This window comes from Acanthochromis polyacanthus, chromosome 8 (assembly GCF_021347895.1).
Source record: "Acanthochromis polyacanthus isolate Apoly-LR-REF ecotype Palm Island chromosome 8, KAUST_Apoly_ChrSc, whole genome shotgun sequence".
Classification (NCBI taxonomy): Eukaryota; Metazoa; Chordata; class Actinopteri; family Pomacentridae; genus Acanthochromis; species Acanthochromis polyacanthus.
In genome coordinates, this window is record NC_067120.1 from 14,379,742 (window position 1) to 14,451,830 (window position 72,089).

The 72,089-nt window shown below is 41.6% G+C and overlaps 1 protein-coding gene across 2 annotated transcripts; it reads right to left on the minus strand.

The window, feature by feature from the left end:
* Positions 1-9,382: 9,382 nt before the first annotated feature.
* tspan18b (tetraspanin 18b) lies at positions 9,383-42,463 on the minus strand. 2 transcript variants are annotated; one of them, XM_022192951.2, is made up of 9 exons: positions 42,370-42,463; positions 22,389-22,472; positions 14,882-14,977; positions 13,570-13,764; positions 13,199-13,273; positions 12,344-12,442; positions 11,920-12,096; positions 11,153-11,236; positions 9,383-10,229 (listed from the first exon to the last, which is right to left on the minus strand). In XM_022192951.2, exons 2-9 carry the CDS (start codon positions 22,389-22,391, stop codon positions 10,182-10,184), a joined length of 777 nt encoding a protein of 258 aa, XP_022048643.1. In that variant the 5' UTR covers positions 22,392-22,472; positions 42,370-42,463; the 3' UTR covers positions 9,383-10,181. The 2 variants fall into 2 exon arrangements, with proteins under 2 accessions (XP_022048643.1, XP_022048642.1); XM_022192950.2 differs by lacking the exon at positions 42,370-42,463 and adding an exon at positions 42,106-42,363.
* Between the last annotated feature and the right edge of the window lie 29,626 nt (positions 42,464-72,089).

Here is a 72,089-nt window from a genome sequence, read left to right on the forward strand (position 1 = left end):
GGAGTCCCAAAGACACTGAGTCTGTGGGACAACTCAAACATTCTGTACCACAAAAAGAAGGCGGTCATACTGAACTGCAGCATTATTTGTCGTATTGTTTGTCTCGTATATCAAACTGTGTTGTCGACTGTACTTTCTACATGCTCACATTTTCATAATAGGTTTTGTGGTCTTGTTGCAGCAGATGTGAATCATCTGCACCTGGTATGGTTTGTGCTGAATGGTCCTCAGGGGCTTCTCCAGGCGCTCCGACTCCCCACCGGACATAACACCTTTCACACTGGATAAACACAACACAGAGGAGTAACCTAAGTTTTATGTTAGATGGTGGGTTATTACATGCAGGAAAAAGGACTCTCTAATTCCCCTGGGAGGCTAACCACCCATAAATCATCAAGCAATGAAAGTTTCCTCTCCAAACAGAGGGCTAAAGCAAACTGAACATGGAACCCCTCAGCCCCACTTCTCCCCCATCTCCTTCTCTCTCTTTTAGGAATTTTTATGAGGAAAGAAGAGATGTGGTGGTACAAGACTACACTGGAGCAAAGAGGTAAATACTGCAACATCAATCCTTTGATGACCCCATACTAAAGAAAATAAAACTTTAGTTTAAGGGCCTCTACGCTAGCTCCTCCAACAGCAGTAGGACGACTACAAACCCAACCTCAGTAACTCATAACATATTGAGAACAAAAGAGCATTCTCATATGCATGTTTTTTCAGTGTTTGTCCTTCTGTTAAGGTTTGTTCCTACAGAGGGAATCCAAAAGCTTTTGCGAGGATGTTCTGGCAGCCACAATTAAGATGGAAAATAATCAAAGATGTGCTGAAAGAAGCTTCGCCACAAACTGTCAATTCATATCACAAATTCAAAGCAAAATAAACGTTTTTTTTTTTTGGTTTTCTTTCTTAAAATGAAAGCAGTCTTTATTGTGTTTAATATTTGCATCTGTTTAACTTTTGAAAGATTTTGAGCTTCATCTGCTTTCAGTTTGATTTCATGGGTCCAAATGTGAATCAAGCTGTGTCATCCCAGAGGCAAAATGTTACAAAATAACTGTCATGATAACTGTCTCAATAGATTGTCTGTAGAGTTTGCCACCAGCAGGGCTGCACGTCTCAGGGTTGTGTTAACGTGCAACGATCTGACCTGAGTGAGTAAACCTCCAGAATCAGGAGCTGCTAGTGCTAATCACCTGTAACACTTAGCAGCTGCTACGTACTCACTGAGATCCTGAATCAATCCGAACACTTCAAATGACAGGAGGAGAGTGGAGGGGGCACTCAGACTGCTACTGGTACTTAGTGATCAGCAGGTCAAACACAAAACGTGCCTAAATTACCACATTGTTTTAATTTGAGAGCCTGGCCTCATAGCAGAGTTAAATTTGCTTCAGTCAACACCTGGGAGTTTGTAGGATTTAAAAAAAAGAAGAAAAAAAAGCCTCTTGAGCGTTTTTACTTTGGAGCTAATGTTAACAGAAAGGGCACAATGTAACATCAAAATGGTGTATTTTGTGTCAAATTTTTTTCATTTCTAAGAAATGCAAAATTACTGGATAATTATTTTTTAATATCACTAAACACACGCATACCTACAAAGATACTAATAATGAAGAAATGCTTGTTCAAATTCTCATGTCACAGTCAATTCAAAGCCCCTTCCTGATGATGCCTAAGAGGAAAATATAGATTTACAAGCAGTGGATGGAGGTGTAGTAGGAACGCTACTGCCCTCATGTGGTGAACTAAATGACTGCAGACTGTTAATTCTGTTCTCGAGAAAACACAAAATAAAAACTGAACTTAAGTCATCATCTGTCAGTTAACACTTACATTCGACACATTTGGGGTTGATTTTACACCATATCATGAGCCTAATTTCAAAGAACATGTTGCAAAACTTTATTTATCCTCAATAAACACATTAAATAGAATGAAGTAATAAAAGCAACCATAGAGAAGGCAAATATAAGTATCTGAAGAAGCCCAAACAATGTTTTTGTGAGATATGAGCACTATACTTGGATCGTACGGTTTGGCTAAAACTCACCTAACACCATCGGTTACTGTTTTGTGATCAGTCTTGATTGCCTTTGGCGTATATGGCACAGGAAACAAAGCTGCATATTTCTCTTTTATTTGAGGTGACTGTAATGAGCTCCAGTATATTGTAATGAGGCAGGTATACTAAAAGAAGTCAGCTGGTGGTTGTTCAGTTCACCTTGAGCTTAACAAGTATCCATTCATTCCCAAAGTGTTAAAGTGTGCTTCTTAATAAGCTTGTTAGGAAAATTGTGATCACATGTTCTGTTGTGTAGACTCTTTGAGAGGCGTCAGTCAGTTTTAAAGGGTGTAATAAATGGTAGGATGTAAACACATACCGTAAATATAATCCGTGAGAAATTAGGTTTGATGAATGTACAGTACAGAGCAGTATGTTATTACATACAGTTGTGAATAAAAGTTTAAAGACTACCTATAAAGACCATGTGTGTCATGACAATCTTTAGTTTCCAATTACCCCTATAACAATTAATTTTCTATTAAGGAATCATTGAAACCCATGTGTCACTGGGACACAAAAACATAAATATGTATTTTGGTTCTTTCATAGATTTATTATAGGTATGGAAATGTGACAAAACCGCTTGGTCAAAATATACATACAGCAACCTATAATTTTTGGTGATGCAGAAAACTGAAAATGACATTTTCGTAGTGTCATGGCCTTATCTTCTTGTGAGTGACTACATCTGCTGACTTCTCTGTGCCAATTAAAAAATAGAGCCCATTTGATACACACACTAAGTCACAAACATTACAATAGGAAAGTCAAAGGAACTCAGTACAGATCTTTACAAACTAATTATTGGCTGAAAAGGTCAGGAAAGGCACCTGGAGTGATTTCAAAGCAAGCATAGATCCCAAAATCAACTGTGCAAACAACTGTTTGGAAGTATTAAGTGAATGCCACAGTTGTGTCACTGCTATGATCCGGAAGAAAAAACAAACTATCACCTGCTGCTGAGAGACAATTGGTAAGGATGGTTAAAAGGCAACCAAGAATCACCAAAAAGCAGGTCTGCAATGAATTAGAAGCTGCAGGAACACAGGTGTCAGCATCCACAGTCAAATGTGTTTTATATCACATGAGCTGGGAGACTGCGGTCAAAAAAGAAGCCCTTCCTCTAGAAGCAGCACTTTAACGCTTGACTGATGACCAGATCAGCTGGTCTGCTGATCACCTGGACAAAGAAACAAGAACAAAGAACACCAAACCTACCATAAAGCATGGTGGTGGTAGTATTATAATCTGACCTGTTTTGGTGCCACTGGAAGTTCTGCGTTCGAGTCTTGGTCATTTCAGTTTGGGAGGAACAGGGCAAAGGCAGTTGTGTGAAGGGCGAATGAACCAGGTCATGTACAGGGCTACTCTTGAAAACAGTCTTCTATCAGCTGGAAAACTCTTTCCTGCCCCTAATGACTGAATTTTCCAACAAAACAATGCCCCTTGCCACATCAAGGCCAGTTAAAGTCCGGATGGAGAACCAGAACACTGGAACCATGCCTTGGCCTGCTCAATCACCACATCTAAATCCAACTGAAAACCTGTGGAAAATCATCAAAGTCAAAATGGAGAACCACAAACCCAGAAACAAAGCAAATTTGCTTGAATTTGTGCAACAGGAATGATTCATTCACAAGTACAAAGCGCTGTCTGCCGAGGTCTAATTTGGTCAAACTTGTTGTCTATAGGGGAAAAAAGTGTCTGAGTTTTGATCTTAGATTAATCAAATGAGAGTCCCACCATTCCTAACCTGGCAATAGCCAGATTAATAATTGTGTAGTATTTGATAGTACTCCACAATATCAATCTGGGACCGCTCCATGTAAATCCGTTCGGAGGAAAGAGGCACGGGTTGGACAATGCAACAGTATGTCCCGCCTCTGACAGGTTTGTTTTTAGCCAATCGCGGGATCTTCACAACGAGCGGAGCCAATTGGTAGATTAAACTCTTACCAAAACCCATTGGTAAAAAATCACAAACATCTTTACCATCCAGAAATGCGCAAAGAGCCTCTTGTTGTTCTTCCTTCAAAGAAGCGATACGAGATTCGGCTAAAACTGACTTAATAGCAGCATCAACACGATCGTTGTCCTCCGTTGCCATGTTTGTTTTGATCTACTGTGTCGTCTTCACATATCCCACCCCACACACGAATACTGCTGCGTGATTGGCCCGTGCCAACTTGGCTCTGTCCGAACAGTGAAAGTGGGAGCGGTACAAGATGCTTTCTTGAGAGATTTGTGAACTCACAAATATCACGAGAAATCAACTTGCTGGCAAAGTTACACCATTCCACCAAAAAGACCAATTATAAACCTGTTTCCACTGCACATTACAATTTCAGACAAAACAACATGAAGATATGGTTCAGCGTGTGGTTCACCAACAATACTGGAGGTTAAACAGTGAGAAGCCTGTTGCAGACCTTAGTGATCTCTTGATTTTTGAAACTTTACTATTTGTTACATCTAAATCAGGTTCAATGGATGCTTTTGACAGAACATACTGGTAGAATCAAAGATTCAAAGAACAAATGCAAAGAGATGAGTGGGAAGCTTAAACAGAAAAGTGTGAGGAAGGTGTGAAAATTTCTCCCTGTGAGCTGCCAGGACAAAAAAAGGAGGGTCAACCAGGAAAGACTGAATGAATAACACCTGCTGCCCTGGACTTGAGAGCCAATGTTCAGTCCAGTTCACTGCTACATCCCTGCCACACTGTCCAACCAAAACCATCAAATCACAAGTAAAAGTTGAGGAGTCTTTACAAAACCCAAACAGCAGACAAGAGTATACCACTTAGTGAACACAAGTCCTCCACTACATCTTAAACTTCCTCTTTGGCCTAATGATTGTGGCCTTCTGGAGAAAATGGAAGCTCCTTTTACTTGGGATTTACATATAAGGTAACATCTTGCTTCCCAGAAGCTGTTTGGTTGAATAGAGAATGAAAAGATTAAGCCAAAAGTGCATAAAATGTCTCACCCCAGCAACATGGTGGTCATTACTGATGTGTCTACCATTGTAAATAATAAATGATAAATGTGACTGATGACCTTGCTTGCAGCCACCAAACCATGAATGCTGGTAATCCCAGGAACCACTTTAAGCGGAACATTTTACAATCATACTGCACATACAAAAACACATACGTAACAGAATTTATCACTTCAAACAACACATTTAACGTATTTAGCCTTTGTTGAAGTACTTAAGTTCTATTTGTAGCGCACATTTAGTTAACTTTTGCATGTTCAGCATTGTTTGAAGTTGTACAAATTTTTCCTTTGTCTTACCGGTGCTGGGGTCTCTGGTCTTCTCTGGTCATCTGGCTAACTTCAGGCAAAAGATGGCGTCAGGGGAGCGCCAGGTTTTTATGCCAAGCTGATAATCAGACCATACCAAGTGTTTGCTACTTCAAGGGGTGGATCGGATTTATTTGATCGACTTTCTATTTTATTAATTTGATTTCTGTTGGGCAATTAGATAAATTTGGGATTTGTTTATGATAATTATTTTGATTAAGTAGAGCAGCTGTACCATTTTGTGCTTTTAATTGTTAGTTTAGGTGTAGGTGTTTTACATTTCCCCTTTTGTGTGTAACTGGTCTGGTCACCTGGTATGCATATCCACTTTTGTTTACAGGTCTGCTATGACTTTGTTTGATAAGTGCAGTTGGTTTGATGTGTTATTTTATTGCCTTTAACTTTAGTTAAGTTCTGTTCTTTTGTCCTGTTTTATGGGCCCAAATCTATTATAGGTTTTTGTGGCTTTGTCATTTTTTTAGAGTGAACTACAAACCCTGTTTTGACTGTGAGCCCTTGTGCTTGTGAGCTCAGTCACCCTCCATTCATTTGTTGTACGTAAGATGTCAGAAAGAGGGAAATGCCCATTAGACAGCACATCTGTCAAGTCAGCAGTCCAAAAATATTTTAATTTACAGTATATAAAATTCCAAGATAAGAAGCTGCTCCTCATGAATCTGAAATCTGTTAAAGAGTTGAATGTTACTTAATAAATGACTTCAAACTATTTATGATGTCAATCCATTTATAAATGGTTTTAGCTTAAAAGAAAGTCATCTTCTACACAATACTCGGTGCCAATATATCTGATAGGAGTCTTATGCATTACTGTCTGATGGTTGTTTTAGAGTTACAAGAGACTACAACAACTTTTCAGTCAAGATTAAATTGATTAAGCACTACTTGTTACTCCGCCAAGGAATGCGGCGGCATACATTTGTCTGTATTCTGTCTGTTATTCTGTCTGCTAGCAACATTGTTCAAAAACGGATCTGAATGAAATTTTCAGGTAAGGTCAGAAATGACACAAGGACCACCTCATTAGATTTTGCCAGAGATGCGGCTTTTAGTCTGGATCCATGGATTTATTAAAGATTTCAACATCATTACAAGATAGCGGCACGACATCACTGTAACTATGATGACAAGTGAACACTATGTCAGCTGCCTGCTGACGATCATATAACTGTGATCATACAACAAATTCACCGCTGCAGACTTATCTAGACTTATCTGTCGGAAATGATACAAGGAACAACTGATTAAATTGCGAAGGTGTTTTCGAATCCCATCAGTTCCAGCCGCCTGATACATATTTAGGTCACACGATTTGGTATTTGGACATAACGTGCACATGCATAACACATCCCTATGCTCAGCACAAGGTCATTTTGTTTGTGAATACATCCATATTAAGTGGTCACATTATACAGTGCAGAGATTTCTGATCATCAATAACTACTTAGCAAACGCTGCATTTCTAAAAAAAAAAAAAAAAAAAGCAGTGTAAAATGGGCATCTTGCAGTGTCCAGACTTGTTGCTCTCTTACTTTTTAAAAGTTATTGCTTTGTTCATAACCATAAATTATTTTCAAAATTGGATGTAACTTCAGGGTCTTGAAAAGCAAAGCCAATACAGGTGTGCCTTGCATGCCTTCTAACAACCAGCAGGGGGCGACTAGTCTAGTTCCAAAAAAAAGTCTGAGTGTATAAAAGTCTGAGAAAATAACCCCACTTCTCCTTTGAACTGTTTTCTGAGTAAACTTTTAAATAATGACTATGTCCTCAGCCAATAGTTTTAAAACTTTTTGAATACAGCATGATGTTTATTTTGCAAATTATGGCCCTATGTAAAGTACATGTCCAAGCAGACAATGCTATGGATGCGTCGTGAAACTGCAGTGTACAGATGACAATCTCAAAGATTCCAGTTGAATCATCAGGAGATTCATGCGTAACAAACCAAAAGAACAAATTCTGTCACCTTGCGAGGCGAGGATATCATTATTGTTCTTCAAGATCTGATTCTGATTCAGACACGTGCTGAATTACTCCACAAATTGCAACTTGTCATTGTTAAGAACTGAGTAGTTTAAGTGTCTGAGCAGAGACGTAGGCGAGCTGGTGTACTCGAGCTGCGGTAACGCATAAATCGTAGATCTGTCCATTCTCGAGGAGGCAACAAAGGCCGGAAAAGGATTATTTTTAAGATTAAAAACATCCATCCATTCTCTATACACCGCTTTATCCTCATTAGGGTCGCGGGGGGTGCTGGAGCCTATCCCAGCTGACTTGGGCGAAGGCAGGGTACACCCTGGACAGGTCGCCAGTCTGTCACAGGGCTACACACACAGACAGACAATCACTCTCGCATTCACACCTACGGGCAATTTAGAGTAACCAATTAACCTCAGCATATTTTTGGACTGTGGGAGGAAGCCGGAGTGCCCGGAGAAAACCCATGCATGCACAGGGAGAACATGCACACTCCATGCAGAAAGATCCCAGGCCCACCCCTGGATTTGAACCAGGGATCTTCTTGCTGCAAGGTGAAAGTGCTAACCACTACTCCACTGTGCAGCCCAGATTAAAAACATCTAAATATGTAATTTTGATACACAGAGATGGATTTTTTTGGGGTGAAATCAATAACAAGAGAGGGATTTTAATGAACTGACTGAGACTGCTATGGTGCTTTATGTTCAACTAAAAGTAAACACATAAAAAATTATTGATGAAAGCAATTCCAGGCAATGTCTGAGCTCAGAGCATTACAGCAACCTGCTGGCACCTGACAAGAGGCCTTTTTCCCAGCAGCAGTGATTTTCACATGAACTAGCTTGTAGGTAAACACAGATGTTACAAATCACATTAATGAAGGCTCTGTCCCTGAATACAACAGAACCCCCATTAATGTCATTACTAACACCTGTGCTTACCGACTATTTCATGTCAAAATGCCTGCTCTGAAAAAGATTTATCAAAATTACCTGCCAACAAAATATGTCAAACACAGGCTAATGTTGTGCCAATAACATTAGGTAAGAATGATGAGGTCTCTTAATAACGGGTGCAATAAAAGTCATGAATGGATGAAATGAAATGACACAGCGAACAAATCTAATTAGGCAAAATTGGTGAAAAAAGCTTTAAAAATGCTTGTTATTCGCATGCTCACCTCCTATTTGCATGTATTTTCAGAATTTCCATTTCCATTCACTTCTGTCTGCACCAGGCAACACTGATGTTCTTACAAATCTCACAAATGGGGTTTTTAACTTTCATTCTTTGTCCTATTTTTCTTGTGCTGCAGTTAAAACCCCACATTTGCATCACTTTTGGTACTTTTTCTTTGATTTCGCCCCTCTGCCATTTGCTGATTCTATGTGCAATTGATCAGATTCCACAAGCATTTTAAAGTCATGCCTTTCTTTTTCCCCCACTGTACGCTGTTCACATTTATCATCTTATAATCTCATTTTGCAGGGGGGGAAAAAAATCAATACACCAAGGCATTCGAGGTGAGATTGATTTCATTACAGCAATGACACCAAGGGCCATATGTGGACGCTAATGGCATTTTATTACGCTTTGGCTCATCAGCGAATTAAACCACCTATCCTTTGTGTTTCAATTCCTCAAATGTCAAGAAGGTGTGGCAGAGAAGAATGATTTCAGAGAGAAATAGATCCATGCAGGAGATGTAGAACTGTCATTTGTGACAAATAGGCTATTTTCGCTTGAAATTTTAATTAGAAATAGCCTGAAAAAATGCTGGAAAATGACGATGGCTTTTCTTCTTTTTGCGTCAAACGGTGTCAATAATGAATACAGATGATGTTGATCTTAGCTGTGCAAGGTGGATAAACAGAATCAATCTTGCAACACCTCGTTTCCATCATGTGGGGAGACATTATCATCAATCATGAGGATTGTTACAAATAGGGTTAATTGTTTTTATAACAATGATGTCACACTGTGCACCCGGTTTAAGAAACACACAAGAACGATCATTTAAAATGCCATTTATGTGACTGACTTTTCAAGAATCTAATACAAATGCATACACATACATTTCACCACCTAGAACCACATATAACCACTAATGCAATAAACATCACCATACAAACAGAAAAAAGAAGTAGAGTTGTTGGCTGTCAAGCTTGGGAGGGGGTCACAGAGCCACGAGCTCACATGCTCACATTCATATCAAGCATCCAGTATGTACACACACACACACACACACACACACGCACTCTCACACACACACAGCTTTTATAATACAGCATTGAAGAAGTGTGGCTGTAAAAAAGGCATGTGGAGGAAGGGAGTTTGTTACAGTATACAGTATGAAAGGGTAGAGGGAAACAACCAGAGTGCACATGAAACACATGTTTTACAGTTCAGCCAACTTAATATAAATATTCTTCATCCAAAAGTCAGTGCAGTGCCTTCTGCTCAGGCTTCTCCTGGTCCTCATCCCCAGTCCATGAAACACCCAGTCTGTGCTAGACCTGGTCCACAAATTACTGTTTCCACTTTACACACAAATCTTTTTACATCAGTTCTGTCTTTGATCTCCCACTTTCTCAATGGTTTGAGTGTGTGTCTATGTGTTGTTGTTTTTTGTTTTTTGCCACCCAGTACCTCAAAAGTCCAGCTGTGAAGTACAAGAGGTTTTTCTTTTTAATCAATTAGCCAATAGAAAAAGAGATCCACAAATTTACAAATGTCCATTTTGTTCTTTTCTCCTGAATTCCCTTTTTTTCTTTAAAAAAAAAAAAAAAAAGTTCACAGATGAAGCAGATCTACTGGATTCCCCTGAAGAGACACATTGCGAAGACCATGGCAAAAAGCTGAGGATGAGAAAAACAAATGATTAGTACACATGAAGACGTAGATTGTTAATAATCAATTAATTCAGTTTTCTGGTTTTACAGTTGGTCACTCAGTTTTATTATTTGGCTGTGTGTCGTCTCGCTACATCTGTTCTATTACTTTATTACATGTTTTTATTGTGGAACACTTTGCAATTTTGTGCTTGAAACACATTTTTCATTGATATAACAAAATGCATCCAATGTCCACATTTTTCACATTTTCAACATCTTACTTGCTATATCTAAGAAATTATAATTCTCAATAACTTGTGGCCAAATGCAGAAGACAGGACAGACCAGCTCTCTATATCTGCAGCTACATGTACTGAATTTATACTGTAAAAAATCTGTATTACATTAGTGCCGATTGAAGCACATCAGTGCATCTCTGATGTAATTATACCCTACAGTCATATTCTCTTAGTTACAATACAATCTTGGTTTGTACACAATTATACGAATTAAATAATATAATAAAATATAATAAACAGAATGCTTTCAGATGTTACTGTTTTGTATGTCATGCTGTGAATAACAGAATTTTCAGTTGTTTTTTTCCAAGAAGTTAAATGTTGCTATTGTTAGTCAAAGAGTTGAAAGTAAAATGTGTATTAAGTGTTTTTGATACATTACTGTATTTTGGAGATCTGTATGTAAGCAATGAAGACACATGCTTGCAACCAGTTGTTAAAAAAATGCATAAAGGCGGCCCAGTTTAATCTCTGCTCCTGTGACACCAAGTTTCACCACAAGATGGCGATCTTGCCATACAAGAGTTTTCACATAACATGTTCAGGCAAATAGCCTGAGGTTAATGCAGAATTGCACATTTCTAAAATGAATATTCAGGTCGCTTGAGAAGAAAAGAAAACGCTGCATATTTTAAAACAACCTCATACCTCAATGGTTAGCACCACAATGGCCAGGGCTCCAGCCACGTAGATGTACAATTCAAAGTAGTCGACTACTGCAGAGTAACAGCCCTGTGGACACAAAGAAGCAATGCTTAGCAGTGAATCAATAGGCTATAAACTTTCAGAATTACAGAGACAATTAAAGTAACATCACTGCTTCAATTGAGTGAGGCTTTAAACAAAGGCCTGGCTGACTGAGTGGGAAGCAGGGCCTCCAGCCTCACTTCCTTTTAATGAGAGTTCTTTGTGTGAATGAACAGAGAGCCACGCACTGCGGATACCTCTCATTGTTCTAATGATTGAAAAACAACAGGTGGAGGGTACAGTAAAAGCCTCTTCCTATCAGCTTTCACTGTAATTACACTCAAGGCTTGAATCAGGGATGTGGGTGTGCATGTATTAAACTGCAAAGCGCATCTAATTTTCACATATTCATATTCTTGTTATCCTCTATTTTTGCACACATCTGTGCCTCACAAATATTCACATTTGCCCATGTCTACACACATAAACACACACACATGGATACACTAGTATCCGTATGTGTTACTACACAGTAAGATGGGCTCCCATGACACCCAAAACACAGAAAAGCACTAATCAGCCATGGAGGAGTCAGCTAGTCCCCAGATGTCACCCCTCAACTGTCTTCTACTCTAATTAAGGCTGGAGGTGGTTTAGAAGGAGGGAGAAAGAGAGAGAGGGTGTGTGAGGGAGAGAGAGAGGCTGACACATTGAATGTCAGAAGTTACCTTGTTATTGCGGAACATCATATTGCCTGATAAGCACTGCTCCTGGCTGATGTAGGCCAGCTCCCCGGTCTGACTGGCACGCTGGCAGCAGGCTTCTGGCACCATATGATTTGGGTTGATCAGCCTGAACAGGCTGTCCTTAAAATCCTCTGGGCTGTTCACCCCACAGCAGTCAAACTGAAGGGAGGAGAGGAGAGAATAGGAGAAGAAGCCCTTATTGCAGAGTGCCTATTTGTGCACTGGCCTGTGGTCCACTGTGTGCGTGCACCAATCCAGCATGAATATTGACCTAAATGTCTAGGATTTATCTATAAAATATAGCCTCCTGATGCCTGGTTGTAACTTTTCCTGTTTCCAGACTGTTGGTGAAAGCAATGACTTGGTAAAAGCTGCAGTGTGAAAGCTCTTTGCCATGTGGCCTTACTGTAGTCATGATGGCATTCCATGTGGAGGTGAAGACGTCACTGTTGTTGTAGCCCTGGTAATGTCTTTTCAGCTCTTTGGTGAAGTACTCTCTGGTCAGCTAAAGCAGCAGCCAGCGAGAGAACAGGTTAGTGTGGTTAAGATAATATCTGGTACTTCAGATAGCATCAGTGGAGCCTCGGGCTGGGTGTCATTTTAACAAGGAACTGCACCAATTTTACACATCAAAGTCTGTTTACAGGTCTTGGATAGCACTGCTGCATAATATGTGAAAAGTGTAGAAAGGCTTTTGTGGCTCTGGAGGGAGCTGCTATAAGTCTGAGCAACTGCCTCAAGTGGTCTAACTTGAGGCAAGATCGGTTGGGATGAAAAAAGATGTTTGAAAATGAAGAAAAAAACCTGAAAGTGTAGAATTCTAGCGAGCTCACCAGCAACTCGCTGCTCATCTCTGCCTGGGGCTAGTGACTCAAGGCTACATTAGCTGCTAAATCTCAGAGCAAACAGTTGGTGTTTGGGATGCATTGTGGGTAATGTAGGTACCAGGTTTTTAAAGAAGGACGAATGCAGGGTAAAACAGATATTTTTAGCTGGTGCATTAAATTTGGTCCCCCTCTTTTTATTCTTTCTTTTACGAGATGTCCATATTGTTATCGGAATGCTATGCTAAATTAGGTAAAAGCAGTCATTCAAGAATAGTAAAATTCTGTGGAATAAAACAGCAAAATTAGCATTTATAAAGGAAACTGTCAGGTAAAAATATAAGTAGCGCAGAATCTAAACCGGAGCATTGAGTTTTGACACCCAGCCCCAGTGGACTGTTGTAATCAAAGGTGGAGTGAATACTGAGGAAACTTACATGCTCCCGGAATATGAAGGCGAGGATGGCAGCAGCCAGCTCTGCTAAGAAGATGAGGAGGATGAGCATGAAGAACTGTAATGAGACAAAAAAGCAGCAGAGTGAGAGAGAGAGAGAGATTGGCTAGGTGGTTGAGTGTCAGAAAAAGTGCATGTCAGTCTCTAAAAATCACATTCTGGCTGTGCCCGCTTCACTCAGCATTAACAATTCATGAGGCTAGAGGCACAAAGGCGAATAGAGGGGCATTTTGCTCTTTTGGCTTTCTGTTTCAAGCACGGCAGTCCAAAAACTGACAGACAGAATAATCAACACACATGCACACAAACAAGATCAGTAACAGAACCACATTTCAAATTTGTCAGCCAACTCACAAAGAGGAGCAGACACTTGTTTTCGCGGATCGCTCCACAGCAGCCCAGGAAGCCCAGAAGAAAGAGCATGCCTCCCATGCCCAGAATGATGTAGACACCGGTGAATAGCAGGGGGTTGGCTGCAACGATTTCCCTGAACCCCGTGGGGTCCACCAGAACCCACACTCCCACTCCCAGGAGGAAAGAGCCTCCCAGCTGATGGAGAATACAGAAAGAAGATAATAGTTAGAAGGAAAAAAAACATAAATCATCTGCTTTTTGTAAACATTAATGGCAACTCATAGGATATCTTGGTATCACCAGTAACACACAAAACATTCAGCAAGAGGTCAAATGATGGAATTTTTCTTTTATTCCATATACTTGTAATGCAAATTGTTGGAATGGCTCGCCTGAGAGTTGAGGTTGAGATAAAAGGCTGGTATCTATAGAGCCACGGTGCTGTAGTGGGGGTGTGGGTGTAGATATCTACCCCACTTCAACTAACCCCCCAACCTGCTAAAGAAATGCACAGCAGCTACCCTCCACTCCTATCCTCCCTTTCACTAAAACCCTATCTGCAGCCACCGTGGGGTGACTCATGTGATTATGAAAAGAAGGTATTGAGGTAGGGGGAAGAGATCTGAGCCTCCAACATTTCTGCCACAATCCCCTTCCTCCTGTCACAGGCAGAGACCTGGGCTTGTGCAAATGAACAGCACTTCAGCTCAGAGAGGTTGTGGTATGAAGAGAGGAGGCAGCCATTTTGAAAGCTGTGGGCTTTAAAATTACTGTTGAGTTACATGAGTGTGAAATGGCCATAGATACACACATACGCACGCACACACACGCGTGCACACAAAAAGCAGTGGTTGTTACTAAGTGATGCTAACAGCCAAGTTCATTCTTTGCTCTGCTGGTTGCATTATTACCCCAGCCTTGAACAACCGCATTTGAGCAGAGTCTCTAAACGGTTTGGTTACGCTTAATAAAGCAGGAAAAGAGACAAACCTTCTTATTGTGACCCTCCCCCTCTTTACGGGCTCAGACTAACAGGATTACCCTTGATTGTCTGATCAAGACTGATAAACTCAGGTGCCAGTCACAAACTCCACATGACACAGTGTGCCTCAGATGTGTGTCAGCACACTAAAATTTAATCAAAAGAGAATTTGATAGAATCAAGATTGCTTCATCTAATGAAATGCAAATGTGGGTCCATTAGTCAGTCATGCAGGGAGCGGCCAGAAGCCCATCTTAAATCATTAGATTGACACTAACTTCAGAGATAGCCAGATTAAGTGTCTTTGAGGAAGAGATGAAAAATACTTACAAAGATGAGGAAATTGAAGACAAACATGAGGTACTTGATGCAGCTGAGACAGTCCCCCTCCATGGTGGTCCCTCGTGCTGAAGCCTCTCCCTGCCCCTGAAAGAAAACAACATAAAACACAACATAAAATGTGCCACTTAATGAATCCTGCCAAATGCTCACAGTATTCCCACTTTTCTGCACCCTGGATGGGCATTAAGTTGAAACTGCCAAGAAAATGATACTCTGCAGAAATCTGCTCACATTTTTAATGGGTTCTGCCAGTCACACACACACACACACACACACACACACACACACACACACACACACACACACACACACACACACACACACACACACACACACACACACACACACACACACACACACACACACACACACGTCAGCTGATTTGGTCCAATTTCAGATGAAAATCCTTGTGTTCTCCCCTTAGGCACACTGTACCAGCTACAGTTTCTCAACAGTCCCTAAGTAACTACAAGTTTGGGCAACACAATGTCAACCAACTCACCTTAGCACACAATTTGACAAGTTATTTAATTTTTAAAATGTGCTTCCATGGTCAGATGGCCCCCATCAGCACTTTTCTGTCTCTGGACAAATGGTGTCTCTGGGTTCAGAGTGACTCAAGAGGTTGTCTATCTCAGAGCATTTTACAGATATGAGTCCTGACTGGGGTTTCTTGTGCATTAACCGACAGGAGATGGCCTTTACTACACAGCTTCTTCTTCTTCTTAATGTAATGAGAGGCAGGAGCCCCATGCTCCCGTCTGCCAACCCTCTCTCTGACATAAACACACTTTCCTTGATGAAGGCCTGTCCTGGAAGCACTCCTGGTTAATGAAGAACACCTCTCCTGCATTAGGAGACAACACGTTCGTCTCAGTATCTATGACCCTGTACACCTATATATGTATATATATATATATATATGTGTGTGTGATGCAGCACAAAGCCTTCATTGACGCAAATGTTTAACCTTTCAAACTGCACATGAACAAGATTTTCCCCACAGGGAGGATCGGAACTGTCTAAGGAATTATCTGCACATATTCTGCAAAAACTGAAGTGGAAACAATCTGTTGGGCAGCTATAATTGCAGTCTCAGTGAAGGAAGAAAATTAATTATTTGGCAGAAACGAACCGGCGCTCTCTGCTTTGTACTTCTGATTATTAATTTGCTCTCCCATAGTGATAGTCAGGATTGAGACTGGGTAACAAGCGGATTAAAAAGCGATTTCTCTGAGGAAGTGTAAATAGGTTTATACAACTACACATTGCCACCTCCAAACTGAAAAAAAAACAAACTTAAAATGCCTTTCTTTCACTCCTTTTGTCTGGACTTTTCAGCACGTCTGTCAGATGTAATCTCATAATCGGTAGGCAGTCTTTCCACTGCTAGATGAGCTGTCAGAGGGCTCCTCTGGGTGATCTTGCTGCTTCTCTGAGGCAGAAGGGATATGATCGATGCCAGGTTTGATTCCTGCCTGTCTTTGAAGGGGCTCTGCTGTCGCTCAAATGGGATTCTTCCTTGACCCCTTCACCCCTATCCTGCACACAATCGACTCAGAAATGTACATTTTCTAGTGGAAATAAACCACAACCTCCCCCAACCTCTGTCTGACGCAAGACTGATGAACTGCCAATGCAATTATTTTACACAGAATGTATAGAAATTGTTTGAATAATTAATCCACAACCCCTATCCTTTTCTAATCTGTTTTTCTTTAAAACAGCATGTGTGCACTGGTTTGCTTTTCATTCTGCTTCTAATTTTAATGTGCTGTGAGTTCCAGAGAAAGCTTTTCTTCCTCATTGTAGGCTTGTGTAAGTTGCCGTGACAATAAAATTGAACAATACTAAAGATATGAAGGCAGTCTTTGTCTGCTGTGGGGGAGCGAGTTAGCGTAGAATGAGAACTTCAACTCTCCTCACCAGCCGGGGGCTTATTATTTTTCCCTTTCCTCCCTAGACCCAGGAAATTGATTTAGAGCTATGGTTAAACACTTTCTGTAAATCATAATGATATGCTTAGGTATTGATTACCCTCCTAGTGGTACTCTGAGAGCAACCAACAGCCTCTTTGCCTGAGAAGGGTTTTAATTAACCCCTCCCTTTCCTAAGCCCCACTGAAAGGCCTAATGAGGGCACAGGAGGTCTTAATTGAGATTTGCATATATTACAGTCGCACAGAGAAGCACCAGAAATGGTCCGTTCTCATCCCTCCAGCTCTCCACTGTCAATCCCGGGCCACTGTGTGAAGAGTGCAAACTGTATTTACTGGAGCAGGAGATGAAGAGGAGGAACGAGGAGGGGGAGGAGGGGGAGGAAGGGGTCGGCTGGAAAAACTCTCAGGGCACAGCTCACTTCTTATTCTCCAAACAAAATGTCTGATTTCTTTTCCAGCTTCACCCTTTTGCTCTTCACTCCCATCTCAGGGTCAAACCAACTGTCAGATCCTGAGCCAATTTCCTTTTATGCATTAAAATGCATTGAGTGCTTAAGAATGAAATGGACTTTACCGTACGGGGCCTCGCCAGGCTCCCAATAACAAGCCTATGGTGCAAACCAGCATAGTATAAATCAAACTGCCACAGAGACCCCGGAGAAAGTGCAACGTAAACAAACTGGTCTTTCCCATGGCTCCCAAGGGATCGTAAGTTGTCATCGATCACAGCCCAGCCACAGAGATCAGACCATTAAGTCTCTTTGAATATTCTGCAGAGCATATTATGTAGACAAGGGAAACACGGTCCACACCCCAGGAGCTGCAGCCTTACAACAACTTTGATGAACTGCTCCTGGATTAAAGGCAGATCCTCCTCAGGTGTGCTGCTTTGCGAAGCTAGCAATGCATTAAAGCAACAAGATGTGTGGCATTGTGTATTTTTGGGATGGCAAAATCCACCCTGCAAAAACAAATGCGACACACACACAGCAGAAAAGAATATTGCATCGCTTGGAGACAATGTGTTATGAGGAAATACTGTATGTCCTCAATCTGACAATCTATGCGGCAGTCGTTGCCCTGAGGTAACCAGTAAATGCCAGCTCCATCTATGTCTGCCGTACCTCCTCTTACTGACATCGTAAAACCCCAAACAGCACTGAGATCTTATTGTTTACTCTTGGTGAAGAGTGATGGTGAGACTGACTGATGGCTCAGTGAAGCTTCACAGTCAAAGCTGGCTGTGGAGGTCGACATGGTTGAGTTTGATGGTGGATTAATGGGAACTGATCCCAAATCAACTTCACAGCACCAACAGAAGCCACAGCTCTGTAATGAGGACAAACTCATTTGACCTACATTCTTCTCAGAATGAGCGTGAGGGATTCGGAAACATTGCTACAGGTCTTTTCTCATGCTTAACTCAGAAAAGCAGAGGTCTGTTTGGCCGGCATCTACACAATCAACTATTATGGTTGTGTCAACTCGCTGTAATTAAAAGATAAGGAAGACACAGACCCACATTGAGAGCGCTCCATATATTAATAGCGCAGCCTTGGGTGGTTCCCCTTAAAGATGTCACTTTCGGCACGATTAATGAAGTGAGTCTATATTCCCTTGCTCCGCTAGCCACCGCCCCGGACGAATGGATCAGAATGACAAGGACACTCTGTCTGCTCCTCGCCAAACGGTTGCCAACCCCCACATGACCAGGCCCTTCACTTCATCTTGAACGTGAGCCTGCATAACAAACAATTATTAATGCTGAAATCCTCTTGAGAGTTTGAAGATTGAAGCTTGACCCTTTTAAATGTCACTGACCCTCTAAATGATCACCTGTAATTGAACTCTGGGGACGACACATTTGTCCCCGAAGCTCACCCATGCAGCTGGAGCAGGTGTGTCTTGCCATTCCCTGCATGCCACTGAAGCTCTCTGTGCGTGTGCTAATACTCACTGACAATGACACTAAGGGACTGCACATGCCGCATCACCCCTTATCTCAATTAAAAACCCATTTTCATATTTCTCCATGACTTCCTAAATCAGCCACAGCAAGCAAACACCCCACAATCCGAATAGAGACAGGCTCCTCTGGCAATGAACAGGATTCCCCGGAGGCACACCATGTCCCTTAATGAACCTCCAATTAGGAGAGAATGAGCCCTGGGCTGTGCTGCCACACTGAGGAGCTTTGAAGTGTACTGAATGCTAAGCAGCTATAGCAATGTATGCTTCTTTAGAGGGCATACAGCTTGCAGACAACAGGGAACAACCACAGAGAGAAAGTGTACAAAAGTAGCTCAAAGCCAGCCCGGCTCACAGTGTGTGTGGGTGTAGCTCACACAGAGAGCAAAGCGCAGAAACTCAGCTGGGTGAGGAAATTTGGAAACCTGCTAAGATTTTGCAGAGGTGCAAATGCTGGTCAGATGCTCAGGTGGACACATACAAATAGTCGAGCCTCAGGCGAGCTTAGCTTAATGAGTTTTCACAGTACACATATATGATTGGTGAACATTATCAGCCTCTGCACATTACGGGCAAAGCTATTTCACCACAAAAAGTGGACAGTCTCTGATGAATTCGCTCCGTCTTGCAAAGCAATTTATCATTTCATTCCATTGTTCCAATACGTGCAGTGACTCTAAAGCAGTTTTTATCTGCGTCGGTGAGGGGCGCTCTGCTGATCTATTCACTTTAGAGCCATATTGTGCGAATCCCAAAGGGCAGAAGTCCTCTGACCAGGCAGCTGACACACTCCTGAACAACAGGCTGATTAACTAGAGAAGGCTCTCAGAATGAACAAATGCACAGTCAGAAACAGACTGACCATGTGTTGTCAACATCTCTGCAGGCCACATTCCTGACATCCCGACTGGGCACACATCCAACTTTTCGTTCAGTGCTAACAGTTGCTCAAACTCCTACAGTGAAATCGATTCTCCAGCTCCTTAGATAAGAAAGATTGGACAGTGGAAGTGCACTGATAACTTCTCTATAGCCAACTTGAGCGGAGGACATGCGACTGAGATGAGGAGATTTGGGCTTCTATTGAACACTAGTGTGTGTGTGATCCCCGTTCTCTCACAGCAGAGACACTTAATTGTTTCGGCACCTCTATCTGGCTGAGTGAAGATACAAACTGGCTGCGCGGGGGAAGGATCAATACCAGGCCCAGGAACATGGTCAATGATGCATTGATCCCTGGGAGTTACAGCTCTTAGACCACTGGTTGTCTGGCAGTGAGGGCATGTGGTAGCAGCACACAATGAACACATAAACACTTCTGCACCGCTGCCTGTTAGGACTCAGCCAGGGCTTTTCCCACGCGGTGTTCTGGAGGATGACACATTGCCTTTGGGGCTTTCCACAAAAATTACTTATAACTCAATTTAGAGCTAAATACTCAATAATTTATGTGACAAAAAGGGAAATTATTTCTCTGCATTTCTACTTGTGCCTTTTTGCGTTTTCAGTGTTTTTTTCCACAAGTTCATGAAAGCTAAGTCAGTCTTCTTCGTGTACGTTAGAGTCCAGAGCCAAATCAATATCCGCTCCTCATTAAACAAAAAGTTTGAAACATCCAATCAATAATCTCACCAGTTCTAATTTGGGCAACATTTGACCCTCAGGCAAGAGACAATTAAAATGTTGGCGATGTTCGCTTTGTTTTAACCACTGTAGAAGTCAAGGTTGTTGTCTCTGTCAGATCTCAGCCTGTTCAGTGAACATCACAGATGGCCTCTGCAGAAGTAAACAATCGGATATTTAAGGATGAACAACAATTTGAGCCTAATGGGACTAAAAAAGGTCATTTGGAGGGAAAACATGCACAGGAGCACAAAATGTAGCCAAGTCCAGGCAAAGAAACAGAAACATGAAACAAATGATCACGTTTGATTTTCTTATGACTGAAACGGTTTCTGGTGAGATTGTTTTAAGCACCAGCTGGAACAATTCCAGTCGTCCAAAAGGGACTCTGGTCTCTACGGCAACCCCGGATATGGGGTGAGAGTGGCCTTTGTCTGCCGAAGAGTGTTTGGCATCTCCACTTAGCACTAGTTCCTGTTAGAAAACAAAGGGGAGCAGAGTCGAGCACTTTACGGCATGAGGGACAGCTTGGCCAGCCATTTGTCTAATGAGCCATCACTCACACCCTTTTGCAAGGCCATATGTTAGTTTGAATACAGCCAGTTCCCCCGTGTAGAAAGCCTAAAAGCTGTTTTATCACTTACTGATACAGCACACACACATCTGAACTGTCATACACTTAGCGAAACTTCAGCGAAATGAAAAGAAAAAAATAGCAAAAAACAACAGCGTAGCCTACTTTGTGTTGCAGGGGGGAGTTTCAAGCGCAATGCAAAGATCAAAACCGAGCCTTGAGGATAAAGCGTGTGAATGTTTGTGTTTTTGTCAGAGCCTCAGATGAAAGAGATAACCACATATATTTGAGGCCCCATTGCAAATAAGTTCATAGAAGTAAGTGTGTTAATGCCGCTGCATGAACAGTGGAGCAGAAAATACATGACTCTTTTATCGTGCCTAGTAATTTGCTGAAACGGAAGCACATTTTACTGCATGTTGTTATTAATGTGACTCTGTGATTATGAGGCTGTGTATTCCCGGGCACTGGGTTGGAATCATGATTGCTCAACGTATTACAGAATCTAAAGGAAAATTCCAGTTTACTACTGCTTGAAACTTGTTTGAACAGTTTTGATCCTTACTTATATTTGATATGTTCTTGTGCTGGTGTAACTGTGGATGTGATATTTCCTCCTGAATAAAATTGAAGAATGAATTTAAACCTCGACTTTTAAGCCAACATGGAAAAGAATTAGATAACTCAGTCAGATAGGGTGATATAAAGTGGAGGAACAGCTATTAGATGGACTTGGAGTCACAAGTTTCATGCACTCTCTCTGCAGGTGAGCGCATGAATGAACCTGAATTATATTAAACCTCAAAGTCAGTACTTCTACAACTGAAAATATCTCAAAACCTTGCCATAATTTAACACCTCACTTCCACATGTAAGACATTTACTTGTCTGGTGTCTGTTGTTATGGTTCTGTGCTATGACTGATTACAGCTGATGTGTCTGGGTCTAAACTCCCCTTTAACCTTTCAATCTTTACATGTCTGCTGCTCAGCCGTGCCTGGAATACTAATGTTACAAATGCCAATGCAAATCAGAGGCTAACAAAGGCCAGTGCGAGCCTGCTGTGATGGTAAAGGGACAAAAGCACTTGTCTGCCTGTTCTCAGGACCAGCGTCGTGCACCGCTCTCGCACCGTGCCTCCTGTTGACGGCAACAATGGCTTTGAGCCTGTGCTGTCAGCAACTGACTGAAAAGAGTCTGTCAACAAGCTCTTTTTACTTCCTGATTCAACATATGTGTGCTGAGGTGGAATTACTGTTGGATTTGCTGGAAATCTATCACACCCCCAGATTACAGATGCTGCAGCAAATCTAAGGAATATGTGCTGAAGATAGAAGTCCCCCCCCCTGAGGATTCTGTGTGCTAAATTTGTAGATAAAATGCAACCGTACCATGTGTATCTGCTTGTTCCTCGTCTTTGTTCAGGTGAAGCTGATGACTTCTCTCGTTTTTCTCTCCTCTCCTGTTTTCATGGGCTGTTGGACAAAAGCACAGAAGAAGAAGCACAGGTCAAGACCGAGCTAATGAGATGAATAAACAGTGAAGCACTGGCAGGGAGAAAGAAAAGTGTCTCGGTGTGCGTAATTCACTGGAGCAGAATAAGACTGGGAGCTTAAAGACACAAAAAATAAAATTCTAGGACACTTAAAATGACCGAGTTTGCATTCATTATGTATGAAGCGCTCGCTCCCAGCAGTGCGCTAATCTAAGGCTGTAACAGTGTTTTATCTGTGCGAATATTTCTCTTCTTCGCTGTGAGGCAAAATTAACAGGGACAGAATGGGAAAAAAATGCACTGCTTTTAATAGTAGTGGTGCAGATCAGTGTGCAGCTCAGGTAAAATTTTAATATGTGCCTTGAAGGTATTAGAATCTATGTACCTTCTCACTTGGTTAATTATCTTTTGTTAGAAAACCCAACACACCACAGTTTCTCACACAGCTTCTGACTTGACCTTGATGAGCATCTGAACTAATGTATTATTCACTGAAAGCAGAATACCTTGCTTTCTTAGCTCACAGTGCGGGATTTAACTGTCAATGTAAGAAACATCTCCAACCAAGTGTGTCTAATGAGCATAAATGCTTTAAACTTTTTTCCTGTTTCTAAACTGCTTCGCCACAACTGTCTCCCAGCTGAAAATAACGATATTGCAATGAGAGCCAATTAAACTGCTGGTATATCCAGCCTCGATGTGCAAAAATAGTCAGCCGCGCAGTTTTGACTGACAATACTTTGGAGGCAGTTTCAAAGCACTGGCGCTGACAACTACAGCGTCAAATATGGCGAGAGCTGCCTACGAAGACACGAACAGCATGCAGCTCTTGCCACATTAGATGGTGAAATACAGGCTGGGTATTCTCAGCCCGACAGTGGCTGGGGATGGAGAGTATCCCAGGAGTATTCCAGCTGATAGAGCCAGCCACATCATCCTGCCGACACACCATATTGCCAGCAGACATCAGATTCACCGGGACACAAAACCCAACTGACAGTGGGAGCGACGCACCCTCCCCCATACAGAACACCCTGCTCTGATTACAGCTGGAAAAGGCAATCAAAGCCTGAGTGAGGAAAATGGACAAATCTGCGAAGTGAGGAGATGCACTGGAATGATACACTCCCTTATCTCAGAGCCTTGAACTCAGACATGCTCAGGGAATCAATAACATCTCCATGGTGGCTACACATGTATGAGGAGCCAAAGGATATGCAGCTTGTTGAAAGCGTCATTTACAAAATATTCACCACATGGTTTAGCAAACACATCCCCAGGCAATGCAACACTGTAATCCCTTCCCAGTGTGCCTCGGTATATTACAGAAGCAGCAGATAGGTAAGTAATTGTCCCCATCATGCTCTGTAATCTAGTACTGAGCAGCAGAGTGGTCAAATTTTACCCTGCAGCCTGTTGCAGAGGCAGCCTCTTTTGAACCCCTGTTTTGAGAGCTATTAGCTGGTGGAGAGCAACAGCGTTGAGGGTCTGCATTATTTTTTGGTTTCCATGGAAACCTATTCATGCGAAAGTGGAGCACCAATAGGATCGCAGAGCCTCATTGAATCAGTTATGGGGGTGCGAAGAGAGATCAGCGCAGACGGCAGAGAAAGCACAACAATAGGACGAACCCTCAAGGGGAACTAGAAAGGCCAGGCCACTGAGGGTCCAACAAAGCGGGGAGAGAATCAGCACGAGAGAAAAGGTTTCATCTACATCCGCTCAATGGTTTCCCTTTTAAATGAATCTCTCTCGCCAATTTGTCGTTGACATTTAGGCTCACAACCACTGTGGGCAATTTAAACATCAAGGCAGCCACTAATTGATTAGCTTCCGCTGATATTTCAGGTTCTGACAATATTATTGCATCATCAACATCTATCTTGTGTGTAAAGACAGCGGCACATTATAAATGATAAGCTTCCACATACAGTATCTACTACAGCTATGCCCCACAACTCAATTCACTAAAGACAGAGGAAAGTGGAGTAGCCATAAAAGGTACACTCCAGCATAAGTACCTGTTACTAATCATCTTCACCTTTCCACAGTATGAATTTCTTTTACTCTTCAGACAATCCATCAATCAAACCGACTTCACACAGCAACTGTGAAGTTGGCTGCAAATTCTCATAGGTTGAGGCCTCAACAGACCCCCTACAAAGACATATTTAGACGATATTTAGTCTCACCTGTCTAGCACCCTCTTTCCACCAACACCAACTGGGTGCAGGTGCTGGTATAGAGTTGGCTTAACTTGTGAATGAAGAACCAGTTCACCTTCCCACAGGTTAGAAAACTACAACCACCATGCATCTATTCAAACACTGGATTCATTATTGAAGCTCCAGATTCTGTCGAGAACCACAGTGCAAGTAAACAATTTGTCTCTTCCATGAAGCGCTGCTGAAAAGCCAATGAGGATATTATTTGTCTCATTTTCCCGGCTGTTTGATGTCTTAATATCTACAAGCATCAATTGTAGATATGAAAATACTGAACGACAGGGAAAAATGAAAATTACCTCACCCGCTCTCCACACTCTGCTGCCTTGATTTCATATTCATACTGAAACCCACCTTTGTCTTGGTGGTCCCAAGGATTTAGCTGATCTTGTTGGTCATTAAATCCCCGCACCAGCCCTTGATGTAAACAGTTCTTGCTTTCATATCAGCAGAGTGTTGGTGCTCTTTTGAACCAGTTTTCCTGCCCCAGATCCAGTTCTTTGACCGCCATTGAACAAAAAATGGTTTGAAATTAGGCACCAGCTCTAAACTAGACCTTTGTCAATTGACCAGGTGTCTGGATGTGAGAAATAAGGGATGATTTAAACATCACTCTTAAGCCCTTGTTTTCCCATTGTTCACACAACTGCTGCTTTCTGTGTACACAACCATGAATGGCACTGATTGAAAAATTGTGCAACAGCCAGCTATTCTTGCACCCATTTTGAGGATTCTTTGTGTTTTGCTCCGTCTATGATGGGCGGCTTTTCACCCTATTCACAACAGCTATAAACTTGATTATTGACCATGCATTGTTGAACAAATAAGTTAGTTCTGAGCACAGCTGAGTCTGTGGGCACTACTGACACTAGTGATTTGTGTTTTCTCTTTGTCTCCACGAGTCACCTCATCTTCGAAACCTTGACTGTTATGTCAGAGGTCAACGAACAGCAGGGAGTTTGATCAGCAACACTTCCTCTGAGGGGAGGAAATGGAGAGGAAAACAAGCAGGAAGTGACAGTTCTTCCATCTACACTTCACAGCTGGGCTTACTACAGCTACTCACTACAAAAGCAAACCTCTGCACTTTAGAGGCAACTCCAAATTTAGAGGTAATGACCAATGGGGCCTTTTACACCCTGAATAAAACCTGTATAAACACACTTAATAAAAGGAAAAATCTACAGCTCTGGATGTCATCTCTCCCTGGTGATCTGCGGCCAACTTCTGGCAGACTCCATATACATCACGCTCTAATATTGTAGAAATGAGAAAGAGGGCACTTGTCGGGAGTCATATATCTCCTGAACGTCTGCTTTAATGAGGCCAATGCTGAGGCAGAATTATCGCCTTACCCCATCTGGATTTATCGATCTAACAGTGTGAGTCAACCACCAGAGATAAAGATAAACCACCACGATGGAGAAACAATCCTCACTCTGATCAGAGGGCATCACACAGCTAATCACTCACTCTTCCCTCTCTGTCCACAGCCAAACCTCTGTTTTCTTTGTTCTCCGCCCTACGGTAGGTGCTCCGGGGGGGGCTACACGGAGTAAGAGTGTATTCGCACATATGGAGTACACAATTATTCCAGCTAAAAGATGCAGATTGAACTCATTAAGAAGTCTTCTGTTTTCTCAGCGTTAATCGTTTTGGGCTAAATAGAAACCTGATGAGATCTCAGCCTGTGGAAATGTATTCAGAGGGCGGCGTTTTGATGCTGATGAGAAATGACACAGTGTCCACCTCTTTCCAAGGACTAAACACTAGCCAGGCCCCTTCTCTGTGCAGAAGGTTTCACAGGCAGCAGTTTGTATCTCTCACCTTATCAAAGAAAAGCAAAAAGCATCTTAGACAGAACCTTTCAAACATGTGCAACCTGCTTCTATAATTACACAATAACAACTCCTCTGCAGTGACACGGTGATGAAGAACAGCAACTGAGCTACTAGTTGTTATTTTCTTTAACCCACGCCTGTCTAACTTGACTAGCCGCCTCGTATACTACCACACTTTCACCCCACTTCCCTCCAAGGCTATAGCCCCCAGTCTCTGAGGAGTCGGGGGCCTGAGGGGCATCACAATACCGCTTTGAAGTCAAACGATTAAAGAGGAAAGACCTGTCAAATTAGAATGACGGGGCTAAGGTTGGGAGAGGGAAGGATCAGTACGGGGGACAGGAAAGGCTGCGAATACTGAGCACTCGGGACCCGTGGGACACAATTAAGAGCAAGGGTTTTTTTTTAGTGGGGGTTACAAAAACACAGCAAGGATACCAGCAGCGCAGCTTTCCAAGCCAAAGTAAGAGTTCATTACTACATAGACGATCCTGAGGCTGTTAAAACCCAGTTAGTTCACCGACTCCTCCACATGATAACCATTTCCATCCTGGTTAAATCTCCAAGCCAGTAAAGCTTGAGAAATGTGCAGCATAGCGCTCAGGGAGTCTCAACTCCCCGAGAGGAATTGGGATGAAGATCCAAGCTGCTTGCACAATGAGGAAGTTTGCACAGTCTTCCCTCAGGATGTTTTCTTCAGCTAAAACATTTTGAGAGCACAGAAGATGACGGGCTAATTTTGTAGTCAGTTGGAATTAGTGGAATCATTGACAGAAGAGGGAACTCATTTTAGGAAACATGTTCTTGTCATGACTAGAGCTGCAACAAATAACTGTTCTGTTGATTGATTTGCTGATAATTTTGTCAATTACTAGAATAATTACTGAACAAAATGCTGGAAAATTGCAAAAAATTCTAAATTTCCTAATGCCCGAGGCAACGTTTGGTCTGATAAATAAAATCTAAACTTTCAAATTTTGAAGAGAATCGCAAAGAAGAACTATGACATCCTAACAATATAAAAGATTGTATGTTTGAGAATAAAATACTTGGCATTTATATTTAAATGATTTATTGATTATAATTTTTATAATCAGTTGCCAATTTATTCTCTGCAGCTCAAATGCAGCTGTAGTAATGACAAATTGTCAGTCACATGTCAAGGTGGACCCATTCCTACTAAGTGTAAACAATAAATTTCAAGTACAGTGTTGTAGTTAAGATACTAGAAGAACAATTAGTGTATCTGATCATTTGCATACTGCTACACCCAATTTAGAGATTTGCTTGAATCTATTAGGAACAAACTGTATTATGTGCTAAAACATAACAAAAATTCTAAAAACAGATCTTCACATCCAACCATGTAAATTAATAGTTTGCATCAATCTTCATAAGTTGCAACTTCGAATGAATGAATTCAACCAACAAACTCTACTAAGTTAGGGCCTTACAATAACAGTCATTTTTAATTAGCACTTCCTTAACAATTGGTAGGATAAACACAATTTTAAAGGTTCATTCCTCATAAAAAATGAGTTGATTTAACATGCTTTTTTCAATTTATTTGAAAGGATATGTACAATAATTGCCATGGTTCTGAACACAACTTTAAACACTGACAACTGTTTAAAAAATTAGGTTTCCATGATTAAATTTTCTTTGGCAGTTTTTAGCCGTTTGTTAAGAAATCTATTCATTCAACAACAAAATAGTTTTTTTAATGAACAGTTCTTTTTTTTGTACTTGAAATGCAGCTGTGCATTGTGTTCAATGCACAACTGCATTTCCCAAGGCCATACTGCCTTAAGAAATCTCCCCTTCAGAAGGTTCTTTGTGTTGTACTTGGACAACTCACGAGTCCTTCTACATGCCATCTTTATTGTCAAAGCATTTTAAACAGGTAGGAAAGGCGACTTGAAGTCTCAAACTAGTGGTGAAGAAAAATGACCAAATCAAGTCAATCTCATTAAGCTAGCACAAGAGACATTTAGTTTGAAGCCAATTTATGTAAAAACCTGAGTTGAAATTACATACAACATTAAGTTGATGCAACTACCGAAATTATGTCAACACAACCCATCAAAAATAATTTGCAGGTTTTATTTAAAACAAAAATTTGGATTTTTCCTCCTTGCAACCATGAATTTGAATTAGTTGGAGTATAGGAATGCTGGCCTACTTTTTAGAGTGTAGTGTTGTGCCAGATATTTTCTAGAAGTTATTAAATATAAATATATGGGGCCACTGTTGTCCTATGAGTTAAAGTAGCTGCTTAAACATGTGTTACGAACACATCTGGAAGCCATTTCTAGACTTCATTTAAATCTTGCCATAGAGCAGTAGGTTATAGTTGTTGTTAGCTCTGAGCTGTTGTGGCTCTGATGATTACCACAAGGTCCTCAGCAGAAGAACTATCCTTTATCTTTAATATTAGCTGTAATTCTGATATGTCCATAATGTGCCCTCGCTGTGACCTCCTGTCAGTTTAAGTCCCTTACAGCTGTTCAGTGTGCACACAAACAATTGGGTAAAGTTCACAAACCAGAAAACACACAAGAAGTGGAAACAGAGTGTTTGTGCAAATGGGCCAGATGCAACTTATTTTCATAATTAAAGCCAGTGGAAAGCCTCAATTTTAGACTCCTCCACAAGCACAACTTCTTTACTAAAATGGTCATAAGGTTGACAATCTGGGCCATTGCAGTAATGTTGTACTTTTGGTAATCTGCATTTGCTCCGTGGCCACTTTGGAACAGTTTGAACATCACATTGTGTGGTGCAAAAGAAAAAAAATAAAACTTTGGCACGACTAAGATTAGTATAAAGTATAAATCCCAACAAAGAGGGACATTTGGATCATTGCCTAGTAGTTACGACATCAGATCTGCCCCAAATCTTAAAGCCTCGGTCTGGTTCCAATTGCTAATGGTTTTACACTGCATACCTTGGTGAACACGCCCAGAGAGGCTGACTGCTATGCTCACACATCTTTCTAAAATCAGGTGATGGTTTATCCATGACTGGTGCATATCCTTAGTTTAGTGTGATTGAGGCCTAGAATTGTTGAAGTTGTGTTCAAACAAGGTAAAACAAAGGTGGGAAACCAAAACTGAAACAAAGCACATATGTTAGCGCTTGTTAATACACAAACATGTGGGTCACATTACTAGACAATAGTGTAAACAAACTTGAAGGAGGACAGCAGGATATCGGGACAGTTTGGATTACACCTTATCATGGCGACGTTAACTGTTGCAACTGTTACATCAATCTCACTCACCATGTGAAGGTAAGAGCAGCAAGAGAAAATAGGGAGTAACCTGTTGCTTAATTTGGACAAAAAAACTAAAAAAAAAAAAAGATAAAAAAAAGCCAATTTGTCAACAACCCAAAAGTCAATTTATTTCTAAGAAATACATGGTGCCACAACACCAGTCTGTAATTTCATTTACATTTAGCATATAAAGACCTTCAAATACATCAGGCAATACTGTTTTGATCTCAGAAATAATTATGCGCATGCTGAAATCAGATTCTTGGCCCTAATTGGGCTTCACTGAGCTCTAAAGCTGGTCAGACTAATTTATTATCCTCTATATGTAAACAAATCACAAGATATTCAACTCAAAGAGGCAATTAGCATTAACTTGTACTTTGCTCCAGGACAGTAACGTGTAACTAACAGAGGCAACAGTGGTGCTGCACCTCAATAATCTAAAGACGAAAACATGTACAGAAAAAAACAAAAAAACTGGTTAAAATTGTGGCTTGGCCCAGCAGTTTTCTGTTGCTGATAAACACAATGTTGTATTTGTTTCTCAGCAGGTTTTCCCATCCATCAAAGACATGTTGGGAAAATGAAAAGAGTCTTTTGTTGTAAATGTCAGCGTGAGGACTATCACATTTAGAGACACGGTTCAAACTGTCAGAAAGCATAACACTAGCTTTCTTAAGAGTTTACATTCAGGGGAATTTAAAAAAGCTGAGACAACAAACAGTGTCAAAAATGGTTTAACTCGAGCAAGTAGTGCTTCAGTTTCATTGAAATTCCTAAATCCGAATTGTAGTACAAGAACAAAAGTCTGCAAACAAATACTGTACACACTGCATAGAAAATCAATATGCAACATTACGTAAAGACAGCATTCCTCCTCAGAGGGAGATGGTAGTCTCTGTCTTTGTGGATTTTGCAGGGAGCTGCACAGGAGCAGCAGGGCAGGTGTCCCACTGGGTTATGAGAGCCAGAAGCTTTGCATCTGGATCATTTCCTCAGCACAGAGGCTCCACACTGGGACCTCCTCATAAAGCTGCACATATGCCAAAGAACCTCAAATCCCTCAGAATCCGCCATCCATGTCAGCCTGTATGTGGCGGCTGTGGTAACAAGCAGCAGGTAACAAGCTGTGACAAACTCACAACATCACAGAGATGGCGCAGGGAAAAGGACTCATGCTTTTTGTCTCTCACGCTGTCAGATATGACTGCACTAATGGCCAAATAGCCCAAAATGGGTTTCAGCATGAGTGGCAGAAAAAAAAAAAACTGTTTTATCACTTGTGTTTTTCAGCAGAGCAGGGTGTGACTGATAGAAGGAGGATTACGGAAGCAGTGGAGGAATGATGAAACCAGGATGAAGTAGAACCTCAATCCATGTGAGCAAGACTGCAAAACCTTCAGATACACTCCTTTCCACATCGGTTCACTTTAAGCTCGATACTCCCTGGACAAAGAGTTGAAAGACATCCTTTGAGGAGATATCCTGCAACTGAGTGAGTCCCAAGAGGAAGCCTGGAAGGGACTGAAATGTGGAAAAAGGGGGCTGGACATTTTCCATGGTTCAATCTCGTGAAAATGCAGGAGTGCTTTAAGAAACATTCCTTCGATGGGCTGAGGGAGCCACAAGCGGGGAGACGTCAGGAGAAATCATGCTTGGCTCAACACAAAAAGGACTCAGCGAAATGAGATTTAATCTTCTGAGCTTAGAGTGTATTAGCCAGATGTAAACAGTCGGTACCAGTTGTGAGTTATGCTCACTTCCACGGCCCTGCTGCTTGGAGAAACAATGCATAAAACATCAAACAGCAGCAGTGAAAGAAACTCTGCAAACACAGATATTTAAAGGCCGGAATAAAAACTTTCACAAGCCAGGCATATCACAATTGTGGGAATCTGGGGGTTACGGTTAACTGGCCACGCTGAAACACTTTCTCCCTGAGAATACTCTGCCTCCAGTCCTGAGCTGTGGGAAAGGGAGTTTATGCAATTACATCACATTGATTTATGGGAGACAGAGGAAAGGGGAGAGGATGGAAACTGAGCTGCTTGGAGACGGTCCAAGATTAAGTCCCTGAAGATACACAAGTCAATAGATTTACACCACAAAACATGATGGATCTGAGACAATTGTATGAGGATGAATGCGGTCAGAGAAACACAGGCAACATGGTGAGGTCAAACCTATCAAACATGATTGAGTTTGATTTAAGACTTAAATTGCATAAAAAACAGCCATAATTATAATGCAGAGGCTCCTCCGTGAACCTGCTCATGGGGCACAAGCAGATAAGTTCAGAATAGCAATAACACCCCGGCTGAACTTACTTCCAATTCTCTCTACTCAACTGAACGAGGGAACTGATGACAGTTGCTTTGCTTGAGCAGATGCTGCTGATGCTGTCTTGAGTATTAATTGGGGGTAGTGATGAAATTGTGAGTAATGTGCCCGAGCGTGCACTGCAGCTTCAGCGGGGCACCATATCTCCGTCAGCACACCACAATCTTACGGTTATAAATAAACAGCCCATTTAGTGCTCTTAGCCTCCGTAAGAGGACCACAGGAGTGACCACAGCTGAGATATTTATGCAAAACACATTACGCTCCTTCTGCTTACTTAAACATTTGCTCATGACTTGCGTTTTAAAATGCAAAGAACTACAAAAAACATGTCTGACAGCCGCCCTGTGAGTTGAAGCAGAGGAACTGTTAAGCATTTTATATAATTTATAGAGGAAGTTCAGCATTCATCAATTTGCCACAAATTAATGCTACAAATTGTTAAAAGCCTATGTAAAAAGCAAACAGGCATCCAGGATTCCAGGAGGACTTTTATATTGTCTGTATATAAAAAAAAAAATCCAGACACAATTGCAAACAACATACGAGGCTACACAACAAAGATTAAACGCAACTCATTAATTTTCCCGGCATGAGACTCAGTGTTGATGCCAGCCACCAAATGGTGAAGATATGAACAAAGCAGAGGGAGATTCTAGATGATATTCAGTATAATGAGCTATGCAGTTGCAGCAGGAGATATTAAATGGTTTTACTTTTTAACTTTTCTAAATCTCCAGCTGTCTGCAAAGTCTCAAGCTTCTTGGAAGCACAACAGACCTTTAGTTCGAGCCAAAAGCAACAGAATAACACGAAGAGGCGGCCAAATATTTGAAGGGGGTGTTTTGAAAGCTCGCAGTATAGACTGCATGGTTGCTCTAGATATGGCAAATGTATGGAAGCTTACTCAGAGATGTTATGAGTCAGGAATGGATAGACATCTGTTCCTTATTAAATAAAAAAAGTGCCTCGTCCATTTCCAAACCGCCTGCAGTGATAAGCAAAAGTAGTTTTGATAATTTGGATTTCTCCTGCTTCATTGTTTCTTTTGTGTGTCATTTTAATGAGGTGAAATCAAATGACATCATGTCTGGTTACTGACAGGGATAAATTTTAAGTAAAATTGAACTAAAACCTGTTTTATTGTGGTTAAATCCTGTTTCGTCATCTGTCCAGTTAAAGCAGCAGTTGGAAACCAAAAGTCATAGAGATGGATGTTGTTGTTTTTTTTTTTTTACTGAATGGCTTCATGGATAAAGCCAAAAGACCCTCTACAGATCCAGAGGTTTTCAGAGACACCCACAAAATTACTTTGGCTTCAATATTGACGCTGAAGCATTTCGTATGGGCTCTGCCTCCTGCCAAGTGTTATCGGAAAAGATGATCTGGGCCCATTTCTCCGGGGTGCAGACTCTTGGAGGATTGCCTGAGCTGTCTGTTTTCTCCTCAAACACTTCACACTTTTGAGCGTCACCACCAGGTGGTCAAGATTACTTTGGACGACTTTGCGGCTGGCCTGTCATCCTGACACGGAACAGGTGACAAATCAGTGGGAAGCACGCCAAGATCACCTGATGCTCCACTGAAAATAACCTCTCTGAGCGTCTGTACCCTCGTCTTTTTTGAACACTTAAATCAATGAGCACTCCAGCCAATTTAATTTTACATTCTGGAGACACCTGCTGTGCCTGTGCTATCTCTCACAAACACATGTGAAGGTGATCCTGGGACTTGTGTGTTGGAAATGTTGGAGCACATTTTCATGAAAATATCAAACTCCTTTAATATACTTCAAATGGTTAAACACTGGCTAGCTTTCCTATTCAGAGGATTCTCCTTTCCCCCCTAAGCTTCAAAGAAAAAGAAGATGCAGCGAGTTGCGGATTAAGGAAAAAAGAAATTACGCTTCATGGTTTGCCTGTGTTTACCCTAATAACTATTAGTAAAGAAATTTAACAGTGAAGAAAATAACTCAAAAAGATTTATTTTTGCTCCAGAGTTTCTTAAGAATTCTTTGTGGTGGCTCCAAGAACCATTGGCTTTATTAAATGCAGCACATTCCCTCCACGCTAATGGTGTGGTTTGCTCGTGGCTGTAACACATCAGCTGGTATTGACCGACTGTTTGCCCAAAGGACAGAGGCCGTGTTTTAGCGCGGTGACCCATGAATGCTGTCTTGAGTACCGTGCTTTTAAAGTGGCAGCGGGTTAAAAATTTCATAAAGCGCCATCAAAAAATCATGAGACTGTGAGGGGCTCCGTCTTTTCTGTCTAATTGTTTCTCCCTTTGAGGAGCAAAAATAACCGACTACAACATGTACATTTGATTTCCTGTTAAAAGGCAAATCCTAGTATTCCGTAAGACATGAAGAAGCTGTGCAGGCGAGTTAATTCATCACGGTGGAAAGCAGCAGGGAGGATGCCTAAGAACCATCGCTGCAATCTTCACATAAACTGCTATGGATCGCCGGAGGACGCCGGGTGGCTTTAACAACCTGCACTGGCTTTACGGCTACATTGTGAACAACAGTTCAGCGCCCCTTTGAGTTCCAGTTTTCAACTACATGTGGTCCAACGGTGTGACGACGGGCAATAAACAGGACGACGCTGAAGAAAAACCCACAGAAATCCCTGCAAAAGGCACACCTGCTTCACACTCTTAAGATGGGAGATAACATTATCCCACAAGTGAAGGGAATCACAGCAGAGGCTTGAAATGTAAACAGAAAACAATAAAGACAGATGGCCCACACCTGCGCTGCTACCAGTTTATAAGCTCTAAAGACGTTCAGTTCCTGTTCTTTAACAAGTCGAGGTGAAATACAAGCATCTATCTGAGACCCTTGTGGTCCCGGCAGGAGAGGGATCATTAGCCCTGCCCCTCAAGTTTCCCCAGGTAGATGTTGTAACCCGCTGTGGATTTTTTTAATCAAACACTGATCTGTCCCCTTGATGCTGTGGAGGCTGACAAGGAGCCCATGTGTCTAATAGACCTGTGGCAAGCCTCACCCTGTGGGAGGGACTATAACATCGCTGTTGTCCCACCGGAGCTGCAGGGAGCAGCGTTGTGGACAAGGTGTGTGGGCTTCAAAGGCATCAAAAAGCAGCCAGCCTTGAGGAAAGAAATCGCAGGGCCTTTTCAAAAGGTACCTACTTCCATGTTGGCATCGTATGTGAATACAAATGCACATAATTAGTTTGCAAAAAGAGAATCACATTAGCCCAGTTACATCTTCTGAAGTTTACAACGTTCACTTCCAAGTTAAAAGAAAGAAACCTCTGCGTAGCTCAGGTTTTTTTCGACGCCGTGTTTGCTATTTAAATGCAAAACATTTAGCCCAGATTCGAGTGGATATGAGACCCATATGCAGTAAATACAAAGGGACAACATACGCAGTCGAGTTTTACGAGCAGAACCCAGGCTGCAAGGGTGTGTGTGGGAGAGCTGCATGTGCATTCATGTTTGTATACTTGAGGTTTTGTTCGGTTATCACAGACTGGGACAGCAAAGTGTTATTAACAGACTGGGATGCAAACCCAAATCATGCTGAAAATAAATCTCTTAGAGGTACTCTATAATTCAGTCACAGTGGAAAAGCCGCGACAGCAAACAAGACTACGTCATTCTGTGTACACCAACCAACTGTCCTCCCCCCGTCTATAATATATCTGATGTTACTGCACACTCTTTGCCTCCTATCCCGACTTCCAATCATAATCTGAATGTTTTGAGAAAGTGAGTTAATGATTTAACATCGAGCTCGGACATGCATTTAATTTGTTTACAATGATAATGGCCTAATTATGTGGGTCATCATTAACAACCTACTGTCCATCCCTACAACAATTTGTGCACTCCAAATTACCAAATCAATTTGTGACGAGAGCAAGCGTGTTTGTGTTTGTGAACAACAATTATCAAATCACATTATACTGTGTAGCCCATCGTCGGTGATTAAAAATAAACAGGATATTTACAGGGGCTTAGATCCCCTGTAGGCAGAGGAAATAAAAACACAGCGCTGAATATGTAATAAAATAGGGCACATCATAAAAGCCTCTGATGACTAAATGATCTTCTTGCAACGCTATATCGTCTTATTCTAGAATCTTGGATGGAAAGATCACTCGGGGAGGTGAACCTGGGAATATAGAAAGATAGAGAGGGGAGAGAGGGGAGGAGAAGAGGGACACAGTTGTGGCTGAGGCAACAGAAAAAGAGAAAGACCAGAAGCTGGGAGAGAGTCCCATTTCATCAGAAAAATGCCTGAGTCAGGAGACGAGAGAACCATTAGGCCCAATGAGTCACAGGGAGAGGCTGTAAAAACAGATCTGAACTGAGCCCTGCGCACAGTACCATCCTCGAAAAGCAGCCAAAGAGCAGTGGAACAGTGGCCCCAAAAGAAGGGCAAATGGTTCGTGCCCAGTGGTGTGTCTCCCCATCAGTCCGTCTGCAAAAGTAAAATGTCTCTGAAGATCTGTGCAGAGGAAAGTGTTGCTGCTACCCAAACACTGCTGATGAGCACTAGGGCTGCTCAATTAATTGTCTAATTATTTTGTCTATAAAATGCCAGAAAACAGTGAAGAATAATGATCTCAATTTCCTAAAGCCAAAGGTTGCAGGCTTGTTTTGTCTGACCAACAGACCAGAACCTGAATAGATTTAATTCGCCATTAAAACCACACACAACTACAAAGCTTGGAGGTGATAATATTAGGAGATTTTGTTTAAAAAAAAAAATTGAGAACCATAAAAGTCCATTTATTAAAAAAAAATCTAAATAACTTACAGGGGGAAACTTTTAATCATTTTGAGTTATTTCACAGAAATAAATGCTGAAGGATGTCTGTAAGACAACAGTGTGACTGAGGTGAACACTTGAAGCCTAGTAGCATTCTGCAAACAGAGAAGCATGGCTGAGTGTTAAAATGCAGCGTATTCACTCTGAATAATACAACAACAGTGTTATTCTTTATGCAACACATCTTCCATTTTTGTTGATTCATAAGCAGTTTACAATCCTCCATTTGTGCTGATAAATGAATCATGTGAACGCCGAAGCTTTATCAAAACTCGTGACAAGAGCCAAGTAATTTATGCAAAATTATCTATAGTAAAAAGCTCCAGTGTTAGTCAGCCAGTGTGGAAAAGAATCACACAGCCATAAAATGAGCTCTTCCTCCCTGGTGCTACTTGATTAGCACCCAGCTTCCTCAAGACCAGTGAGCCAACACTGAGCCCAATGTGAGTCAACCCAGCACTGGGGTGTGAACTTAGCCAAAGAACTGTTTGTTCATCCTGCAAACAAAAAACAAATGCCTCCGACACACACACACACACACACACACACACACACACACACACACACACACACACACACACACACACACACACACACACACACACACACACACACACACACACACACACACACACACACACACACACACACACACACACACACACACACACACACACACACGTCTCTCTGCTGTATCTTCTGCAGCAGCGTGCTCCAACTTCAGCATCATTCGGCATATCAGAGTTGTGCTCGGCTCTCTCTGAAGCCAGGCAAGTAATCTCCCCACAAGTTAGCCCCGTGTCACATAGCCAGCTCCTGGCCAGCATAAGCCCCTCTCTGAGCTTTGACTACATCTGGGGGATGAAAAGAGCACAAGGTGATAAAGAAAGCCTCCCGGCAAAAGCGCGGGGATTTACCGAGTGTGCCTGCTCTGTGTAATGACCAGCGGGTCCTCGCCGGTAGTCCTTAATGGACACCTGAGTAAAATGGTTTATTAGTTCTGAAAAACATTATGCAGAGGGAAAGATGACTGAGGGTGGGGGCTTCGAGACAGATACGAACATCCTGAGACGGGGTCGAGAGCAGCCTCATCTAAGAGCCTATCAAGCCGTAAGCCTATTGGAGAGCCGCTATCTCCAGAGCCCAGCTTGTCTAATACATACCTTTTACCTCATTACCTGCTCAGCACAGCCATTATTGAGGGAAATAGGGTGAATGCAAGATAAGCACAAAGAATTCTTGGGCTGAGCACAAACAGCCGTCCTGCTTCCTCCCGATAAAAAGGAAGAGAGGCCCCTCAGCTTCCTGCTCCCAACTCTGGGGGCCGCCAGCTGCCCCACGTTTAGGTCACTCACAGCTTCCTGGCCCATATGGAGACACGCAAAGAGGACAAAGGAATGCATGGATGTGTGAATCCCGCAGGAATGTGACTAAATGTTAATCTAACATGGAGTTTAGACTTGATACAATGGTTGAACGAGACTCCTGCCACAGATAACATGGTAACTTAGATTTTTAGGCCACATTCCGCTAAAGCAATTATAAACCAACAATTTCTAATACTATAGGGTATGGTTGTGCTTGGATCTAGAAAAGTCCAACAACTACACTCCTATGATGTAACCCAAACTGAACGCTGGCTCATAAACAGATTATCAAAGAGAATACATCACAAGACAGTTGTATTATAGAAGAAACATGTCTTCATAGGAGAAGCTATGATAATTAAAAATACTGCACATTAATAAATTCATGAAAACTGCCATATCTACTTAAAATTTTGTCACAATTTACCATGTGTTCATGTATTGCTATAATTTCCGCGTTGTTGTCACCTCTAACAGCATCACTGCAATACTTAAAAGGATTGTATCGTATGAGATCAGGTCACACCATGTTTTAATTACTGGATTTTCCCCACAGTAACCTCAGAGCAATGATTAAAAGATCAGACTTGTCCTACTCCTGATTATGAGACCATTTTCAGGCCATACTTCGTCCCTTCATTCACGAAGACAGAGCAACAAAGAGCAGCATTAGTGGTGCCTCTGTGAGATGACGTTGTTGAAAAAGGGGAAAAATAACCTACTGCTGACTTCATACGGTTCTCAATCTCAACAAGGTCCATCATCATAATCATCAGCAGCATCATCGGCAGCAGCAGCAGCAAACTGTGATCGAAACAGCTCTGATGTTTCTGTCTGAACCTTTCATTTATGTCATAAGCCTGATTCTATTGCACTTTTACTGACTGTTTTACCTCAACCAAGGGTAAAATGAGTTCTGCACTATATAAAACACTAAATCTCAAGATGTGGTTTTATTTTTGGGGAGATGCTTGTCAGCTGGTCTGCGTAGGCCGAGTGCCTACACCACAGCGAACAACTGTAAATCCATTTTTCGACAGGTGTCAAACTAGAGAGCTTTATATGGCAGCACAACTTTCAGCAGAAAAAAAAACACCCTGCCCTCCACAGATGGCATCAAACCACACTGGTTGGACATACAGCGCTCACGTAACACTGTGCAGTAACACACACCTTCACGGCTTTTAAACAGCTGATGAAATATATACCTTTCAGAAAGTAAATTATTTCTGCCAGCTGAAAAGCAAATTTCATTTTCTCATGTCTCCTGACAACAAAGATGCTGAACCCATTACAGGCAGAGGCCTCTGCATCACACACATTAAATGAAGGGTCCTCTAGCAATCGAAAAAAGCAATTTTCTCATTGAGCCAATAGATACTCCATTTAGTTCCGGGCTCTCTTCGGACCGCTGCTGCTGTTGTGGGGCTCATACGGGGGGGAAGCGAGTGTAGAGTGATGACCCGGCCTCGTTTTCCCGGCGCCTTCGCTGCTCTGAACTCATCGATATGGATACAGACGTGCTTTGCAGGCTGGATGAGGACAGAACGAAGAAAGGGGAGATGGGAGCGGACGGGGGCAGGAGGAAGAAAGACTAACAGATGAGATGATACAGAGGCAGACTGATAGAAAAAGGTGAAAGGAGGTTGGGGTAAGGGAGGCTGAATCAGAGATGTAAACTCAGGGCCAAGTGATCAAATGAGGGGCCAAAAAGGCAGCAGCCTCATTTACATGCACATCAGCTGGTATTAAGGAAGGAGAAAAGCAGCGAAAGTGTGAGTGAGAGCGGAAAAAGAAACTGAAATCGGAGGCACCCAACCATGTGGAACCGCAGACTGATTAATTTCAGGCCTTTAATGAGCGATGCTCTGCCAGGCCAGGCGGCATCAAGTCAGTCACCCCGTCTCTCAGCAGGAGCTGCCACACACTACAATTCACACTTTCTCCTCTCCGCCAAGACACAGGAGAAGTGAACTCACCACCCTTTATCTGTCTGTCTTCCTGCTTTATTTCCTACTAATGTGTTTTTTGCCGTTTCATAGCTGGCACTATAAACGTGTGATTAAGAGCAACACATTATCAGAGGCACTATTAAAATGATCACCAGTAGCAAGTCTCACACCAGGTGTTCTGCGTCTGTAGGTGGAATAAATACAAGCTTCCCTTGGTGGAGATTTGAATCGACTCAAACATGCTCCCGTTTAATTGCTATCCTCTGCAGTCCACCGAGGAAACCAAATGCATTGCTGTTCCTAACCTTTATTCCCTGTATAAATTACACCGTAGGTTTACAAACCGTGTTGCCGGCATTTGGATTTATCCTGAAATCATCACTGTGCAAAAAAACAATTTCTATTTCCCAACACTCATGTGAATCAAGCTGAAAGAGAGAGAGGCTTCAGGCAGAGTTTAGTCATCCGTGTTGGCAGCTGCTCCAAGAGCATCAATACTACTGTTTCTTTTCTCTCCCTCTCTCTGTCTTTTTTTTTGGACAAGGCAAATGTTCACCCGCAACATGGTGAACAAACACATCTCTGTTTCCAGTTTGCGAGCTTCTCTCCCTCTCTCCACCAACGCCCCCGTCATTTGGATTTTGGGGGGGGAGGAATAGTGATAATAAAGAAAATAAAGAGGCTGGAACAAAGAGCAGACAGCGGAGGAAGGAGAAATCTTTACGTGATGCAGCAGGAAAGTGGCACAGCTCATTAATCGTGACAGAAGCTGATTTGTCAGTGCAAGCTGGTGTGGTGTGATATGATTCTCCTGTCTCCTGACGCGCTGTAGCAGCCTCGAGGAGACGGAGGGCCGGTTGGGACTTTAACTGGAGGCAAGACAATCCAGCAGAGCACACTCACCTGGACACTGCTGGGTGTTAATGGGTCCCTTGGAACCAATCTCCTCAGGCAAAATCTGATTATAACCCCCGTTCCCAGGTGTCACTCTGCCTGCATATTTGCTCTGTGAGAGTAAAAACTTTACTTTTTTTGCTGATGTCCAACTGGAGCAGCAGTAAAGTTAACTAAGTCACATGCTTGGTACTTTGTATTAAAGCATGTGACTGCTGAAGACGTATTGACTTCTCCTTTTCAGAGTCACTGGATGTGTCATGTCTGAGATCTGACAGACTGAGACAAGCATGAGGTGTTTTTTTGGATGATGCATCCCTCTGATTAATGCAATCTGACAGTGAACTCCTGCCCTACAGCAAAAGGTAGCTCCGTCAGAGACGCCCCATCTGGTGACCCCATACATCTCCGCAGACGGACTCCTCAGTTTTTGGCTGGATCCCCGTGGGAAGGGTGCCAGCTTGGAGACTGACATGCATCTCCCCGGCTGTCAGATTTCTCATAAAAACATTAAATAATAAAAAAAAAACTGCACATTAAACCACTTTCATTTAAAAGAATGGTGGTGATGTATTGCGCACTGAATCTTCTTTTCCTTAGGGAGACCTGACCTGAGGATAACGCAAGAATACAAGGTCTAACATCAACTTAAACAATCATCAAGACGACTCCAATTAATTTCACCTATCTGTAGAGACATTAATACTGTCATTGGAGCTCTTCTGAGGATAAACTTGCTGCAAAAAAAGTAGCCAAAGCAGAAATCAAACATTGCGCACAACGTTTGGGTTGTTGGACACGCTGTAGTAAATAACAAATCCGAGCCAGACACGAAAACAAGCGAAGGTTTCACGCTGACATTATTCAGATTTCATTTCAACACTACAACATTCAAGTTGGAGACACGTTTCTTTACCTCAAAGCGCAGCTCAGTGCCGAAACCTCTGGCTGTGTCGAGCTGGGGAAATGTTTCTGAAAGAGCCGATCTGCGCCGCCTGGGTGAATGTATTCAGGTAGAAAATAACAAACACCGAGCGGGTAGAATGTCTAATGGGCTGAACTGTGAACCCAGCAGCGTCCAACTAAATAAAATCCACCTCTCCGACTTTGTGCGAGCCCTATTTAGCCGAGCATGCAGTGTTGCGGGCAGATTGGTATGCAAACAGTTTGGTGAACTCACAGAGCGGAGCGCCTCATCCTGCAGCCTGGTCTGCTCCGGAGGGCGGAGACTCTCTCATACACGCCTCCGGTTTACCTTCCCTTCCACTATTGTCGCTCTTGGATTATTAGAAGTGGTAAACAACAACTCACTACAGCACAACACATGCACTCAACACGTGATTTACCTTTTAGAATGAGCTGGGGTTTTTTTTGGCTGTTTCTTCATTTGCACTGTGGATTGGAGTGGATTCTAATCTAAGCAAATATGAGTGTGGATGTGATTTAACTCATTTCCCCAAAATGTCACACTGTTGTTTTAATATCAGGATGTTAAGTGTTACATATTTTTAAAGATTATAAATTCAGATTGGTTGATCTTTTACAAATTCATACTTTAGCTGCAAAATAAAACCTAATTTATATTTAATTTCTCGTATCGTCTTCCATTGTTGGACTCGACTGAGATCATTTTCAGAAACTAAATTCAGTCACAATTGCAGAGATTAGTCAGTCCACAGAGAGTAAACATTTTGTGTGTGTGTTTAGTCACTGATGATGACTAAAAATGCCAAATATTTGTCATTTTCTGCAGCTTTTTAAATGTGAGGATTTTGTGTCACGCGATAGCAACCTGGGGATATTTTGGGTTTTGGACATTTGGTCAGACAAAATAAGAGATTTAGAGACATTATCATGCACAGAGGGAAATCACAGAGATATATTTTTACTCTTTCTCTGACATTTTATTTGAATAAGATGGATGAATCATTCAAGAAAACAGCTCAAAATGCTTGTGGGTTGGAGACATATGCAGCAAGAGTTGACTGATCTGATGTTTTAAAAGCAAATACTGATTGTGATTAATCAAAGAGTCCAAAAACCGATATTTAGATCTGAAATACATTTGCGATAAATCTGAGAATCTTGGTTAAAATTTAGATTATTGAACTCCGACACAAAACTTCACTAAAATGCCTTTATTTTATTTTGTATATGTTTAATAAAATTGAACTTTTCCACATATATCCTTCACTGTTTGATAGATTTGTGAGTTTTAACCATCCACTAGCAATAATAAAGTCAGTAAAATGTTGAATGGGATGTCGCTGTAGTTGCAAAGTTGTGCAGGACTTTTGCCACAAAGCAATCATTTCCATCGTTATGATCACGCACGAGGACAAACAATGAAAACAAACTTAAGTACACAGACGAGAGAAGAGTAATCAACCCTTTGTGGAAAAGTAATGAAAAATTCTCCAATGCAATGACTGCTTCCAGAGAGTGTCCTAAGGCATGCAGTAATACTATCTTTGTGAGAATAATGAGTTGTGCTTTAAAGACTGCTGATTGCAGCAACAGATAAGCAACAACTTTGAGATAGGCGGCTGATAGTTATTGTTTGTCCCTCGTTAATTATTCATGCTGTGTGCCTCTCTCACCAGCCAGAAAACAAGGGGAGTGCTTTTGTTCCGGGTCTGGCGGGGGTGAGAGGAGGGGGTTTCAAGTGTTTTCTATCCCTCTGTGCTCCTCGTGTCACAAAATCTACTACAGATGGAGAGCCAGATAAGCGCTCCGGAGACTGATCTTTTTGCCTTCTCTTCTAAGGTCGTGACACTGACATTCCCACTGGCATACGTGATACTTTCTACCCCCAGTCTCCTTGTGTTTTCTCCTGATCTCTTTCTCATTGGCCCTCAGGAGCCCTCTATAAATGTAAGTGCAAATCTAAAGAAAAAGAAAGGGGGAAAAAAGACAGCCAGCAGCTCAAAGTGACGTTTATAACAGGACAAGGATTAGCTTATGGAAAGGCTGGATTCAAAAGCTGGTCAGGGTTCAGGCGCAGGGCCTCCGCCTGAGTAAAGAAAAGTATCACAGGAATGGCTTGGCTGCAGAAAGAACAGCTGTGAGGTATTTTCTTTTTGGCTCCTTGGGTATTTTCAGAGGGCTCAGAGTGTAAAGAAAGGCTGAGGTGAATCACCGACTAAACAGCCCCCTCCTCCCCTTTGAGCGGTCACATGGAGCAGTGGTGCTGGGAGAAGCGCTCTCTTCAGCCCCTGACACTGTTCAGTCCAGTGATTATTTGTTTTTCTTAGCTAATCAGTGATTGATCAACATTCTATTGATCTGGGACCCCGGGCATGTAGCACAGCAGTCAATACACAACTCCAAAATCAGTTTACAGTCTTAGGTTTTGACCTTTTGGGGGATAGTTTAAGTCACACAGCAGGAATCTACGAGACTCGGGTTCAAGAAAACATTTTACAACAGCTGATACAAAGAAAACCCAGGAAGCCTTTTACGCTCCAAACTCGATTTTAAAATCTGAGAGGGCTCAGATGAGGTGATGGAATGTTTTACAGCTGCAGGGCATGAGAAACAATTTATTTGTTTGCTATTAGTGAAAGCTTCCAGCTAAGCCATGTTGGATGTTGAACCTCAGAGACTCTGGATTGCATACAAAGTTCATTACAAGCACAAAAACCATATGAACTCTATTTTTTTTTCCGGCAGGACTTGGTGCACATGCTGCTTGTTTCTCCTCCATCCAAACTGATGCCAATAAAATTTACCCTCATGTCCATGATAATCACATAACATATACACATACGCCCACAATCATAGATGGACCATGCTTGCATACAGGCTGCTCCTCACATTCTTATCGCACACAAACCCGTTTAATTCAATTTACACTGCCAGCGCTTCAATTTCACACACATAGCAATCGTACCGCACGCTATCTCATTAAACAGGCCGTGGCCATGCTTCACAAGCGCTCACAAAGTAGACCTCATTGTTGTGTACAGACACACAGACATACACATGCACACAGGGGATGCAGTCTTAAGGAATTTCCCCAGCAACAGCATAGGAGTAATTTAATATACCGTATTTTGTGGTAATGTGATGCCGTATTGCTTTTGTCTTTAAATGTTTTTTTAATATGCAAATACTGAGTCCTTGTAAACACAGGATGAAATTTCACCGTTGTGTGGCTGTTACACTGAGATAAAGCTGCCTCTTCCTCATGCTGAAACAAAGCCAACCGTTCAAAATCACAAACTGTTACATTTCTAATAATTTAAACCACGGAAAAGTGACACATATCAAAACTGGAAAGGCTGCAGGTTCAGCATTTCAGCATGTCTGCTTAAGAAATCAGTGATTAATCAATACTTTGAATTTGATAATTGAATTTTCATTGATTATCTAATCAATCAATAGGCTTATTGGTGCAGCTCTTCTAGTAGGAATGTGGTTAGAATCAGGAGGTGGTTAGACCAGCTTTGCGTTAAGACTGGGAACAGAGGAAAACAGTGAGTCTGGCCCACAACTACCTCTGCAAATGTGTATTTTTTAGGCAGATGGTGTACTGAATGTTCCTATTGGAGACCAGCCACAGTGACTTCTTCTTGCTGATGCTTTTTACATCAAACTGTTTACCTTAAATGCACATTTCTTGTGGGAATCAGACTCTGTGACTGACTGTACACCCTGCTTTTTTTCACAAAAAAGGCAATTAAATTGTAATTTGGTAACTTTGAAAAATTATTAGAGCAAAAATAACAGTAGGACAATCAATTACGAAGCGCTGATGATTTATTTCTGAATTCATATCTAATTTGCTTAAACAAACAAGCAAATTTGTGCCAGACTTGTCCCCAAATGCACAGTTAGCCTCCAATTATTCTGATAAATGCAAAATCCTTAAGACGTACAAGGACATACATAAACGCAGACACACACTCTGAGGATTTGAACACATCCTTGCAGCCTCAATCTGTCAGGGGGCATCAGCCAGCGCCCAGAGGAAACGTGCCATGCGTCACGGTTTCCTGCCCCCTCGAAGACTCCAGGACCAGGATCAAACTGTAAAGGGGGCGTAGACGGGTAAGACTCATCTCCTGGTTGCCCTTCAGGGCACATTCACTTACACTGACGCTGAATAGGCGTGTTGTCTTTAATTTTCCGTGTATTGTCTCAGTCATAATTTGGTTTTCCAGGCTTAACTTTCACATGTTTCTGTCCAGATGGAAACCTTTGGAAAATACTTCCTTGTAACCCAACTGATATTTAAGCTGAAACCGTTTTTATGAGCCAAGTGGCAAACAATTCCCCCCCCAAGACTTTGTCTAAGACACCATTTAAAATCAGTGTGCTTTCACATGAAATCGTGTGAATTCATGCAGCTCCATCTGGCTTAGTTAGCCCGTCTGCATCTGTCACGTTAGCCAAGCTGATGGAGAAGGGTTAGAGGGAGTTGACAATAGATATGACAGTTTCACTCCGAAGCCAGAAGCTACGGAGTCATCTTTATTTGGAAACACCTTCATCTTAATCTGTGGTAGCCGTGAGTGTTACCTGGCGGTAACCTAGCAACAAACCGCCAGTGTTGTTTAGAGGAGTAATTGGACAAATCCGTGGGAAGAAGCATAAAGAAGAAAATCAGAGCATTAACACGCTAAATCTGGAATTAGAAGGCTTTTAGAAGTATCTGCTTTCTGTGCTGAGGATGCACTGGACTGTGTTTCTCTTCTATTTCTTCTCTGTTTCTGTATACATTCCTGTGCATTAAAAACACCTGTAGGCTATCTAACATTACTCTTTTCTCCACCTCGATAATTACGCATGTCTACCTGCTGTGGCTCAGTCGGTGACAGGAGCCTGAGGATAGGGAGGCAGAGTGGGAGGGAAAGTGAAGGCGGAGTGCACAGTTGTATGTCGGCCTATCCAGATATTTTATACTCCTCTTCTTTCAAGAATGCACACAGCAGAAACATCTGCAGGGTCTGAACTTAACCAAGCAGAGACAAAAAAAACACACACACAAGGCACCAGGGCAGTTGGGTGAGAGGAAATGGAGAGTGTAAAGATGGAAACAAGGAATGACTGGACCATTTTTTTGCCCTTGCTCCCTCTTTATGTAAGCGTGCTGACTCTCCAGCCATCCCCTCTCCCTCCCTGAGTGCAGCCATTTCTTTTGCTGTCTTGTGGTGACAGGCCAAGCGTGGCTGAACTCCCCTCCATATACTGTACCTCCAGTGTTCCCTGGAGAATGAACTGGCTGATGAACGGAGGAAAGTAGGCCAGGCAAACCGCTGCACACCCTCCTCCCCCCAGAAATCTGATTCACTGGAAAGGAACGATCCATTTGTCTGTCACACTGAATTCCTCTTCTCGTTCGGTTCACGTGGGGTGTTTGTTTATCTCAGAGAGAGCATGCACTTTTAACTCTGTGGGTTTATTTCCTCATCAAGGTGTGCGTTCCACATTCTCTGTGTGTTTTGAGAAGCTCGATTCAAACAGGTCGACAATTAAGCCACATCTTCTGTCACAGAGCGCTGCGGTTGCACAAGTATGGCGCTCTGTGGTTACTGGTTGAGCCCAGACACATTTTCTGGTCTGCAAGTCTTGGACGATGGAACTGTGGGATATAAAGGATCTTTAAAAATTAATTATGATTTGTGGACTGAGACGTTGAGGCCCGGTACACTGTAAAACATCATAAACTGGTTAAACATATGAGAAAGCTACTCCAGTAAACCAAAAACCAGTTCAGATGAAAATCCAGATTTTATCAAGTCAACAACTTCATATGATGTTATTTTTTATATACTTTAAGATAAATCATGAGAGCCATGACTGAGTATGATACCTTGAAACCGCAGTGTGCTGATTACAGTATCAAAAGCATAGATTCAGGCTTTATAGATTTCCTATGTAACAATCCTAAAGAACCGATCCAGATTATTCTTAAATTTTCAAGATCAATTTCCAGTTTAAACATGGAAACATCACATGGCTGAGCTACTCCAATATTACAACTTGTCGTTGTGTAATGTAGAGTGTTTTTACAGTGTTTTAGCAGAATTGTAGGTGAGCTGTTGTGCTCAAGCTGCAGTGAGTAGGGAGGCTGGGTAACACTTTATAATAACTATACACTATTAAGCATTAGTTAAGCATTGGTTCAGCATAATTTAAGCATTAGTTAATCCTTAAATCCTCATGAACTCATCATGAATTCACCATTAGTAATGCATTACAAAGCATGAGTAAAGACAGTTTTAAATGTTCAACTAACACATTATTAAGCATTAGTTAAACATTAGTAAAATGCTTAATTCATCGTTAACTCATCATTTGTAACTAATTAGTTATACGTGCTTAATTAATCATGAATTCATGATCTGTATGGCATTTATTATGCATTACTAAGCACTTAATAAATCCGGTTAAAAATGTTTTGTTGCTCATTGATAATCTCAGTTGTTAATACTTTATAAAGGGTTAGCAACTGTGTTAGTATATGATTTACAAACACATATTCATACTCAATGAATAACTTATTAATGCGGTTACTACTCATTAGTTAAGTATATTCCGTGAGCCCATCTAAAGTGAGGACAATCTATGCTTTATAAAGCATTTATAAATGACACAGAAGCAAAGATATACAAAGTGTCAGTTTTATTGGTCCCAAACAATACAAGCTCTTTTAAATACACACTTTAAACAAATACAATCTATAAAATTTCAATTAAACTTGACAAACATCTTCAAATAACAACAGTCTGTGATCGTATAAAATAGAAAAATAAAATACAAGCTCTTTTAAATACACATTTTGCAATCCTTAACATTTCAAGTAAACTGGTGAACTATCTCTTTAGGGCACACACACACCAGAGGTAAGTGGGTGCCCTTGAAGTGCACAAAGTGCTTTACAGTAAAACAAATATACCGTTTTCAAATATTGCAAGATAACACTAGATAATTTCTGCAACCTGTTTGCCTCTACGATCAGCTGTCATCTCTCCAGCGTGACTTCTGCATTTTGGAGCATGCGCACTAGCGTTTTGGACGGTAAGAGCATGCGCAGTAGCGTCTTACACGTCCCAGAGTCCTCCAAGTCCCAGTCTCCTCCGCGGTTCTGGAGAGCCAGACCGCGCGGGTTTTTTTTTTAATTTTTCTCAAATGCTGAAGTCGGAGAGAGAACCCGCAGGAGAGATGGCAGCTGATCGTAGAGGCAAACAGGTTGCAGAAATTATCTAGTGTTATCTTGCAATATTTGAAAACGGCATATTTGTTTTACTGTAAAGCACTTTGTGCAATTCAAGGGCACACACACACCAGAAGTAGGTGGCTGCCTGATTCTGGGATTCCGCCAATGTAATTCAATGGGAAACGAGCGAATTCCTCCTCCTGCAACTTTTACCTTTGGCAGGAGGAGGAATGTACTCGTTTCCCATTGAAATGCACTGGCGGAATCACAGAATCAGGCAGCCACTTACCTCTGGTGTGTGTGACCTAAAGAGATAGTTCACCAGTTTACTTGAAATGTTAAGGATTGTAAAGTGTGTATTTAAAAGAGCTTGTATTTTATTTTTCTATTTTATACGATCACAGACTGTTGTTATTTGAAGATGTTTGTCAAGTTTACTTGAAATTTTATAGATTGTATTTGTTTAAAGTGTGTATTTAAAAGAGCTTGTATTGTTTGGGACCAATAAAACTGACACTTTGTATATCTTTGCTTCTGTGTCATTTATAAATGCTTTATAAAGCATAGATTGTCCTCACTTTAGATGGGCTCACGGAATATACTTAACTAATGAGTAGTAACCGCATTAATAAGTTATTCATTGAGTATGAATATGTGTTTGTAAATCATATACTAACACAGTTGCTAACCCTTTATAAAGTATTAACAACTGAGATTATCAATGAGCAACAAAACATTTTTAACCGGATTTATTAAGTGCTTAGTAATGCATAATAAATGCCATACAGATCATGAATTCATGATTAATTAAGCACGTATAACTAATTAGTTACAAATGATGACTTAACAATGAATTAAGCACTTTACTAATGTTTAACTAATGCTTAATAATGTGTTAGTTGAACATTTAAAACTGTCTTTACTCATGCTTTGTAATGCATTACTAATGGTGAATTCATGCTGAGTTCATGAGGATTTAAGGATTAACTAATGCTTAAATTATGCTGAACCAATGCTTAACTAATGCTTAATAGTGTATAGTTATTATAAAGTGTTACCGGGAGGCTGTTGCTAGAGAGAGAGTTGGGGAGCTTCACAGATCTGTACAGTGCAGAGAGACATCTTAAGTCATTTTAAGGCAGGAAGGGATAATTATTGCTATTATTAGGAGAAGTAGTAGTACTAGTAATTATAGTATTTTAAAAAAGTCTATAAATGTAATTTTGATACGCAAAAATGAAACCGAAGACGTTAGGATTACTAATTTAGGTTCTGTACGTACAAAAGGGTGCTTCTTCATTTGGCACAAAGACCTTGAAGTTTCCTTATGCTTGCACATGATCGGTGGACATACATGCGTTCTAATACAGACTACTGCTGCACTACGAAACACAAGGGCAACAAAGAATTCATTTGTTTTCTACATCTGAAGTGGCACGAGAAAAGTTAAATAAATACATGAATAAAACAGTGCATGACTCCTTAACAGGGCTGCACAGTGGGCTAGTGGTTAGCACTTTCGCCTTGCAGCAAGAAGATCCCTGGTTCAAATCCTGGCCTGTGCCTGGGATCTTTCTGTGTGGAGTTTGCATGTTCTCCCTGTGCATGCGTGGGTTTTCTCCGGGTACTCCGGCTTCCTCCCACGGTCCAAAAATATGCTGAGGTTAATTGATTATTCTAAATTGCCTGTAGGTGTGAATGTGATTGTTTGTCTGTATATGTAGCCCTGTGACAGACTGGCGACCTCTCCAGGGTGTCTCCTGCCTTTGCTTGAGTCAGCTGGGATAGGCTCCAGCACCCCCCGCGACCCTAGTGAGGATAAAGCGGTGTATAGAGAATGGATGGATGACTCCTTAACAATCATGAAAATGCAAACAGGATCAAACCTGAGACTAAATTTACTTCAAGGTAGCAAAATTTCAACTTTGAGTTAAACTATTCTATGATATTTTACAGTGTACATTTGTGTCACGTCTGCAGAAGTCTGCATGTGTGGTTCTGACTGGAAACCAGTAACTGGGTCTGGAAACAACGCTGTCATGGTGGTCACTGCTTTTTATCTCCCTCCAGCCCGTTGGAGACCCTGTTTCCTAAGATTAATGTGGAAACCTGTTAATACCATTCGATTTTGGGGACTTCGAGGACCATAACTCTTACTACTGTCCTACCCCACAACTACGGTTGTTTTTAAATGTCCAACGACCCGATAATGATGTTTCCAGAGTTTATTTTGGACCTGCTACACTTTACGCTGCCGCCTTTCTGCAGCTGCCCAGGTAATTTCTCCTCCTTTCCTTCAGATAACTAGTAGAATACATGAATGAAATATGGATGCAGCTCGAAATCAACTCCAGCGGCATCCAATCTCTTGAATCAACTTTGGGGATGTTTCCCTGCCAACTCTTGCTTGGATACCAACACTTCCTTAGCAACTGCATGGCCAGCGGCTATATATGTGCATTTAATGGTGACAGGAGCTGCAGGGCTCAGCTGTTGATGGAACACAGTTATCCTTTTTCTCATTACTGTCTGCTCTATGTGAGATTCACCAAGCCTGAGGGAAACCATCAGGGACTTATGTGTGTGTGTGCACAGTGTGGCCAAAAAGGAGAACAGGCCGGCTCCTCGAAAACACCTGTCCAATACTTGGAGCAGAAACAAACAAAGGATTTCTTCCTCATCACACTCCAGATGTCACCAGATATGATGTAAACACAACTCCCCGAGAGAAATTGCTCAGATATGTTCAAAGTGCCAGAACTGCATGCATAATTTCATTTGAGATCATAAAACACAAAATTAGGTGCTCCTCCTGTGTTTTCTACATGCTGGAAAATTGCAGTCATGCTCACTTTGACTTAAACCTAAGACAGGTATAACCCAAAATTCAGTATTCACAAGAAAACCTGCAGTGCTGGATGCAGCTCTATTTTGGTTTGGCATAAAAACCTCAGAGTGGAGAAGAGCTGATGTTATGCTTAATGAGACACCTTGACATTTCATATTTCATTTAGTTATCTTTCTTCCCCAGACAAGTTGCAATGCTTGTTAAACCTACAAGCTGTAAAAACTAAAAATGTCAGAGAAACCCGTAATGTGACTGCTGATCTTGGAGGAGAAAGGAATATAAAAACGGTATTTCTTGTCTGCTGCCCCCTCCCCACACAGATGGCAGTCTGTGGGCCCCACCGCTGGCTCCTAATGGTCTCACAAGGTCAGCAGACCGGCTTTCATCTGCTCAAAATTCCTGCTTTTAAAACATTGCATTTACCATCAGCCCTCAAAAATATGCTGCCACAGAAGTCTCTCAAATGCAAACTAAAACCAACCTGAACAGCTGATTTACAGACTGTGTTACTACTAATGTGTAATTGGTCTATTGTTTAAAGCGGCACATTTTTCTAATGTCATCCACAACCGTTTGTCTGTGAAAACTGTCCCTTTTAAAGGTGAAACACAGAGATGGTTAACACCTGACTCTAGACAAAGCAGACAGCTGTTTTGAGCTAGAACGCTCCATAACCCTTTGTACATTATCCACGCAGCACGAAATGAGACCATAGTGGAACATTTTGATGCTAAAGAAACAGATAATAGCACCAGGAGCCAGTACAGATCAAAACGATAAATATGTGACTTCATGAGGTGGTCCAAATGATTTAGATAGTTTGAATCATGTTTTACCCTTCATGTTTGATTGATGGTACTCAGAAAAAAATCATTTTTGTTGCTGAAATGCAGACATTTGATATGTTACTGTAAAGTTAGAGGGTTAAAATGTTTGACTTAACTGTTATCTTATGAGGCTTCAAGAGGCTTAAAAATGCAGCCACAAAGAAGAATGTTGCTAGAAGTGTTGTGTTCTCTTGCTGTAAATGAGCGGGCAAGATGATAGTTTTACCGTTGTTGTGATGATGTTAGTCAATGAAACACATAAACAGTCTCCAGTCCTGCCTTTATGAAGTGCCTACGATGCTAAGAAACTTGGAAAAATGAGGAGTCAAGGCTACAGAACTCAAAAGACTAAAGAAACAACCGCTACAGTGACTACAAGTACAACTCTGCAATTGGCATTTTTCACATTTTTTCTCTCCCTTTGAGCTATCTGCAAGTCACTGTTTTCAAAATCCACCCTACCTTGAGAAGCAACACTAGCAACAGTCTCCGGACAGCAAACTAACCCACAGGAAAGTTTTACGGAGGATTTTGATCATACAGCAAGGTGGTGAATTAGCCATGTTATTCATAGTTGTCACCTCTTTGTGCAAATGTTGAATCAAAACAGTTCAGTTCCCACAGCACTACTTTAAGTAAGATGTATCATTCGCGTCCAATAAAACTGTGATTGGTTTGAAGAAATGCAAACAAGTCAGAGTGTTCTACCCTTGACTGTCTCCATTCATTAATCCTGTTTTTTTACTCACAATCAAGTCCCAACCTCCAGCACTGAATACTTCAACCAATGCAAAAGTGCGAAACACTGCAGTTCCTCGAATGTCCACTTGAAGCTGACTCCAAAAGTGAGTAAATCCTCATAGACCTGATTGGTAAAAAACATAACTTTACTGCAGGAATAAACATGTTGGCAACCTAGTACACAAAACAGTTTTCGTCGCTATAGCTGATTTCCCCTTTCATGACAACTAAATGGAAGGTCATTTTTTCTATAACTCATCCATTCAGTTTGTGTGCAGGTTTGAAACCATGGATAATTAAAGGGGGGGCTGCTTTGAGTGACAGGTGGGTGCAGTCACAGGACAGTTTGTGACCCGGAGATATTTGCAGGACCTGCCTCAGCCCCACTGATGCTTTACTTCTTTGCTCATTTTTGGATTAGCTGAGATTTGAGCACTGCAAAGATGGCGATGACCACACTGACCTATAGGTGACATCATGGAGGCTTTGACCATCTTTACATACAACACTGCCCTTTATTTATCTATTTATGACCAATAAATTATGAATCACAGGGAATTACGTATAAGCCAGAGCAGAATTAATTAACTGAAAGGAAGACAGTAACTGCAGCTTGGTCACCTGCTTTGACTGAAAAGGTCAAGACACCAATAAGTCTGTCAACAAAAAGTGAAGAGATGGACAAGAAATGGACAGTTATTTGTCCACCGGGGCAAAGATGATCCCGACTGCTTCAGAGTGATGTGACACATTCATTTACTGATGAATCTCCATCTCATTATTTGAAGATGGGACTTAAGTGCTGCAGATATAATCCAGATGATTGACTGAAACGTCCATCAGGAGAAACGGAGGCACTCCAGAGCACATCTTTCAAGACGAGGATGAGACAAGGGCCTGATTGAACATTTAACCTTGAAGCGCCATCAGTGGTGCTGAATCAAAGCTCAGCCGATGATCTCAGGGTACCAGCTGTGAAACGGTGTCAGAGACCTACTTCAACATCCATCAGCTGTGGCGTAAAAGAATAAATGGCAAATATGTCACATACCATATGAGATGGAGGGCTTAATGAAACGGGAAACCAATGAGGGAATAAAAAATGGCACAAGCAAGCAGCACAGGTAAGCTTTCATTTTCTTCTCCCTGTCAAACTCAGCAGGTGGTTTCAGGGGAAACACCCGACTGCCGAGTTTCGTATAAGAGCTCATTTTTAAATCATAAATCCATGAGCCTACGTCGATCAGGCGAGCGCTGAAGCCTTTGTGAGTTGGCAGTGTACATATTCTTAATAAAAAAGGCTCTGATTCTTTGATGTGATATTTATATTCCCTCAGGAGGAATGTTCAGTTTGCTCTGACTCTGTGATGCCACTCAGAAACTGACAGGTACATGAAACTTTAACGTAAGACGTGGTTTCGGGGAATGCAGTGTGTATATATAAAAATGGAAGCCCCCTCCCTCCATCAGCTTTGCTTGTTCAGCTCTACAGGAAGACTTGCTGTAAATCTGTTCCAGCCACTCACCTCGTGTCAAGAGCTTCCAACTCAGCTGTTTTCCGGTTCTTTATTAAACTGTTATCCTGAAGGAAAGTGCCTTCTTAATTATCGCTAACAATACAGACGTTTGGCGCCGCGGGGCCTTGTTTAATAATGAATGCTTTTTCCTCTCTCCTGGAGGGGGCTGTGACAAACTGCACACTACTGGTAAACTGGAACAAATTACTGTATGTTTGTTTTAGTACAACACTGGTTAAAAGAAATCATCGTGTGTGAAATAAAGATTTAAGGGAGATGTTTTGACTACAGTGTGTCTTTACTTGTGACTTCTGAGTGACATTTAGACCATCAAAGATTTAAACTGGAGAATATGACACAATTTAGGGAAAGACTAGAAAATGCAGGTAATGCAGACTTTTGTGGGAGGATTAGGAGGACAGGTTTTAAAAGTCTTGATCATGATCAGCAAGCTATTTGACAGAAGTGACTTCATGTCTGTCTTTCAATTCCAGAACTAGTGTGCACTGTAAAGACCTGCACTGATCAGACACAATGGTACAAACCAAGAAGTCTAACAAATGTTGAACAGCGGCTCATTAAAGAAATAGTTTCATATTTTGGGAAAGCACATATTCCCTGAGCTCTAACTACAGCCATAATCACCGGCTGTAATCACGCACACCCTTAGTGGTGGCTGCACTTTCTCAACAAAGCTAGATACTGGCCATAATTTGAACTTCTCTAAGGTGTGACAGATGTGTTGAGAGTACATCTCAGGAGGTCAGAGGTCAGGCAACACAACCCATTCAATTCACACCTGCATTTAGGTTAGTTACTGTACTGTACTGTACTGTACTGTACTGCAGCCAGTAAAGGCAAGTTCATGCTTTCCTTAGACTACAGTTCTTCATATCAAACACAGAAATATACACAAATCTCCCATGGATGTTTCTGAATGTGGCTTTTCATCTTTTACATGATATAGATGTTAGTTACAGATCTGGCTATAATACCACATCAATGTGATTATTCCTGAGGTGTGCTGAGCTGTGTGGGTGGACATAGCTGGGGATTTCTGAAGAATTTGGAACTTTCCACTATGTTTGGGTATTTTGAATGGAAAACATACAAATCTACCAAGCCAATGTACAACCGCCTCTAACGTCTGCCAGCTACTTCTTCAGTTGCAACGCTTTTAATTATGCATTTAAAGGTATAGATGATGGGAATCTTCTCCTATGAAGCGCTTGTCTGAAGCACCATTTGTTTTCCTGGCACATTTACAGTGTGTACCATCTGCATAGCCACAGATTTTGGACTGTGTGGATATAGACTGAATGCGCGTGGACCCTTGCGTATTTGGGTGGATGATGAATTTAAAACACACATACTCTATGGTTGAAATGTGGACAGCATGAATTGGCTTTAACTACAGTGACAATCAGAATCACAGGATTAGTAACGCTTTTAACCATGTCAGTAGATCACCTAAATCAAAAAAGGAGCGCCCGTTAAATATTGTGACAGCAGTTTCAATAATAGCACCGGCTGCAGATTCACTTTAGGCAGCTAACTGATAAAGGAACGCTGTCAGGGATAGAAAATCAGAACCCCAAAAGACAATATAAAACAAGACAGATAAAAGTGAAATGGTCTGCAGGTAGGTGAAGGGGATCGGGTGATTGGTGGGAAAACATGGCAGGTGGAGGTCGCCTGGACTGAAATGACAGGTTAGTAAGTGAAGGTAAAAATGAACAAAAAGCAAAGCAGGCAGTGTAGAATGAATGAACTGGACATAGAAACTGTGACACACGCGCATAACTTTAAACCTTTGATGCACAACATGGGTCAAAAGTGACTCAAATTCAATGGAAAATGGGTATCTCTTGACCCACGTTGTGCATCAAAGGGTTAACTAGGTTGTTGTTAACACCACATTGTGAGCATCTGCCATCCATAGCCTACAGAGGCAATATAGTTCATATTGCATCACATTACATTTACATTATTAAACAGCCTCTCTGACTGCTATGTGCAGATCTTTACACAGAGCAAAGAAAAAAATGCATTTATCAGGCGGTTGACATGACTGCTAAAGTGTCACAAAATGTGCCTGACACATATTATTGAGGTTCATCCTCAGTCAGCCGCAGCAGACTGCTTCTGCTCTCCCTGTGGATCGCTGCCTCTGGCTACAGCTACAATGGGAGCTTTGCCCTGCTGGGAAACAACGATCAAGGCTCTGTCTAGCAGCAAAAAATATCATCATCTCTTTGGCTTTTGTTATCATGTGTTAATTAGTGAGCTTTATAGTTGCTGGAATTTAATTTGGACTGACCCGGCTTGCAGTTTCTCCTGTTTATAGACTCTGTATCGCAGTGACCAGCTGCTGGCTGTAGCTTCATATTTACTGTACACATATGAGAGTGGGGCTGATCTGCTCGTGCAACACTCACAGAGAAAGCAAATAAAAAGAATCCAGAATGTCAGAGTACATTTTATGGTTTTAGAACAATACCTCATATTTCATATTTATAAAAGGCCTAAAAAAAAGATAGCATGAAAAAATTAAAAGTTGTATATTTGGTTTTTAGCCAAAATGTAGTCAGGGCTCCAGGTCAGTTTATTTTTGGAGGAAGCCTTAAAAAACTGGAGATTACAGCGTGCTTTAGAAAGTCATTCAAATATTTACTTTCATTCAATGATTTTTCTTGAGTAGGAATGAATAAAGACGCAAAAAAGATGCAATTTACATACATTACGACAAAAGAATAGAACAAAAAGTTTCCTAAACTAATTAGAATTTAACATGAAAGTACTGTACAAATGCAAATACAATAGGTGTTGAGGAGAGTAATGTCTTACCTATTAGGAAGAAATACATTTTATTTATTAAGAGTAAAGACAGAGTTCAGATCTGAAGGATGAGACAAAATCTGAGTTTTGTGCCAGAGCTCTTTATGTTTTTTGAATATTTTAAGTACATGAAAAAGACTTTTGTGCAGGAGTGAGAGGTGGACAGAGATGAGACTCAGGCCATCCTCCAGCCTCGTTCCCTCTGAACCCTCTTCTAATGGCTGCTTAATTCATAGTACTAACGGATTATCAGAGTCATTTAAATTAGTCATTATGGAGGGGATAGATTGCGAGACAGCCATGGGAGGTGGGTCACGTTAACGGAAAAGGCCTGGAGGAAAGATGAGGAAAGCATGCAAATGAAATATAAAAGGGATGATTTTTCCTCCCTCCCTGTAGATTCCACGGGCTCTACTTATAATTTAATCTGCTATAAATCTGAACACACTGTGGGAGCCTCTCCGCTGCACTTTTACCAGAAATAATGTTACAGATTCAAGAGCACCTCAAGAGAAAGAGGGGAGACAAAAGGGGATGTGTGTGTTAGAGAACAAAGCCGGAGACAGAAATGGAGGAGCGAGGCAACGAGTGTGAAACGCAGACGGCGGGGAAGCCAATAAAATATAGATCTCAGACTTCACATTGAAGTGACAGGGTGACCTTGTAGCCAGTGAATGCCATTTATGAAACGCTAAGAACAGAAAAGGGAAAAGCAAACAGAGTTACTGTTAATGTAAACCTGCATCTCCATTCTGCCTCTTGCTCTCTGCCTCCGCATGATCACAAGAGAAAGATCAAAAATCTGGTTTTGAAGTTACACTGTGAGGAGAATCTGAATTTTGCCATCATTTTACAAAAGTCTGAAATATGTTAAATTGGGAACAGTGTGTCATGTTGGGATATATCCTTCTTTCATGTATGTATTTATTAATTATTCATTATTTTTTGCTGAAAGTCAGTCAATGAGACGACTGGTTGCACTCCATGTGTAATGTCTGTACATTAAACATGAAGTTGGAGCCAGCAGCTCGTTAGCTTAGCTTAGCATAAAAGACTAGGAAATAATAATTACTAAGTTTATATCAAAAAGTAGCAACATCTGGCCAAGAATAACTCTAAAGCTCATTGATTAACATGTTACATTTTGTGATTTGTACAAAAAGTGTGCCAGCAAGATGATGTTTTTTCAATATTGCATGATTTTTCATGGGATTATGTACAGATCTGTTTTTGGCCGGGGGCAGTGTCTCCAGTTTGCAAACTAGAACATGTCTTTTTTTCACTTTTTCGCTGTCAGAAAAGACAGATACAGTACTTGATTTGGCTTTTAGTTATCATTATTCCTATTAATGAGAATATGAATAATAGGAATAAGAAAATAGATGAACAGTGGCTGCTTCTTTCAGCACCACAGAGGTTCAGATTTGATCATCTGGGCTGTTTTATTGCATCTGTCATGAAAAAAAGTTCTTTTTTTTCATGATCTTTGAGTTAAGGTGTGTGACATTTGGGATTTTGCTCTGCCACACTTCAGTGGTGATGGCACCAACAGCATGCCGATATCATTATTAAAGTGAATCAGTGATAAGTCACCCTCATGCATGAATCATACATCAGTAATAGCCTCATTTCATGCAATGAAATACAGAAAAACAGCAAAAAACAGCATACTGTCATTATGTTTAAAACTGAAAAACAGTCATGTTTTTGGGGACTGCATGTCTTATTAAGAAGAACCAAACTCCCCATGGCTTCCTTTGTAGTTGTCACACTGACTGACTCTTGTCAAAAGGTTTGCTGCATCTCCCTTGTGCAGTCTTTATGTCACGCTAATTATCTCCCGGCTTCATATTTAACAGACATAAGTGAGGCATCAATCTCTGTTATGCTATATTAGGCAAGAAGGTGAGTAAACACATTTCAGAAACAATTTTGCACTGTTTAAAGCTGCTGTTTATTGGCAAGTGCATCAAACATTTTGATCATTTGTCAACTCATTATGTCCAATATCCATGACCACATGTCCATTAACTATCAATTTATTTTTTTGCTTTAAATTATTCAGTGATGACTCGACATTCATTAGACTTTTGTATGCCTGAAGGTGATGTCTTCATCTGCTTTATCTGATTTAAAACTGTAAAACCCAGAGATACTCAGCTTGCGGTGATTATAAAACGAGTGAGCAAACAAAAAAAGAAGCTTCACCTGTAAGAATTTGAAATCAGTGAATGATTTGTGTTTTGGTTAGATAAATTACCTTGTCAATTAACTGATTGCATTTTCTTCCTATTTCATTTTTTGTTTGCTCACTCGTCATTTTAATCAGCTAATTGTTGCAGCACTGCAGAATATTGTGAACGTATTGCATGATCAGGGCTCTGCAACAGAGATTAATGAGTCAAATCTGAAGCACCGCTGAAGAAAAGAGTGAGATTTAAAGTGCAATAACAGCCCAGTTTGCAAGCTACATTATTATTATTATTATTACTATTCTCATACCGTAAATGCTGAGAGTTGCACTTGTGCATCCACACATGAGTACACAGCCACAAATGTCTGACACAGACCACTTCATCAGCTCATGTCTCTGCTCACCACAGGCCACTGGCTCTCCTCCACCGTGAAAAGATCTTCCAAACCACATAAATATTTATGTCCATTAATAGTAAAGAGGCAGCACGAGTAGATGCATAATGCTCTGTGCTGGTCTTATTTTCGAAGGAGATGCACTCCAACTGCTACGACGTCTCTGTCGCCATGACAACAGAGTTCAGTGTGCGAGCCAAGCAGGACTTGGCCCCGTCAGTCTGCTCAGACAAAAGTGGCATGATTCGCACAGAGAGAAGAACAATGTGCACATTAAGCGTGCTCCAGCGGCAATATGCATGTTAATGGTAACTTGTAGTTACTTAAACAACACAAGGACAAGTGCTTCTCAACTGCAGAGAGTTTGCACAACACACTTCAGCACCACAAGCTACAGCGCAGATGTCAAAATGTGGATATGGACCCGATTAGATGATCTCAGGCCATTCGTAGCTGCTGTTACCAAATAGCAGGAGCCACGCAGAATACTTTGACCATATAAAGTTGTAGATGCTTATGAGGGAAGCAGATGTGAGGAATTACAAGCCATCGCATTTACATTCCACAGAGCATTGTGTGCTTGGATACAAGTCCGAAACATTGTCTTAACAAGGAGCCAGAGCAGAAGTGTCCTCCTGCTGTCAGATGTGAGTGGATGGGGAAATTTTGAAATAATCACATCAGATTGTACTCATGACTCGCTCACATAAACAAACAGATAATTTCACCCATACTTCATTTCTCTCCATCTCTAGTCTCTCTGTTGCTGGGGCTCTGGGCTTTATTTCTGTCAGAGCAATGAAGTTTTGTGAACATGGACATGATTTCTCTTTGCACTGACATCCCCTCTGGGAGCAGCAGCAGTTCTGGGATAGAAGATGGACGGAGAATGATGGGGGGGGGTTTCTTTCCGACTACAACTGGTGGATGAGACACAAATGAAAGACGGGAAACACCAATAAAGCTGAGACGTGTGTCAGAAAACAGAGGCAGAGGTTTATTAGAGAGTGTGTTGAACACAGCAGCTCCATGAAAGATTAGGAAGCCAAGCAGCAGGAGCGATTTGCTCCAGAGAGAATTGCTCACTGACTTTGTGCTTTCAAGGTAACACAGTTTTCACTTCCACAATCAGCGTGCATGGCTTAAAGAGCCTCCTCTAAGATTAGCAAAAAAGTTTTCTCATTGTGTGAAGTGAAGACATCATATCTTCCACCAGAAGCCAGAGCTGGAAAAGTTGAGTTTTTCACTGGTGAAAAAGGTTTGTGAGGTGATGGTTGACATCATGCAGTAATTTTCCCCATGAAGAGAGAGTTCCTCTGTAATGACACGGGTCTGTCCCAGAAGCAGTCCTCAAAGAGTTTCACTTTCCAAACCAAAAGTGACCCCGGGAGAGGAGCAGAGTCAAGGCAAGTTTCTTTATTTGTACAACATCTTGTATAGTAACCAGGCCCAAAACTTCAAGTTGAATTAAAGCCCCCTCATATTATTCATGTCTGTGTGTCCGCAAGAATAAATGTGACGTAAATTTTATCATCCAGCCAAATGCATAAGAGTCTACGTGGAATCCTTTGTTGATGTCCATTTTTGACCATATGGACTAATCGCACTTCAAATGCACAGATTGCACATGCCCCAGAAAAACAAAAAACGCTAAAAACAAACGCTTATGAGTAGAGATTGTACAAGAATATTGCATGTCATCTACACCTTTATAATCTGTCATTTAAAGAGGTGTAATTAAGGCAGCTGTTGTTGGGCTTTGATTTGTACATCAACAGAGGTCAAACACAGTAGGAAGTTCTAAATTCTCCAGAATTCCCGTGCTATGTCCACCATGATGCTTCAGGCTATTTTAATTAGCAAGGCTGCATTTCTAAAACAGTAACCAACCCTACACGCTGCTGTGAACTGAACTGGTTGTGTTGGCTGACCTCTAAACTCCTGAGGTGTACTCTCAACACATCTGTCACGCCTTAGAGAAGCTAAAATCCTGGCTAGTATCTGGGTTTCAAATGTCACGTGGAGTAAGAAAAGCCACAACCATGGTGTATGTGATCACAGCCAGTGATTGTGGAAAATATGCGCTTTCCCAAATTGTCACATTATTCATTTAATTAATCATTAATTGATCAACATTTGTAGGATTTTTTGATTTTTAACACTGTGTCTTATCAGGTCAAGTCACTATAGCACACACTAGTTGTGGAGTTCAGGGACAGATATGAACTTCCTTCTGTCTGCATTGGTCTCCACACAGGGACATGGAAAGCATGAATCGACCTTTAGTTGAATGCTTCTTGAAGATCTAACAACATGGTTTCACTTCTTCACTGGAATGAGAAACAGTCCTTGACCACTGAAGTGATTTAGGAACTAGCAGCAGCATTTTAAAATCCATATTGTGAACTACGCTGGAGCCATCATAAAGATTTAGAGGTTAAGTACAGTTTTGGCCACCATTCTTATTTATAACAGCAAAGTTGAACTCACCGGGTTACCTACTCAACGAAGGTCAGACTGAGTTTAAGAATCTTCAGGGTCGGAAAACTTGCTTAGAAGATCACAGACATGTAGCATTTATAAGCACACTGCACTGAAAGCATGAATACAAAGCTTCCAGACTTATTTGCTGCTTCAACTATGAGCTTATGTTGTGTACAGGGAAGCATTCTTTACCCCATAATTTGATCACGGTTTTTGTTCTCTATGAGTCATGTTTGTTTCCTATGTCCATATCCACATGTTACACAAATTTACAGCAGTATTATACGCTGCCCACAGACCTGCGCCAGTGAAGCAGCTAAAAGTTTAATACTTTACTATGAAGCAACTTAGCAATGGTAACGATGGAGATGCACTTTTAGATTGATCTTTACAGGTTGAAGGATCAAAACAGAAAATTTCCAATCCAAATCTTTTTCTCTGATCATCTGAACAGTCAATAGAAGTGATGGTCGAACCAACAAAAGATCCATCCATCCATTCTCTATACATCACTTAGTCCTCATTTGGGTCACGTGGGGGAAGGTGGAGTCTATCCCAGCTTATAAAGATCGGGGACATTCTGTACAGGTCACCAGTCTATCACAGGGCTACACATAGAGACAAACAATCACACTCACATTCACACCTACGGACAATTTAGAATTATCAATTGATCTTAGCATGTTTTTGGACTGTGGGAAGAAATCGGAGTACCTGGGGAAAATCCACGCATGCAAAGGGAGAACATGCAAACTCCATGGAGAAACATCCAAGGCCGGGGACCTTCTAGCTACAAGGCAACAATGCTAACCACCATCCACTGCGCAGCCCCCCAACAAAAGATGAAGATATGAAAATCCAAATAGTTGGATGGACAAAAGCAATGTTGTCAAAAAATTCCTGACATTATTTGATGTTGTATTATTTGCAACTAAGAGTATTTTCAACTGATTGTTCAAAACTTTCACGCTGCTTTGTATTGTCTACCCATTAGAGGGGATCTTATTTGTTCAGACTGCAACCCCCAAACATCCCCCTCTCCTGTAAGAGTGGAAGACAGAGACCCCATGTTGAGACAAAATAAACAAGAGTGTGAACGAAGACTGGCCAGTCTGCAGTGACAGCAGGCATTCCCACACACACACACACACACACACACACACACACACACACACACACACACACACACACACACACACACACACACACACACACACACACACACCAGGGAACAGGAGTGGCAGGGCGGATGGTCAGAGGGTGGGTGGGTGTTTGGGGGGCTGTATGATGGTGGGGGGTCTCAGCTGTGCCTGAGGACAGTGAGACAGCAATATCCAGGACAGTATCACACACATATAAAGACCACACACACACACACACATACACACAGCACTCACTGTTATTAATACAGGTCGTCAATTAGGCCTGACCTAGAAAGCCTGTCTGCACGAACACGCTGAAACAGACTGACGGGTTCAAAACACTCCAAATCCCTGGGCTCAGCTCGCTGTCTAAAAGCCTGGATTAACTCTCAAACATATAAGTGCAAATATTTATTAGATAAAACATATGCACACAAAGAATGCCACTTAGAACAATCTCCTCAACCATCAAAACTGATCCACACGCGCAATAACATGAATACAGACTGCAAGACAAAAACTGATACAGGGAGAGGCACCATCGACTAAATTAAGGCATCAAAGCTGGGTGCGCGTGTATGTGCAGTTGTCAACAGAGGAAATAATTAGTTCCAGCATGTCTGTAACTTGTTTCTGTAGCTCTGCAGGTACAGCACGACACGGGGAAGCATGTAAACAACACTAACCTGCAGTGAGTGATATAGATACCCTCCCCTTTTTGTTCCTGTGTTATTCTTTCCCTCTTGTGGAGTGCAGGGAGTGACTGTCAGAGACTTGGGGGCCATCTCAAGTGCATCAGCAGGAGAGGAGGGGGCGGATGTTGAGGCAGAAGGATGTTCTGAAGGTTACGAGGGTGAAAGTCATCCTCCAGTAACGGATGTAGGCTCTTACTTGGCGGGCAAGGACGTGCCAGGGGCAAACAGTTGCGTTTGGCTCCGTTCCCCACACCCAGAGCCTCAGCTTTCATTCACGGTCTCATCTTAAAAGCTTTTTTTCCTCCTTCATTGTTACACAGGGCCTATCTAAAGGGTTTATGCCTCTGACTTGTGCTAAGCACTCGGGGTGACAGAGCCAGAGCTCATCACAAATCCTAAAACCCTTCGCAAATGCTTTTTCTCCTTCCTCGCTGCTCTCTGTCTATATTATTGTTTTTTTTTCACCCCTCCCTCCTCACTCTCTGCTCTCCTCATCTCTTAATGCCTCTATCTCCTCTCCATTCTCACTGTGACAGAGGAGTACAGGCGTGCTCTAATCTAAGCCAGATGAGCTACAAAAACACAAGCTTCCACCGCCGGTTGCTTTCCCCATTAACCAGGAGGCCCATCATTTTTCTCTCCAATCACAGAGCAGACTTCTGAGGTTTACCAGCACGACTGCATATGCACTAAAGCAGACGAGCCAGTAAAACTCCTCTATGAGTGATTTATGATGACACTGCTGCTGCCATCTTCTGTCTCCTCAGTCCAGACTTTTGGCCGGTGGCTCAGAGCCAGAGTCATGACACCTGTTGAAAAAACTGCACCGTCAAAGCTGTTTTAAATAAGGTTCTCTTTTAATGGATTGATATGGATTTCCAACCTATTTAGGACCCTGAGGGTATGTCTTTTTTCAGGTCATATGGGTGCAGTGTTGCATGTAAACGTGGCTCCTCACCAGAAGGAGAGTCCAGTCGCCATCAGGGTTGAGCTGATGCCCCGTCCTCTCTGTCATGGTGAGTTTGGGCTGAGGCTTTCATTTAGGACTGGCTGACTCTTGCTCACTGCCGAGACAGAAGGACATCGCGTCCCTCTGGGGACGGTCGCTGTCCCGCCCTGTCACTTTCACTCTTGTATCCACAGACCACGAAGCACTGGCATCCAGACTGCAGTGAAGCAGGGGAAGAAAGAAGAGGGGAAGGAAGGGGGAAAAAATAAACTGGACACTTGGCAGAGGGACAGAGATAACTGGGAAGAGAGTGGATGAGTTTGTACCCAATGTGGATCTGATATAAAGAAATACATGGTGTCTATAAAGTTTCTTTCCAATTTTAAGAATTTATTACAAAGGCAGTTGATAAGATATCTTAACAAGATATTTTTTAATTGTAATCAGTGGTTGTCAACGATTTTTCTACCTCATTTAATACACCTCTATATGGGCACCATTAGTTGCACAAAGCACATCAAGACGGTGCTCGATTTCTTGTCATGTTCGCTGTAGCACAGCCTCATCAGTGGTGGCAATGGTATCAGAAATCTATTGCTTCAAGTCAGTAATGTTCCATATCTTAAAGATACATGGTATGTTTAAAAAAATTCACAGAAAGAAGTACAAGGGAGTGATATCTGGACACACATTGTGCATTCTCTTGAGGAGTACCCATTTTTTAGGGCTTCATTTAACAGTACCTCTTTCACCAACAGGATACCTGAAACACACAATTTCAATGTGATTACAAACTTTAGCAAACACTGATTACAATAAAACAAATCTTGTTAAGATACACTATATTGCCAAAAGTATTCGCTCACCTGCCTTGACTTGCATATGAATGTAAGTGACGTCCCATTCCTAATTCATTGGGTTCAATATGACGTCGGTCCACCCTTTGCAGCTATAACAGCTTCAACTCTTCTGGGAAGGTTGTCCACAAGGTTTAGGAGTGTGTTTATGGGAAATTTTGACCATTCTTCCAGAAGCACATTTGTGAGGTCACACACTGATGTTGGACAGAAGGCCTGGCTCTCAGTCTCCGCTCTAATTCATCCCAAAGGTGTTCTATCGGGTTGAGGTCAGGACTCTGTGCAGGCCAGTCAAGTTCATCCACACCAGACTCTGTCATCCATGTCTTTATGGACCTTGCTTTGTGCACTGGTGCACAATCATGTTGGAAGAGGAAGGGGCCAGCTCCAAACTGTTCCCATAAAGCTGGGAGCATGGAATTGTCTAAAATGTCTTGGTATGCTGAAGCATTCAGAGTTCCATTCACTGGAACAAAGGGGCCAAGCCCAGCTCCTGAAAAACAACCCCACACCATAATCTCCCCTCCACCAAACTTTACATTTGGCACAATGCAGTCGGACAAGTATGGTTCTCCTGGCAAGCGCCCAACCCAGACTGGTCCATCAGATTGCCAGATGAAAAAGCGCGAATGGTCACTCGAGAGAAGGCGCCTCCACTGCTCTAGAGTCCAGTGGTGGCGTGCGTTACACCACTGCATCCCACGCTTTGCATTGCACTTGGTGATGTATGGCTTGGATGCAGCTGCTCGGCCATGGAAACCCATTCCATGAAGCTCTCTGCTGAAGCACTGTTCTTGAGCTAATCTGAAGGCCACATGAAGTTTGAAGGTCTGTAGTGACTGACTCTGCAGAAAGTTGGCGACCTCTTGGCACTATGCGCCTCAGCATCCGCTGACCCCGCTCCATCAGTTTACGTGGCCGACCACTTGGTGGCTGAGTTGCTGTCATTCTCACACACTTCCACTTTCTTATAATATAGCTGACAGTTGACTGTGGAATATTTAGGCGTGAGGAAATGTCACGACTGGATTTGTTGCACAGGTGGCATCCCATCACAGTTCCACGCTGGAATTCACTGAGCTCCTGAGAGCGACCCATTCTTTCACAAATGTTTGTAAAAGCAGTCTGCATGCCTAAGTGCTTGATTTTATACACCTGTGGCCATGGAAGTGATTAGAACACCTAATTCTGATTATTTGGATGGGTGACTGAATGCTTTTGGCAATATAGTGTATCTTAACAGCTGGCTTTGTAACAAATTCTTAAAATTGTAAAGAGACTTTATGGACACCCTGTAGTTTCAGAAGTATGATTTTCCACTTTCCTGCAGGAGCTAGATGGAAAAAGGGATGCCTTGTAGTGTCTTTGTGGTAAATATGAACTTACCACCGGAGGCTGATTAATAGGTCAGTAAAAATATCTCTGACGCAACGCAATGTATCTTTTATATTTAAAACATTACAAAAACAAGCATAAAAACATCATGTATTGCATTTACAAGGAATCATGTGCTTGACTGTTTCTTGGCCAACAGCAGTGGCTTTCTTGAGTCTCGTCATCAGCCTGTTTTCCTTCTAAATTCCAAACTATAAGCTAGCTAATTTTATCTGCTTGCAGATGGCAGCTTCATATTTACCATACCGATTTAACAGCGGTATCAAGCTATGCATCTAAGACATGGAAAGACAGCAAATGCACATTTTTCGAAATTGGGTAAACTACAGAGGAGCACTCCTTAATAAGACTTGAGCTCCCCTGAATACATAATTTGTCACGTATTAGGGGCAGATCTCTAAAATATCGACAGTACACTATTTTTGCCAGGCATTTCTATTTTTCTGTAACTTCATTATCATGGATCATGCGTAAAATTAGGTTATTGTTGATGTATGATTCATGCATGAGGGGAATTCATCATTAATTCACTTTAATAAAGATACCGGGATGCATGCATGCTGTGCTTATTATCACCACTGAAGCATAAAAGCACAATATCATGAACTTCACTCACATTAACCCAAGGAGCAGGAAAAAAAACTTAATTTTCTTGATGCCTACTTTTGAAAAAAGCTAATTAGAAGACATTGTGCTGAAAGCAAACAGCAGTGACCACTTTTCATCTGTTTCTTATTCTTATTATTCATATTTTATGGGAATAATGATAAATTAAAGCTAAATCAAGTGTTTAACCAATATATCTGCCTCAACCTTCCTCAAAAGCCAAGGTGTGTCACATCATGGTACAACATGCTTTAGCCACATAGATAGCAGCACATGAAACAGATGTCTGGGATAATCACAGAATGCCAGTCGTCCTGACAAAATACAAAACCAGAATGCTGATTTTTCACCTTTTTTGTGTGAACACAGTTTTCATCAGTATCGAGGGTGGGTGAGAGAAACCCTGTGGCAGGAGAAAATGTAAAATGTGAAAAGGAGACTGTTACACCTGCAATCATGCATCGTTAACCGGTGTCAGGTGCTGCATGCCAAACCGTATCCTCTCCTTCACACTGTTCCTTCATCCTCCCCTTGTGTTTCCCTCATCGCCCTCCCACCTCCAGCTCACAGCTCAGAGTACAATAAGTGAAGATAGCGAGAGTTCAATCAGCAGCAAGATTTAGGAAGAGAGAAAGAAAATTCTCAGGAAAGTAGAAAAAGGAAACTTTCTTCCAACAATTTATCATTTTCCAAGTCACCCCCTGTGACCACTCATCTCTTACAGGACACATCTAAGAAGCTGAGTTAATAACACCAGGAGGAGAGAGTGCTGCAGCAGGAGAGCAGACTCAGGATTGCACAATAACACACTCCCCACATGAATCAAAATGACAAAACCAATCTAGCGACAAATTCTCTCTTGCTGGCTGTAAACTGCTCAGCTCTCCGGAAGGCTGGATAAAGCAGTGCGAGCTGGGGAAATAGCGGGGTAGATTTAAAAAGTAAAATTCAGTTAGGTGTACAGCCGCTCCAGCCCCACCTCTTACTCTCTGGAGTGGAATTAATCACATCCTGGTTTACTGGACTAGTCTTCATCCCAGCAATGCAGGCTTTCACTTTATGCGCGAGCACATGTGTGCCATAAAGGGCCGTCAGCAGAGACAGGGAAGGTCAGTAAAAGTCGAGCGAGTTCACTTGAGCCTGCAGCTGCCTGAGGGGTTGAAACTAACCCCGAGAGAGTACAGTATGCTCTCTATACAGCTACCCTTCAGTTTTACAGTTTCTGTTGCATCTAGAGTGGAATAATCGTGAAGGCAGCAGGTCACCAGTTTGTGTACATGTTCTCTTCAAGATCCCCTCTGGGCAGCTTCTCAGACTAAACTGAGACAACTTTGGTGCTTTGTGGGAGATACACAGGAATAATTATGTTGTCATGGAGCTTCCTGGTTGTTCTACCATGGATGTGTAAATTTCACAAATTTGCACCCATGAATGTTTACTAACTTAGCTATGACCAGTTTATATACACAGTGTGCTTGTGCATGTACAGTTCTTACTGGATAACTTAAAGATCCCCCCTCCAGGGAAAACAAGTTTTTGTTTTTTGTTAGCATGTCCAAATGGGGGCTGCACAGTGGCGTCCGAACTTTTGCCTTACAGCTAGAAGATCCCTAGTTCACACCCCCTCCTTCCCGGGATCTTTCTTGATGGAGTTTGCATGTTTTCCCTGCACATGCGTGGGTTTTCTCCAAGTTCTCGGGCTTCCTCCCACAGTCCAAAAAAACAAGTTCAGGGTAATTGGTAGCTCTAAATTGTCTGTAGATGTGAACGCAAGTGTTATTGTTTGTCTGTATATATGGCCCTGCGATGGATTGTCAATTTGTCCAGGGTGTCCCCCGCCTTTGGCCTAAATCAGCTGGGATAGACTCCAGCCCCTGCAACTCTAATGAAGACTAAACGGTGTATAGATAATGGATGTGTGGATGTCCAAGTGGTGTTTTTTATATGGTAGAAGACACATCATGAGTCGAATAAGCAGTCAGCACGATGGCTGATCATTTCCAACTTAATACTGCAGTGTACCAATGATCGCGTCCAAAACAGAGAGAACAGAATTAGTTTCATCGGCCAAGTATGCGTACGCACGCAAAGAACTGGACTTAGATTTTAATTTGTTTTCTCAACACAAAAAACTCCTGCATTTACACAAGGGCAAGATATGTGTAAAAATGCACCAAAGGCTTGGTACAAATTGCACAGATTATGATGATACAGAAATAAAGACAGAAAATAACCAAAACCCCTGGATGCCTGAATTTGTTTACAACTGAATTTTTAAAAAAACTTTTGTGTGATTTCGGTTTCCAGCTGATGCTAAAATAAGTGGAGATTGTTAATTTGTCTATTACACATAAACAGATATAATAATAATAATAATAACAGATATATAATAATTAGGTCCTACGAGAAACCAGCGCTTGCAAAAGGTTCCGAGGTACACATTGAATACTCACAAACCAGCATTGAATGAATGGATACGCTATCTTGGCTGCAGTCTAAATGAAAGTTGTATGTTGCAAATTTGTGAAAACAGGCGTCAAGGGGTTAAATATGGGGTTATTGGCACTGGTGCCGAGACAGATTCCATGGTGTCAAACATAACGAACCTAAAGAATCAATCCCGTTACCTTGTGGGGTGGGGCTCTCAGTATCATCGCTCTTCAGAATAGTTTTTTGGTTCTAACATGTATGGATGAATTACTGCAATATCACAATTTGCCACTGTGTACTGTAAAGTAGTTTTACAGTGTTTGAGGAGAGGTACAGATAAGCTGGTGCTCTCAAGCTGGGGAGCAGTAAGTGAGACATTCTAGAGGAAGCATCAATGTAGAGCTGCACTGAATCCATTTTAAGGTAGAAAGGGATATTCTCATGGAATAAACAAGTGGAGATTGATTTTAAAACTGTGATGAATCTCAGCTAAGTTATTGAGTTATGAGAAGTGATTTTTATCTGTAGATTCGTGGACATTTTTTTTTTTAACAGCAGCCACTAGATGTAGTTATACTCTGGAAGCCACACAGAATCTAAATACATGCACATCATGTCTATGGGTAGAGGACTGCCGATTTTGACACGAATTGCCTTTGAGAACCTTCGGTCCACAGAATAACGGAGTCTCTGAGTGCAGCGAAGAAAACTGAAAAAAATAGTATATAAGGATTGAGACAGAAACACGAAGTCAAAGACAGCCAGGTTGAGGAGAGAAGGGGTTAAGTTTCTTTCTGTAGCCTTAGCCCAGGTGCAGC

Coding starts and splice junctions, on each gene's coding strand:
- tspan18b (XM_022192951.2), bottom strand. Junction 13,274..13,569: donor ACAAGTGTCTGCTCCTCTTT/GTGAGTTGGCTG, acceptor GTCTCATTACAG/TTCTTCATGCTCATCCTCCT. Junction 11,237..11,919: donor TGATGTTCCGCAATAACAAG/GTAACTTCTGAC, acceptor TTGTGTCCACAG/GGCTGTTACTCTGCAGTAGT.